This window comes from Sorex fumeus, unplaced genomic scaffold (assembly GCF_029834395.1).
Source record: "Sorex fumeus unplaced genomic scaffold, SorFum_2.1 ptg000206l, whole genome shotgun sequence".
Lineage (NCBI taxonomy): Eukaryota > Metazoa > Chordata > Mammalia > Eulipotyphla > Soricidae > Sorex > Sorex fumeus.
Window position 1 is genome coordinate 724465 of NW_026606263.1, and position 72089 is coordinate 796553.

The window sequence follows — 72089 nt, forward strand, 5'->3', positions numbered from 1 at the left end:
TAAAGAAAATGGACTCATGCACAGAACACTCTGCATTTTGAAACTTGTTCATCCTGATTTCTTTTTAAATCATTTGTATCTCAGAACTGAAAAAAATTAGCTGTCTTCTTCACAGACTGTGTGAAAGAAGACTTTGCATATTTGCTGCACTGTATCAGCATCTTGTTAAAAATGTCAAATGAAAGGACTATTGTACACCGAAATGCTTCAATGTATTTGAAAGCACAAGGTGATACTCTTTTTGACGGTCTTTCCATTTGAGCTGGTTTTTGCCTCTTTGACATCTGTCATCAGCATTTAGAGGGTAAGAAGTACATGTAGGAGAATAAATAATTTTTACAAATGCAATAGCTTTGCTATAATTACCGTTGATCCAGAACACTGTCAGATTCAATCTAATGACCAGAAGTAGTTGTTCTAAAAAGAAAATTCAACCACGGAAAAGAAATCTTAAATGAAAAAAGCATCTCATTGCAGGTATTCTAGCCTCATTTTACTGGGCCAGGTTTGTTTAAAAAAAAAAAAACCAGACGAGTCCATGTAGACTATCCCACTAACGGTCAGGAATACAGGGAACCATGAAAATGGGCGAGACAAGACGTGTGTGTCCAGATTGGTTTCAATGAGGCTCAACATCTCTTTCTTTAAGCTGCCTTAAGTAAAAAACCTAAATCTTAGTATAGCAGAAGAGTCAGTCTTTTCTCATAGACCAGATGACACCAGACCCACTTGACACCAGATGCTTGAGGTTGTAAATAACAGGCCAGAACATTTGGCTGTGTTTCTTTCCTGAGGGCTGAAACTAACTGGCTTGTGAACATAATCAAACAATGTATGTCATAATGCCCCCGCTTAGGGGGCGTGGCTAGGGGCCAGTTGGTGGGGGCGGGAGGGGGAAAGCGCTGTTGCTCTGGCCTTTAAAGGTCAGCGGGAAGGCGGGTGGGGCAGGCCTGGCTGGGACTGCGGGCTCACGCTCCCCACCTCCCAGGTCTCACGCTGAGGCGGGCTCCGTGTCCTGCGTGCCTGTGCGGACTGCGTCACGGGCGTTGACCGCCGACCGCTGGTGGTGGCTCCTTGGAGACTGCCCGGCTCCTGCACGCCACCTCCGAGGCCCTGGGCTGCGCCCGCCATGCCAAGCTGCTGCTAGGTGGCCTGTGCTTGGGGCCCAGCTGGATGCTGAGCGTGTGGGCGGGCGCTCAGAGCAGGTGAGGGGCGGGCATGGGGGTGGGGGTCCTTGCCAGCCTGTGGGGCCCAGCTGGACGCTGAGCGTGTGGGCAGGCGGTGTGGGCAGGCGCGCTGAGCAGGTGAGGATTTGAAAGGATCCTATGTATTTCCCAGTTTCCTTCTGGGAATCAGAGCAAAAAGCTGTTTGCTAGTTCTTAGAATTGGAATAATCTGCAGAACTCAACACCGCCAGTTAATAATAGTGCCTAGATAGTCTGTGTGCTTTTCTGGAGGCAGTGTTTCTGAGTTGCCTCCTCCGTAAGACCTGAGCAATGCTGGGTGTGCCCCTTCCCCCCCTCAAAAAAAAAACCCACAACAGCAGTAATAATAATCTGATGTCAATTGTAGTCAAGGATATTTTCATCAGGCTTTTATATACTCGAGTTTTATTCTAGTTAAGTTTCTGAAAGGCCCTGCTGTAGAAAGGCTTGGTAAAGCTTGCCTACTTGAGTCTACCACACGTTAAGGGTGTGCTTCTGTAGATCCCTTTTTAGGGTGATTCATTTGAGAAGCTTGACCCTCACCAGCAAACAGGTGTCTTAATTGGTAAAGGTCAGAAAAAGGCGTCTGGTAGGTTGCGTTATAACGGTAACATTATTCAGCAAATTTTTGTGGGTCTTTGGTCACCCTTAAGAATGTCTTCGGGTGGCCTGAAATTCAGTGTTTGTCTAAGGATGATGACTTTCCTCATCTGAAAAATGTCTGAGCTCTCAGAGGGTTTAACTTGACAAGGGAGATGTCCTCGGTTCCGATGACAGCCCAGAGAAGTTCTAGCCTGTGATTCGGTTAATTCAGCAGTGGAGGAGGACCGTGTTAGATGAGTTCACGGTATGGACCCATGTTCAAATGCTCTGAAAAACATCGCATTGCTGTCTCAATGACAGCTCCCTGTCAGAGACCTCCACAACAAGCACTTGAGTTGCCTGAAGTGCCTCACAGCGCTGGGATAGTCCTTTAGGAACAGGAGCAGAGAGCTTTCATCAGCAAGCTGTGTGAAAGTAAAACAGACTTCACAAATGGCAGTGATTGCTAAATGTCCCCACATGGCTGTGACCATGACTTCAGGGAGTTGTGGCAGGTGTTATACTGAGGCCTTACAATGATGTCCTTGCTATTTCCTGTATGGTGGGAGTTTCCCTTCCTCTAGGAGTGGAGACGTGCCTTTGATTTGTGGTGTCTCCTTCTGAGTTCAGTTTTGGAAAGAAAAAAAATGACTCTAAAAGAACATATTTTTGCACACACACACCCCAACACTATTTCTTTGACTCCCCAAGTTCTAAAAACAATTATTTGAAAGAACCTTTTCAAATGAGTAAAAGGTCTGCTCTTTTCCAGTTCAGAAGATAAAGTAACATTGTCTACGTTATAAAGCATGATGGGGAAACATGAATGTCAAAGGAAAAGTTGGTGACTCCTTTCTGGATGTTGTGGCTGAAGATCATTTAAAGATTGATGATTTGGGTGAGTCTGGAAGATTCCTGAACTTTTATAAGTGAGCTATTGCAGTGGGTTCAAATTTTTTTCCAAGAATTTTAACTGACAACATGCTAAGCAAAGTATTAAAATTCAAGATGTGCAAGTACATTTCCATTGATAAAGAATGATAGTAATACAAGCTTAATGAACTGTAATTAAATGTAGAAAGTTAGATCTACTTAATCTCACATTTAGAAAACAACACATCAACAATGTTTTTTACACCACAGCTCTTTGTAACAGCAAAGGACTTGAAACAAGTACGTGCCCATCAATGGAGAACTGATGTAGTTCAGTCGTACAGCATTATACTATTGTTCTAAGGAGTATTTAGTAGAAGTATCAGTGGTTATCCATAGGTAGGCTGGGAACACGAGGGAGATTTTCTTGTAAAACTTTTTAACATTTTTCTCCAAGTGTAAGTAGGCTACCTATTTTCAAGTGTATTTAAAGAAAAGAAAAAGAACTTGAAGGCTAAGTCTTCCTGGATGATCTCATCGGTAGATCATCCAAGGTAAGGAATAGACAGTGTTCACTGAAAATAGACCCATAGACTCTGATGACAGAACTGAGATTACCAAGGGTGCAGGGCATAGGAAGGAAGGTTCCTGTGACCCGAGAGAGGCTGTCCTTGTGGTGGTGGGGATGGTGACTTAAATTCCATGTTTTTAGTTGCTTTCAGCTTTTCCGATGACTTGAAAAAAATATTGGAAGGAGTCGTTTCCAAACATTCGATATTGGTTGTCTCTTTTTAAACCTCTTCATTTCACTCTTCTTTCCTTTGGCCCTGAATGCATGGAAGTGGCCTGTCTCTGTGACCGCTGAGCTGTGCTAATTCACTTCTGCTCTTGAGCCTAGTGATTAGGGTGATTGGTCCTATCATCAGTCACAATTGTCCCTGATCCCCTAAGTAGCTTCCTACTTCCCTGAGGATAAAAGACACATGATTTGGTTCCCTTTGCTCTTCCTCCCTTCTCCTTTTCTCCTTTCTCTCTTCCCCTGTCCCCCATTGCGGAGGGGGTGGGGTTTGTGTCACACCTGGCAGTATTCAAGGATTACTCCTGGATCTGTGCTCAGGGATCCTGCCCTGCAGTGTGTGGGGAATCCAGTACTGTGTGCAAAGCAAGTGCTTGCACCTCTGTACTACTCTCAGCCTCTCTCTTTCTCTCTTCATTCTTTATTCACGCGTTGGCCACCTGCTTTTTCTCAAGCACTGCATTGAATTCAACCCACATTTCCACCTTTGGGACTTTCCATCAATTTGACATTTCTTTCTGCCTGGGTCATTTTCTCTCTCTGACCTGAAAATCCTGCAAGTGTTGCTTTTCATCTTTCTAGTCTCAATTTACATGCTCCTTTTGACATGGCACTTTTCCCAACGCCCTCGTATAAAATAGGGTTTCTTACCCCTTTTTCTTGTTTAAAACATCCAGGTCCTCTCTCATCCCATTGATGACCAGCTGTTTCTTTGTTTCTGTTTCTCTCTGCCAGTAGACTTCATTGGAGAATAAAATAATCCTCATTTTACTTCACATTGTATATGGAGTGAAGTATGTATAAACCAAAAGGACAGGTGTAAATTTAGGATGCAGTGCGCATTTTTAACATCGATTAAAAATGTGGGCAAGTTGTGGGCGGGATTAAAGATAAATTAAAATAGATTAAAAATGCGGCAAGTTGTGGGCGGGACATTCAAAGTAAGAGAATGCCCTGGAACCCAGTGCATCGTTGCTGATCGGAAAAAATGCCCTGGTACCCGGATGCCAGAGCCATGCTTGTATGAGCTCATGGTCACTGGGATACTCTCTGGAAAAGGCTGGACGGGAGCACCTAGCCCATCTGGGACCTCCTGGTGATATCGGCTCTGTTTGGGGCCTGGAATATTCTCCGGGAGCTATGGGGCCCTCCAGCTGGTTTTCTTCTTTGTTGCTGTGTGTTGTAAGATGGCGTTGGGGGCTAGTCGTGGGCATGACTTCCGGAATCAGAGATTGCCTGGGAGCCGAGGCGGCCCCTTTGCAGTTCGGAAAAAAAGTCCTGGTACCCGCATGCCAGACCCATGCCTGTAGGAGCTCATGGTCACCGGGATTCCCTATGGAGAAGGCAGGACGGCAGCACCTACTCCATCTGGGACCTCCCAGTGATATCTGCTCCGTTTGGGGCTTGAAGCATTCTCTGGGAGCTGTGGGTCCCTATGCCGGGTTTTCTTCTTTTTTGCTGTGTGGTGTAAGATGGCTCTGGGGGGCGAGTTGTGGGCGTGACTTCTGGAAGCAGAGGTTGCCTGTGACCGGGGCAGCCCCATTGCAGTTCGGAAAAAATGTCCTGGTACCCGCATGCCAGAGCCATGCTTGTAGGAGCTCATGGCCACCGGGATTCCCTCTGGAGAATGCGGGACGGCAGCACCTACCCCATCTGGTACCTCAGGGTGATGTTGGCTCTGTTTGGGGCCTGGTTCTTTGTCTGGGAGCTGTAGGCCCACCGCCGTTTTCTTCTTTCTTACTGTGTGCTGTAAGATGGCGCTGGGGGGGGCGAGTTGTGGGCACAACTTCCAGAATCAGAGGTTGCCTGTGACTGGGGTGGCCCCATTGAAGTTCTGAAAAAATATCCTGGTACCAGGTTGCCAGAGCTATGCTTGTAGGAGCTCATGCTCACCGGGTTCCCTCTGGAGAAGTGGGACGGCAGCACCTACCGCATTGGGGACCTCCGAGTGATATTGGCTCTGTTTGTGCCTGGAGCATGCTCCGGGAGTTATGGGTCCCTCCAGCCAGTTTTCTTCTTTCTTGGTGTGTGCTGTAATATGGCCCTGGGGGCGAGTTGTGGGCAGGGCATCCAAAATCAGAGCTTGCCCTGGAGCCGGGGTGCATCATTGCAGTTCGGAAAAGTTGTCCTGGTACCTGCATGCCAGAGCCATATCTGTAGGAGCTCATGGTCACCGGGATTCCCTCTTGAGAAGGCGGGACTGTAGGACCTAGCTCATCTGGGACCTCCCAGTGATATCAGCTTTGTTTGGGCCCTGGAGCATTGTCTTGGAGCTCTGGGGACCTCCAGCCAGTTTTCTTCTTTGTTGCTGTGTGCTGTAAGATGACACTGGGGGGCGAGATGTGGGTGTGACTTCATAATCAGAGGTTGCCTGCAGCCAAGACGGCCCCATTGCAGTTCAGAAAAAATGTCCTGGTACCAGCATGCCCAGGCTATGCCTGTAGAAGCTCATGGTCACCGAGATTCCGTATGGAGAAGGCGTGACGGAAGCACCTAGCCCATCTGGGACCTCCGGGTGATATTGGCTCTGTTTTTGCCTGGAGCATTCTCCGGGAGCTGTGGGGCCCTCCACCGGTTTCCTTCTTTGTTGTTGTGTGCATAAGATGGTGCTGGAGGGCGAGTTGTGGCATGACTTTTGAATCACAGGTTGCCTTGGCGCCGGGGCGGCCATATTGCCGTTCTTAAAAAATGTCCTGGTACCTGCATGCCAGACCCATGCTTGTAGGAGCTCATGGTCACCGAGATTCCCTCTGGAAAAGGCGGGACGGCAGCACCTAGCGCATCTGGGACCGCCCAGGGATATCGGCTCTGTTTGGGTCGGGACCATTCACGGGATCTGTGGAACCCTCGAGCCGGTTTTCTTCTTTGTTGCTGTGTGGTGTAAGATGGCACTGGGGGACTAGGTGTCGGCGCGACTTCAGAATCAGGTTGCCTGTGAGCCAAGGCGGCCCTTTGCAGTTGGGAATAAAAGTCCTGGTACCCATATAACAGACCCATGCTTGTATGAGCTCATGGTCACTGGGATACCCTCTGGAGAAGGCAGGATGGGAGCACACAGCCCATCTGGGAACTACCAGTGACACTGGCTCTGTTTGTGGCCTAGAGCATTCTCCGGGAGCTGTAGGGACCTCCAGCCAGTTTTCTTCTTTGTTGCTGTGTGTTGTAAGATTGCGCTGTGAGCGAGTTGTGGGCATGACTTCTGGAATCAGAGGTTGTCTGGGAGCTGGACTGCCCCCTTTGAGATTCGGACAAAAAAGTCCTGGTACCCACATGGCTCTGGCATGAGGGTACCAGGACAGTTTTTCCGAACTCCATGGGTCCAGTCCGGCTAACAGGCAACCTCTGATTCTGAAGTCATGCCCACATGATTTTGCTTTTTGGAGCTCGTGGTCACCGGGATTTTCTCTGAGAAGGCGGGACAGCAGCACCTACCCCTGCTGGGAACTTCCAGTGATATCGGCTCCATTTTTGGCCAGAAGCATTCTACGGGAGCTGTGGGGCCCTCCAGCCAGTTTTCTTCTTTGTTTCTTTGTAGTGTAATATGGTGCTGGGGGGCGAGTTGTGGGTTTGACTCAGGACTCAGTGGTTGCCTGGTTGCCGGGGCAGAACCATTGAGTTTGGAAAAAATGTCCTGGTACCAGTTTTCCAGAACCATACTTGTAGGAGCTTATGGTCACTGGGATACCCTCTGGAGAAGGCAGGATGGCAGTACCTAGCCCAACTGGGACCTTCAGTTGATATCGCCTCTGGTTGGGCCCGGAGCATTTTCCTGGAGCTGTGTGTCCCTCCCACCGGTTTTCTACTTTGTTGCTTTTTGGTGTAAGCTGGCGCTGGGTGGAGAGTCCTGTGCGTGACTTATGGAATCAAAGGTTTCCTGGGAGCTGGGTCGGCCCCATTGTAGTTCGGATAAAATGTCCTGGTACCCACATGCCAGACACATGCTTGTATGAGCTCATGGTCACCGAAACTCCCTCTGGAGAAGGTGGGACAGCAGCACTACACCATCTGGGACCTCCAGGTGATATAGAATGTTTGAGCCCCAGAGAATTGTCTGGGAGCTCTGGGTCCCTCCAGCCGGTTTTCTTCTTTGTTGCTGTGTGGTGTAAGATGGTGCTGGGGGGCGCCTCGTGGTACTGACTTTCGGGATCAGAGGTTTTCTAGGAGTCGGAGCGAACCCATTGAGTTTGGAAAAAATATCCTGGTACTGAATGCCAGAGCCATGCTTCTATGAGCTCATGGTCACCGGAAATCCCTCTGGAAAAGGTGGGAAGGCAGCATCAACCACATCTGGGATCTCCCGGTGTTATCAAATCTGTTTGAGGCCCGGAGGATTCTCCGGGAGATGTGGGCTCCTCCAGCCGGTTTTCTTCTTTGTTGCTGTGTGGTGTAATATGGCGCTGGGTGCGAGTCGTTGGCGTGAGTTCCAGAATCAGAGGTTGCCTGGGAGCCGGGGTGGCCCCTTCGCAGTTTGGAAAAAAAGTCCTGGTACCCGCATGCCATATCCATGTTTATATGAGCTCATGGTCACTGGATACCCTCTGGAGAAGGTGGGGCGGGAGCATCTAGCCCATCTGGGACCTCCTGGTGATATTGGCTCTGTTTGGGGCCTGGAGCATTCTCCTCCAGCCAGTTTTCTAGTTTGTTGCTGTGTGTTGTAAGATGGCATGGGGGCGAGTTGTGGGCATGACTTCCGGAATCAGAGGTTGCCTGGGAACAAGGGTGGCCCTTTTGCAGTTCGGGAAAAAAGTCCTGGTACCCACATGCCAGAGCCATGCTTTTTGGAGCTCATAATCACTGGGATATTCTCTGGAGAAGGCGGGACGGCAGTACCTACTTCTTCGGGGACCTCCCAGTGATATCCGCTCCATTTTCGGCCAGAAGCATTCTCCTGCAGCTGTGGGGCCCTCCAGCCGGTTTTCTTCTTTGTTGCTGTGTGTTGTAAATTGGCGCTGTGTGTGAGTTGTGGGCATGACTTCTGGAATCAGAGGTTGCCTGGGAGCTGGGCTGCCCCCTTTGCAGTTCGGATAAAAAGCCATGGTACCCACATGGCTCTGGCATGATGGTACCAGGACATTTTTTTCCGAACTCAATGGGTCCGGTCCGGCTTCCAGGCAACCTCTGATTCTGAAATCATGCCCACATGATTTTGCTTTATGGAGCTTGCGCGCACCGGGATTTTCTCTGAGAAGGTGGACAGCAGCACCTAACCCTGCTGGGACCTTCCAGTGATATCGGCTCCATTTTCGGCCGGAAGCATTCTCCGGGAGCTGTGGGTCCCTCCAGCCAGTTTTCTTCTTTGTTGCTGTGTAGTGTAAGATGGCGCTGGGGGGCGAGTTGTGGGTTTGACTCAGGACTCAGAGGTTGCCTGGTTGCCGGGGCGGACCCATTAAGTTTGGAAAAAATGTCCTGGTACCAGTATGCCAGAGCCATACTTGAAGGAGCTTATGGTCACTGGGATACACTCTGGAGAAGGCAGGATGGCAGTACGTAGCCCATCTGGGACCTTCAGGTGACATCGCCTCTAGTTGGGCCCGGAGCATTTTCCGGGAGCTGTGTGGCCCTCCCACCGGTTTTCTTCTTTGTTGCTTTTTGGTGTAAGATGGCGCTGGGTGGCGGGTCGTGTGCGTGACTTATGGAATCAAAGGTTGCCTGGGAGCTGGGTCGGCTCCATTGTAGTTCGGATAAACTGTCCTCGTACCCACATGCCAGACACATGCTTGTATGAGCTCCTGGTCACCAAAACTCCCTCTATAGAAGGCGGGATGGCAGCACTTACTTCTTTGGAGACCTCCCAGTGATATCGGCTCCATTTTCGGCCTGAAGCATTCTCCTGCAGCTGTGGGGCCCTCCAGCCGGTTTTCTTCTTTGTTGCTGTGTGTTGTAAGTTTGCGCTGTGTGCGAGTTGTGGGCATGACTTCTGGAATCAGAGGTTGCCTGGGAGCTGGCTGCCCCCTCTGCAGTTCGGATAAAAAGTCCTGGTACCCACATGACTCTGACATGAGTGTACCAGGACATTTTTTCCGAACTCAGTGGGTCTGCCCCAGCTCCCAGGCAATCTCTGATTCTGAAAGCATGCCCACATAATTTTGCTTTTTGGAGCTGTGGTCACCGGGATTTTCTCTGAGAAGGAGGGACAGCATCACCTACCCCAGCTGAGACCTTCCAGTGATATCGGCTCCATTTTTGGCCGGAAGTATTCTAAGGGAACTGTGGGGCCATCCAGCTAGGTTTCTTCTTTGTTGCTGTGTAGTGTAAGATGGCGCTGGGGGGCAAGTTGTGGGTTTGACTCAGGACTCAGAGGAAGCCTGTTTGCCGGGGCGGACCCATTGAGTTTGGAAAAAATGTCCTGGTACCAGTTTTCCAGAACCATACTTGTAGGAGCTTATGGTCACTGGGATGCCCTCTGGAGAAGGCAGGACAGCAGGACCTAGCCCATCTGGGACCTCCAGGTGATATCGACTCTGCTTGGGCCCGGAGCATTTTCTGGGAGCTGTGTGGCCCTCCTGCCGGTTTTCTCGTTTGTTGCTTTTCTGTGTAAGCTGGCGCTGGGTGGCGAGTCGTGTGAATGACGTATGGAATCAAAAGTTGCCTGGGAGCTGGGTCGGCCCCATTGTAGTTCGGATAAAATGTCCTGGTACCCACATGCCAGACACATGCTAGTATGAGCTCATGGTCACCGAAACTTTCTCTGGAGAAGGCGGGACGGGAGCCCCTACACCATCTGGGGCCTCCAGGTGATGTTGAATATTTGAGGCCCGGAGCATTGTCTGGGAGCTGTGTGCTCCTCCAGCTGGTTTTCTTCTTTGTTGCTGTGTGCTGTAATATGGCGCTGGTTGTGAGTCGTTGGCGTGAGTTCCAAAATCAGAGGTTGCCTAGGAACCGGGGTGGCCCCTTCGCAGTTTGGAAAAAAAGTCCTGGTACCCGCATGCCATATCCAAGTTTGTACGAGCTCATGGTCACTGGATACGCTCTGGAAAAGGTGGGATGGGAACATCTATCCCATCTGGGCCCTCACGGTGATATCGGCTCTGTTTGGGGCCTGGAGCATTCTCCTGCAGCTGTGGGGCCCTCCAGCTGGTTTTCTAGTTTGTTGCTGTGTGTTGTAAGATGGCATGGGGGCGAGTTGTTGGCATGACTTCTGGAATCAGTGATTGCCTGGGAGCCAGGGCGGCCCTTTTGCAGTTCGGGGAAAATGTCCTGGTACCCACATGCCAGAGCCATGCTTTTTGGAGGTCATAATCACCGGGATTTTCACTGGAGAAGGCAGGACGGCAGCACCTACTTCTTCGGGGACCTCCCAGTGATATCAGCTCCATTTTCGGCCTGAAGCATTCTCCTGCAGCTGAGGGGCCCTCCAGCCGGTTTTCTTCTTTGTTGCTGTGTGTTGTATATTGGCGCTGTGTGCGAGTTGTGGGCATGACTTCTGGAATCAGAGGTTGCCTGGGAGCCGGGCTGCTCCCTTTGCAATTCGGATAAAAAGTCCTGGTACCCACATAGCTCTGGCATGATGGTACCAGGACATTTTTTCCGAACTCAATGGGTCCGGTCCGGCTCCCAGGCAACCTCTGATTCTGAAATCATGCCCATATGATTTTGCTTTTTGGAGCTTGTGCTCACTGGGATTTTCTCTGAGAAGGTGGACAGCAGCACCTACCCCTGCTGGGACCTTCCAGTGATATCGGCTCCATTTTCGGCCGGAAGCATTCTCCGGGAGCTGTGGGTCCCTCCAGCCAGTTTTCTTCTTTGTTGCTGTGTAGTGTAAGATGGCGCTGGGGGGCGAGTTGTGGGTTTGACTCAGGACTCAGTGGTTGCCTGCTTGCAGGGATGGACCCATTGAGTTTGGAAAAAATATTCTGGTACCAGTATGCCAGATCCATACTTGTAGGAGCTTATGGTCACTGGGATACACTCTGGAGAAGGCAGGATGGCAGTACCTAGCCTATCTGGGACCTCCAGGTGATATTGCCTCTAGTTGGGCCCGGAGCATTTTCCGGGAGCTGTGTGGCCCTCCCACCGGTTTTCTTCTTTGTTGCTTTTTGGTGTAAGATGGCGCTGAGTGGCGGGTCGTGTGCGTGACTTATGGAATCAAAGGTTGCCTGGGAGCTGGGTCCGCTCCATTGTCGTTCAGATAAAATGTCCTGGTACCCATATGTCAGACACATCCTTGTATGAGCTCATGGTCACTGAAACTCCCTCTGGAGAAGGCGGGACGGCAGCACGTACACCATCTGGGACCTCCAGATGATGTTGAATATTTGAGGCCCAGAGCATTGTCTGGGAGCTATGTGCTCCTCCAGCCGGTTTTTTTCTTTGTTGCTGTGTGGTGTAATATGGCGCCGGGTGCGAGTCGTTGGCGTGAGTTCCAAAATCAGAGGTTGCCTAGGAACCGGGGTGGCCCCTTCGCAGTTTGGAAAAAAAGTCCTGGTACCCGCATGCCATATCCATGTTTGTACGAGCTCATGGTCACTGGATACCCTCTGAAGAAGGTGGGATGGGAACATCTAGCCCATCTGGGACCTCCCGGTGATAGCGGCTCTGTTTGGGGCCTGGAACATTCTACTGCAGCTGTGAGGCTCTCCAGCCGGTTTTCTACTTTGTTACTGTGTGTTGTAAGGTGGTATGGGGGCGGGTTGTGGGCATGACTTCCGGAATCAGTGATTGCCTGGGAGCCAGGGCGGCCCTTTTGCAGTTCGGGAAAAAAGTCCTGGTACCCCCATGAAAGAGCCATGCTTTTTGGGGGTCATAATCACCGGGATTTTCTCTGGAGAAGGCGGGACGGCAGCACCTAGTTCTTCGGGGACCTCCCAGTGATATCAGCTCCATTTTCGGCCTGAAGCATTCTCCTGCAGCTGTGGGGCCCTCCAGCCGGTTTTCTTCTTTGTTGCTGTGTGTTGTAAATTGGCGCTGTGTGCGAGTTGTGGGCATGACTTCCGGAATGAGAGGTTGCCTGGAAGCCAGGGCGGCCCTTTTGCAGTTCGGGAAAAAAGTCCTGGTACCCCCATGAAAGAGCCATGCTTTTTGGAGCTCATAATCACTGGGATTTTCTCTGGAGAAGGTGGGACGGCAGCACCTAGTTCTTCGGGGACCTCCCAGTGATATCGGCTCCATTTTCGGCCTGAAGAATTTTCCTGCAGTTGTGGGGCCCTCCAGCCAGTTTTCTTCTTTGTTGCTGTGTGTTGTAAATTGGTGCTGTGTGGGAGTTGTGGGCATGACTTCTGGAATTAGAGGTTGCCTGGGAGCCGGGCTGCCCCCTTTGCAGTACGGATAAAAAGTCCTGGTACCCACATGGCTCTGGCATGATGGTACCAGGACATTTTTTCCGAACTCAATGGGTCCGGTCCGGCTCCCAGGCAACCTCTGATTCTGAAATCATGCCCATATGATTTTGCTTTTTGGAGCTTGTGCTCACTGGGATTTTCTCTGAGAAGGTGGACAGCAGCACCTACCCCTGCTGGGACCTTCCAGTGATATTGGCTCCATTTTCGGCCGGAAGCATTCTCCGGGAGCTGTGGGTCCCTCCAGCCAGTTTTCTTCTTTGTTGCTGTGTAGTGTAAGATGGCGCTGGGGGGCGAGTTGTGGGTTTGACTCAGGACTCAGAGGTTGTCTGGTTGCCGGGGCAGACCCATTGAGTTTGGAAAAAATGTCCTGGTACCAGTATGCCAGAGCCATACTTGTAGGAGCTTATGGTCACTGGCATACCCTCTGGAGAAGGCAGGATGGCAGTACGTAGCCCATCTGGGACCTTCAGGTGATATCGCCTCTAGTTGAGCCCGGAGCATTTTCTGGGAGCTGTGTGGCCCTCCCACAGGTTTTCTTCTTTGTTGCTTTTTGGTGTAAGATGGCGCTGAGTGGCAGGTCATGTGCGTGACTTATGGAATCAAAGGTTGCCTGGGAGCTGGGTCGGCTCCATTGTAGTTCAGATAAAATGTCCCGGTACCCATATGTCAGACACATCCTTGTATGAGCTCATGGTCACTGAAACTCCCTCTGGAGAAGGCGGGACGGCAGCACCTACACCATCTGGGACCTCCAGGTGATGTTGAATATTTGAGGCCCAGAGCATTCTCTGGGAGCTGTGTGCTCCTCCACCCGGTTTTCTTTTTTGTTGATGTGGGGTGTAATATGGCGCTGGGTGCGAGTCGTTGGCGTGAGTTCCAAAATCAGAGATTGCCTAGGAACCGGGGTAGCCCCTTCGCAGTTTGGAAAAAAAGTCCTGGTACCCGCATGCCATATCCATGTTTGTACGAGCTCATGGTCACTGGATACCCTCTGAAGAAGGTGGGACGGGAACATCTAGCCCATCTGGGACCTCCCGGTGATATTGGCTCTGTTTGGGGCCTGGAGCATTCTCCTCCAGCCAGTTTTCTAGTTTGTTGCTGTGTGTTGTAAGATGGCATGGGGGCGAGTTGTGGGCATGACTTCCGGAATCAGAGGTTGCCTGGGAACAAGGGCGGCCCTTTTGCAGTTCGGGAAAAAAGTCCTGGTACCCCCATGAAAGAGCCATGCTTTTTGGAGCTCTTAATCACTGGGATTTTCTCTGGAGAAGGTGGGACGGCAGCACCTAGTTCTTCGGGGACCTCCCAGTGATATCGGCTCCATTTTTGGCCTGAAGAATTTTCCTGCAGTTGTGGGGCCCTCCAGCCAGTTTTCTTCTTTGTTGCTGTGTGTTGTAAATTGGTGCTGTGTGCGAGTTGTGGGCATGACTTCTGGAATCAGAGGTTGCCTGGGAGCCGGGCTGCCCCCTTTGCAGTACGGATAAAAAGTCCTGGTATCCACATGGCTCTGGCATGATGGTACCAGGACATTTTTTCCGAACTCAATGGGTCCGGTCCGGCTCCCAGGCAACCTCTGATTCTGAAATCATGCCCATATGATTTTGCTTTTTGGAGCTTGTGCTCACTGGGATTTTCTCTGAGAAGGTGGACAGCAGCACCTACCCCTGCTGGGACCTTCCAGTGATATCGGCTCCATTTTCGGCCGGAAGCATTCTCCGGGAGCTGTGGGTCCCTCCAGCCAGTTTTCTTCTTTGTTGCTGTGTAGTGTAAGATGGCGCTGGGGGGCGAGTTGTGGGTTTGACTCAGGACTCAGAGGTTGTCTGGTTGCCGGGGCGGACCCATTGAGTTTGGAAAAAATGTCCTGGTACCAGTATGCCAGAGCCATACTTGTAGGAGCTTATGGTCACTGGCATACCCTCTGGAGAAGGCAGGATGGCAGTACGTAGCCCATCTGGGACCTTCAGGTGATATTGCCTCTAGTTGGGCCCGGAGCATTTTCCGGGAGCTGTGTGGCCCTCCCACAGGTTTTCTTCTTTGTTGCTTTTTGGTGTAAGTTGGCGCTGAGTGGCGCGTCGTGTGCGTGACTTATGGAATCAAAGGTTGCCTGGGAGCTGGGTCGGCTCCATTGTAGTTCAGATAAAATGTCCTGGTACCCATATGTCTGACACATCCTTGTGTGAGCTCATGGTCACTGAAACTCCCTCTGGAGAAGGCGGGATGGCAGCACCTACACCATCGGGGACCTCCAGGTGATGTTGAATATTTGAGGCCCAGAGCATTGTCTGGGAGCTGTGTGCTCCTCCACCCGGTTTTCTTTTTTGTTGATGTGTGGTGTAATATGGAGCTGGGTGCGAGTCGTTGGCGTGAGTTCCAAAATCAGAGGTTGCCTAAGAACCGGGGTAGCCCCTTCGCAGTTTGGAAAAAAAGTCCTGGTACTCGCATGCCATATCCATGTTTATACGAGCTCATGGTCACTGGATACCCTCTGCAGAATATGGGACGGGAACATCTAGCCCATCTGGGACCTCCCGGTGATAGCGGCTCTGTTTGGGGCCTGGAGCATTCTCCTGCAGCTGTGGGGCCCTCCTGCCGGTTTTCTACTTTGTTACTGTGTGTTGTAAGATGGTATGGGGGCGAGTTGTGGGCATGACTTCTGGAATCAGTGATTGCCTGGGAGCCAGGGCGGCCCTTTTGCAGTTCGGGGAAAAAGTCCTGGTACCCACATGCCAGAGCCATGCTTTTTGGAGGTCATAATCACCGGGATTTTCTCTGGAGAAGGCGGGACGGCAGCACCTACTTCTTCGGGGACCTCCCAGTGATATCAGCTCCATTTTCGGCCTGAAGCATTCTCCTGCAGCTGTGTGGCCCTCCAGCCGGTTTTCTTCTTTGTTGCTGTGTGTTGTAAATTGGCGCTGTGTGCGAGTTGTGGGCATGACTTCCGGAATCAGAGGTTGCCTGGGAGCCAGGGCGGCCCTTTTGCAGTTCGGGGAAAAAGATCTGGTACCCACATGCCAGAGCCATACTTTTTGGAGGTCATAATCACCGGGATTTTCTCTGGAGAAGGCGGGACGGCAGCACCTACTTCTTCGGGGACTTCCCAGTGATATCAGCTCCATTTTCGGCCTCAAGCATTCTCCTGCAGCTGTGGGGCCCTCCAACCGGTTTTCTTCTTTGTTGCTGTGTGTTGTAAGTTTGCGCTGTGTGCGAGTTGTGGGCATGACTTCTGGAATCAGATGTTCCCTGGGAGCCGGGCTGCCCCCTTTGCAGTTCGGATAAAAAGTCCTGGTACCCACATGGCTCTGGCATGAGGGTACCAGGACTTTTTTTCCAAACTCAATGGGTCTGCCCCAGCTCCCAGGCAACCTCTGATTCTGAAATCATGCCCACATAATTTTGCTTTTTGGAGCTTGTGCTCACCGGAATTTTCTCTGAGAAGGTGGACAGCAGCACCTAACCCTGCTGGGACCTTCCAGTGATATCGGCTCCATTTTCGGCCGGAAGCATTCTCCGGGAGCTGTGGGTCCCTCCAACCAGTTTTCTTCTTTGTTGCTGTGTAGTGTAAGATGGCGCTGCGGGGCGAGTTGTGGGTTTGACTCAGGATTCAGTGATTGCCTGGTTGCCGGGACGGACCCATTGAGTTTGGAAAAAATATTCTGGTACCAGTATTCCAGATCCATACTTGTAGGAGCTTATGGTCACTGGCATACCCTCTGGAGAAGGCAGGATGGCATTACCTAGCCCATCTGGGACCTCCAGGTGATATTGCCTCTAGGTGGGCCCGGAACATTTTCCGAGAGTTGTGTGGCTCTCCCACCGGTTTTCTTCTTTGTTGCTTTTTGGTGTAAGATGGCGCTGGGTGGCACGTCGTGTGCGTGACCTATGGAATCAAAGGTTGCCTGGGAGCTGGGTCGGCCCCATTGTAGTTAGGATAAAATGTCCTGGTACCCACATGTCAGACACATGCTTGTATGAGCTCATGGTCACCGAAACTCCCTCTGGAGAAGGCGGCACCTACACTATCTGGGACCTCCAGGTGATATTGAATAGGTGATATTGAATGTTTGAGGCCCGGAGCATTGTCTGGAAGGTGTGGGTCCCTCCAGCCAGTTGCTTCTTCATTGCTGTGTGGTGTAAGATGGCGCTGGGGGGCGCCTCGTGGTACTGACTTTCGAGATCAAAGGTTTTCTAGGAATCGGGGCGAACCCATTGAGTTTGGAAAAAATTTCCTGGTACCGAATGCCAGAGCCATGCTTGTATGAGTTCATGGTCACCGGAAATCCCTCTGGAGAAGGCGGGAAGGCAGCATCAACCCCATCTGGGAGCTCCTGGTATTATCAAATCTGTTTGAGGCCCGGAGGATTCTCCGGGAGATGTGGGCTCCTCCACCCGGTTTTCTTCTTTGTTGCTGTGTGGTATAACATGGTGCTCAGTGCGAGTTGTTGGCGTGAGTTCCAAAATCATAGGTTGCCTGGGAGCTGTGGTGGCCCCTTCGTATTTTGGAAAAAAAAGTCCTGGTACCCGCATGCCATATCCATGTTTGTACGAGCTTATGGTCACTGGATACCCTCTGGAGAAGGTGGAACGGGAGCATCTAGCCCATCTGGGACCTCCCGGTGACATCGGCTCTGTTTGGGGCTTGGAGCATTCTCCTGCAGCTGTGGGGCCCTCCAGCCGGTTTTCTAGTTTGTTGCTGTGTGTTGTAAGATGGTGCTGGGGGGCGACTTTTGGGTTTGACTCAGGGATCAGAGGTTGCCTCAGAGCCAGGTCGGCCCCATTGCAGTTCTGAAGAAAAATCTTGGGACCCGCATGCCAGACCCATGCTTGTACGAAGTCATGGTCACTGGATACTCTCTGGAGAAGGTGGGATGGGAGCATCTAGTCCATCTGGGACCTACCGGTGATATCGGCTCTGTTTGGGGCCTGGAGCATACTCAGGGAGCTGTGGAACTCTCCAGCCGGTTTTCTTCTTTGTTGCTGTGTGCTGTAAATAGCGCTGGCGGTCGCATCGTTGACATGAGTTCCAAAATCAGAGGTTGCTTGGGAGCCGGGGCGGCCCCTTTGGAGTGTGGAAAAAACCTCCTTGTATCAGCATGCCACAGCCATGCTTTTAGGAGTTCATGGTCACTGGGATTCCATTTGGAGAAGGCCGGATGGCAATAACTACCTCATCTGGGGCCTCCCGGTGATATCGGTTCTGTTTGGGCCTGGAGCATTCCCCGGGAGCTGTTGAGCCTTCCAGCCGGTTTTCTTCTTTGTTGATGTGAGTTCTATGATGGCGCTGGGGCAAGTTGTGGGCGTGACTTTTAGAAACAGAGGTTGCCTGGGAGCCGTGCCTGCCCCTTTGCAGTTCGGAACAAAAGTCCTGGTACCCTCATGCCAGAGCCATGCATTTTGGAACTCATGGTCACCGTGATGCCATCTGGATAAGGTGGAACGGCAGCACCTACCCCATCTGGGACCTCCTGGTGATATCGGCTCTGTTTTTGGCCTGGAGAATTCTCCGGCAGCTGTGGGTCCCTATACCGGGATTTCTTCTCTCTTGGTGTGTGGTGTAAGATGGTGCTGGAGGGCGAGTTGTGGGCATGATTTCAGAATGAGAGGTTGTCTGGGAGCCGGGGCTGACCCATTCAGTTCGGAAAAAATGTCCTGGTACCCGTATGCCAGAGCTATACTTTTAGGAGCTCATGGTCACTGGGATTCCATCTGGAGAAGGCAGGACGGCAGCACCTAGCCTATCTGGGACCTCCAGCTGATATCGGTTCTGTTTGGGCCTGGAGCATTCTCCGGGAGCTGTGGTGCCCTCCAGCTGGTTTTCTTGTTTGTTGCTGTGTGGTAATTCTGTTATCTTACAGAAAACATTTTTTCTCCTAGTTATTGAGAAATACAAGTTTTCAGACAATAGAGAAAGAATATTTCTAAGTTTTATGATGACTAAGCCATAACTTCTTGAGAGTGAAATGAGAAAAGTGCACTGCTGATGACTCCAGACAGTAGTTCTGAGCATGCTGATATGGTCAGCATTTTCTGGTAGCCGAGAAAAACTGTTTAAAGTGTTTTCTTAGAAAGGTTTTTCCTATAGTTTGTTGCAGCAATCAACTGCCTTACACGTAGATGTTGTTTGACAAGAGGAATTGTCCAATAGAAATGAAAAGTAACTTATTGGGAGTCATTAGGAAAAAAGTCCATTTGACTTCTGCAGACAGTTTAAACAGATTGTTTGTAGGTATAGAAAGGTCCATTTGACAGGTGACTGGAGATATGTGTTTGAGCAACTTGACACTGTCAACATATTCTGGTGCACAAGAGAAATAATTTAGAGTCAGTGAATTCCATGGAAACCAGTGCGGACTGGAAGTTAGTTCCAAGAAGCAACTATGTTACATTTCAGATATTATGTGACACTTGGAAATCTTCAAGTGACCAAGAAACATAATAGTCGAAGTAGGTGTCTACAAGTCCATATAAATTTGATGGATGAATTTAGAGATAAATTCTGAGCAACTAAATTTGTTGATTATAGAAATAAATTCTGAGCCACTCAATTTAGTAGATGATTATAGAGACAAACTCTTTTTATTATTATTTTTCTTTATTTTTTGATAGACTGTAAGCAACTAATTCTGATGGATTGTTCTAGAGATAAATTCTGAGCAACTTGGTAAAACTTGATGGCTGAGAAAATAATTTCGAGTAGGTTGCCAAGTTTATCATCTCACACCAACGAAACAAGTCTAATCACAAGTCTATAGACTGTAGAAATGCTGCTGACCCTAAAAGAATCCAAATGGGATATAAAAGCCAGTCTTCAAATGGGACTAATTTAGGAGAAATCCATAAAAGAAGTAAGAAAGCACAATGGCCAATAACGGTTCCAGGAGAAGACCTGATGGGCATGACGCTGGGGTGGTAGCGCACGTGGGAGCATGTTAAGTTCCTCTCACCTGCCGAAGGATGGACAGTGTTGGACTGATTTAGCCGGGTTTTATTTTTCTTTTTAGGTCACACCTGGCGATGCAGAGAGGTTATTACTGGCTCATGAATTCAGAAATTACTCCAGATGGCGCTCGGAAGATCATATGGGATGCTGGGAATCCAACCTGTTTCGGCTGCATGGAAGGCAAGCACCCTACCCGCTGTGCTATCGCTCCAGCCCATAGCCAGGTTTTTTTGAAGTGCGTGTTGTTGATGGTACACAAACCCACGGCAGTGGTGAGATGAGGCTTGACAACTCTTTCCATGTTTTGTGGGAGGCATTTCTTTTTCTTCCCAAAGTGTCCATCAGTTTTCTCCTTCAGACAGTCATAAAGAAGACACTTGGGTAGTATATTGGGAGTTTACTATAGTCTCTAGTTTAGGCTTGCTGTGAGTGTAAAGAGAGATAGTTAGAACTGGATGCATCCGTTCTTTTCAGTCTAAGTCACACAGGTCAGTGAACTCTCTGCTCTTTTTTAAGCAGGGTGAGGAGTCACAGTATGGTCAGTTGATTCTAAGGTCAATGTATCATCCTTGACCAGGATGGTCTGGTCCGTGAAGTTGTCAGGACACAGAGCGATCCACTTAGTTATATTGACTTGACGGGAGAAGTGTTCTCCCGGCGGGGAAAAATGGTTCCACATTGTATACCCTCACACCAAATGAACGAGGCTATCTGCTATCCAGGCAGATAAGACTGTATATATGTCCTGGAATATAAAATAAACCGAATGGGCTATAAAGCAGTTTTCAAATCCCACCAAACGAGCCAAGAGGTGTGAAGCCTGCTTCTCACCACTACCGTGATTTTGTGTACTAAGTAATGGTAGTAATAACAGTAAAGTAAAAACTTGTTGTTTTCTAAGGATAGGAGCTTCCAAAAATCTAGTTAATCAGTCCAGCACAGCCCCTCGTTTGGCAGGTGAGAGTCACTTCACGTCACTTGCTACCATCTCAGGAATGCGCCCATCAGGTCTTTTCCTGGCACAGTTATTGCCCAGTGTGGTTTCTTACTTCTTTGACTTTTCCTCCCAATAATTCATGTTTGAGCAGTTAGAACAGTATGCTACTGGAACAAGGCAGAGCTGCAGATCATTGGATCAGGGTTGAATATCCTTACACACATCCTCACATATAGAATCGTCTAATCTTTGATAAGCGAGCATGAGATATGAAGTGGAGCAAGGAAAGCCTCTTCAATGAATGATGCTGGCAATTTTTTTATGAATCGAGGGATATGCACAACAGAAAGAAATCACACTCCCAAATGTATTTGTACCTAGTGAGGGACCCACTAAATATGTAAAACCTACTAATAGGTTTTAAGGAGGACATTGCTAGCAACACAATAGTAGTTGGAGACTTCATTACCACCTTATCACCCCTCGATAGATCAACAAGAATAAAACTCACCAAGGAAACACTGTCTTTGAAGGAAGAAACAGAAGAGAGAGGGCTCATAGACTATGTAGGCTCTTACATTCCCAAAAGAGAGAATACACATTTTTTCCCAGTGAACACGGAACAGTTTTCACAAGAGCCCTTGTGCTGGGTCACAGAACATACCTCAACAGAATCAGGAAGATAGAAATTGTGTCAACTATCTTTTTCAGACCATAGTGCACTGAAGACAGAAGTTAATCATGCACAGAAGTGGAAAAGCAGATCAAACACCTGGAAATTGAACAGCTCAGTCTTGAACAACGAGTGGACATGAAGTGGTTAAGAAGGACATGAAGGAAGAAATCAAAAGATACCTGGAAACAAAGGAGGTTGAAGACACGAGTTACCAGAACCTGTGGGATGCAGCTAAAGCCGTTTTAAGGGGGAAACTTAAAGCTCTGCAAGTATTTCTCAGGAAGGAAGAAAGGGCTTATATAAATAGCTTGACTTCACAACTCAAGATCTTAGAAAAGGACCAACAGAAAGAGGCCAAGCCAGGCAGAAGGAAAGAAATAACAAAACTTGGAGCACAAATCAATGACATGGAAACCCAAGAAACAATCCGTAAGATCAATGAAACCAAGAGCTGGTTCTCTGAGAAAATAAACAAGATTGATAAACCACTAGCAAGACTCACAAAGAAAAAGAGAGCAAGAACCCTAATAAAACGAATCAGAAATGAAAAGGGAGATAACACAACAAAAACAAAAGATCATCAGAGATGACTTTGAAAGTCTGTATGGCACGAAGCAAGAGAACCTAGAAGAAATGGATAAATTCCTGGATTCCAATATTCTCCCAGGATTAAACAAGGGAGACTTGGAATACCTCAAGAAACCTATTAGTATCAAGGGAATTGAAACAGTGATCAAAAATCTTCTTTAAAAAAAAAAACGGGGCTGGAGAGCTAGCACAACGGGTAGGGCATTTGCCTTGAATGCAGCCAGCCTGGGTTCGATTCCCAGAATCCCATATGGTCCCCTGAGCACCGCCAGGAATAACGCCTGAGTGCAGAGCCAGGAGTAACCCCTGTGCATCGCCAGGTGTGACTCAAAAAGCAAAAATAAATAGATAAATAAAAATAAAACAGAACAAAGCAAAACAAAAAAGTCTTCCTAAAAACAAAAGCCCAGGTCCAGATGGATTCACTAGTGAATTCTTCCAAACTTTTACAGAGGACCTGTTACCAGTTCTTCTCAAGCTTTTCCTGGAAATGGAAGAAACAGGAAATCTCCCAAACAGTTTCTATGAGGCACATGTCTCTCTAATAGCTAAAGCAAACAAAGATACCAGTAAAAAAGAAAACTAAAGGCCAATTTTCCTGATGAACATGGGTGCGAAGATCCTCAACAAAATATTAGCACATAGAATCCAACATCTCATCAATAAGATCATACACAACGACCAAGTGGGATTTATTCCGGGGATGCAAGAATGGTTTAATATTCGAAAATTAATCAACAGAATCCACCATGTCAACAAAAGAAAACATAAAAACCATATGGTCATATCAGTAGATGTGGAGAAAGCATTTGGCAAGATCCAACCCCCATTAAGGATGAAAACTCTCACCAAAATGGGTTTTGAAGGAACTTTCCTCAATAGAGTCAAAGCCATCTACCACAAACCTATGGCAAGCATAATCCTCAATGGGGAAAACTAAGAGCCTTTCCTCTAAGATCAGGGACAAGACAAGGATGGCCACTCTCACCAATCCTGTTCAATTTAGTGCTGGAAGTATTTGCAATTGTGGTTAGGCAAGAAAAAGACATTAAGGGCATCCATATAGGAAAGGAAGAAATCAAGCTCTCACAGATGATTTGATACTATATTAAGAGATCCCCAAAGCCTCCACCAAGAAACTCCTAGAGACAATAGACTTGTCCAATAAAGTTGCAGCTTATAAAATCAATACCCCAAAATCCATGGCTCTCCTATATGCAAATAATGAAACAGAGGAAAATGACATGAAAAAATCAATCCCATTCACAATTATGCCCCAGAAAGTCAAGTGCCTCGGAATCAAATTAACTTGGGAGGTAAAGGACCTGTACAAAGAAAACTATAAAATACTGCTTCATAAGATAAAATGGGCTGGAGCGATAGCACAGTGGGTAGGGCATATGCCTCGCAAGGGACCAACATGGCCGACACGAGTTCAATTCCTCCGCTCCTCTCGGAGAGCGTGGCAGTATCTAGCCCACATGGCAAAGCCTGGCAAGCTACCCGTGACGTATTCGATATGCCAAACACAGTAACAACAAGTCTCTTGATGGAGACATTACTGGGCCTGCTCGAGCAAATCGATGAACAACGGGAGGACAATGACAGTGACATGAAATAAAAGAGGACATGAGGAAATGGAAAGATATCACCTTTTCACGGATCAGGAGGATGAGGATTAACATGGTCAGAATTGCAATTGTCCCCAAAGCATTGTACAAATTCAATGTGATCCCAATAAAGATACCCATGAATTCTTCAAAGAAATGGAGCAAACACTCCTGATGTTCATATGGAACAATAAGTCTCCACGAATAACTAAAGCATTTCTTCAGACAAAGATAATGGGAGGAATCACACTCCCCAATCTTAAACTCTACTACAAAGTGGTTATAATTAAAATGGCATGGTACTGGAACAAAGGCAGAACCGCAGACCAATGGAACAAGGTTTAATATCCTGACCCCCCCAAATATATAATCATCTAATTTTTTAAAAAAAATTTTATGAGTGAGACATCACGAGGTACAGTTGTAGACTTACAAATTTTTGTGCTTGGGTTTCAATTATACAATGATCAAATACCCATCCCTCCACCAGTTCCCATTTCCCACCACCACGGATCCCAGGACCCCTCCCACCCCCCACCCCCCAATCCCACCCTACCTCTGTGGCAGGGCATTCCCTTTTGTTCTCTCTCTTATTGCGTGTTGTGGTTTGCAAAAAAGGCGATGGGTGACAATCATGTTTGGTCTATGGTCTACTTTCAGCATGCTTCTCTCATCCTGGGAGGATCCTCTCAACACCCTTTTATAATCATCTAATCTTTGATAAGGGAGCAAGAAATGGGAGTTGGAGCAAGGAAAGCCTCTTTAACAAATGGTGCTGGCAAAACTGGATGGCCCCATGCAAAAAAATTGGCTCAGACCTCTACCTATCACCATGCACAAAAGTCAGATCCAAATGGATTAAAGACCTCAACATCAGACCAGAATCCATAAGGTACATTGAAGACAAGGTCGGCAAAACCCTCCAAGACATTAAAGCTAAAGGTATCTTCAAAGATGACACACTGCTAGGCAAGCAGGTGGAAACAGAGATAAACAGATGGAACTATCTTAAACTAAGAAACTTCTGCACCCCAAAGAAAAAGTGACCAAAATACAAATACAGTCTACATAATGGAAAAGTATATTCCCGCAATACCCATCCAATAAGGGGTTGATATCAAGAATCTACAAGTCACTGGTTGAATTTCACAAGAAAAAATCCTCTAACCCCATCAAAAAATGAGGTGATGAAATGAAAAGAAATATACTCAAAGTAGAAATCTGAATGGCTAAAAGGCACATGAGAAAATGCTCTACATCACTATTCATCAGAGAGATGCAGATCAAAACCACAATGAAATATCACCTCACACGACAGAGACAGGCCCACATCCAAAAAAACAAAAGCAACAGGTGCTGGCGCGGATGTGGCAAGAAAGGGACCCTCCTTCACTGCTGGTGGGAATGTAGATTGGTTCAGTCCTTTTGGAAAACAGTATGGATGATTCTCCAAAAATTAGAAATTGAGTTCCCATTTGACCCAGCAAAATCACTCCTGGGAATATATCCCAGAGAGGCAAAAAAGTATAGTCGAAGTGACATCTGCACTTGTTTGTTCATTGCAGCATTCTTTACAATACCAGAACCTGGGAAAAACCTGAGTGCCCGAGAGGAGATACTGGTTAAAGAAACTTTGGTACATCTACACAATGGAGTCCTATGTAGCTGTTAGAAAAGATGAAGTCATGAAATTTACATAGAAGTGGTACTACATGGAAAGTATCATGCTAAGCGAAATGAGTCAGAAAGAGAGGGATAGACATAGAAAGATTGCATTCATCTGGGGGATATAAAGTAACAAAATATGAGATTAATACCCAAGAATAGCTGAGATCAGCACCAGGAGAATTACTCCATAGCTTAGAGGCCAGCCGGGCATTCTAGGGGAAAGGGCAGCTCAGATAGAGAAGGGAGCACCAAATAAAGGGTGTTTGGAGGATCCTCCCAGGAGGGGAGATGCATGTCGAAAGTAGACTATGCACTGAACATGTTTGCCTCTCAATGCCTCTTTTGCAGACCACAACAAGCAAAAGGAGAGAGAGAGAACACAAGGGATTGCCCTGCCACAGAGGCAGGGGGGAATGGGGGGGATGGGGGTGGGAGGGATATTATCCATGGTGGTGGAAAATGGGCACTGGTGGAGGAATGGGTATTTGATCATTTTATAATTCAAACCCAAGCACAAAAAATTGTAAATCTACAATATATATATATATATATAATGCCCAACCAAAAAAAATAAAATAAAATAAAAAAAGAAATGGACTCGCATGGCAGACCTGTGTTGGATTTTGAAAATCGCCTCAACTGGCGGAGGGGTTTGTTCTTAGGCAGTCCCACCAGGCCTGTAACATCTCTCTCTAAGCATTGCTTTTCTGCATTTCCGGGTGACTTTTGGTTCAAACAGTCTCTCTGTGGTGGTGAAAGGGCTGAGTCACAGCTATGGCAGCAGAACTTTTTTTGATACAGTTCCTTCCAAGAGGGCCACTTTATCCTCAGGCTGTTTAGAGTGGGCTCGGAGAAGCTCCGCTGCTGCCTCATAGGGCTTGGAGCCCCTGGTGTGGTGGGCTCTGAAGGCTGGGCCCCCCGAATGCCTTCGGGGAGGTTGTGGTGTGTTTCAGGGACTGGTTCCGAGCACAGGCTCAGTCTGCTTGACAAAGATCTGACTAGGGTTTCCCCTGAGGAATCCCTGGCGTGATCACCATGATGTGCGTTGGCAAAGGGCACGGCATGAGCCGCTGCGGAGGCCACCCGCGATTCCTGGGGAACGCTCTCCTTGAGACAGAGTTCTGTGGAGAGTGTGGGCTCCGAGGACTGCCCCTGACATCTGGCACCGTTTGGACTTTTCATTTTGAATTTTCCCGATGGGAGCTTAGAGTGGCTCTCCAGGGGAGGGTTTGAGAGTAAGACAGGATCACCATCAGGGGTGTCCTCTTCTCCATGATACCATGGCATAAGATATGGGTGTTCATTTTCCACACTATCATAGGACTTTTGCAAACAAGCTGTGGGAAAAAAATATCCAAGTTATTGTTAGTATTTTCTTACCACAAACACAGTGCATGTGCCTTAAAAACAGACATCTTCCATGGAATTTTCTTGTCATTTGCCTCCTACTCTCAAGGAGGATAGGTTCTGTCACAATCTTCCCAAATGTTAGTGTAGGAAAAGAACTTCTCAAGCACATGCTACATACATCCTTGTCATGAGGACATACCAAAATAACAAGAAATGGTAAAGATAAGTAAGGACTTGATGTCTGGTATACACCAACGTCTTGAACTGGGTTCAGATTTTTAACATGGATCGCTGGTGGGGACTTACAACTCTAGGCTCAGAAAACTGTTTTCTAACAACTACTATTTCTCTTTTGTATGTCTTTTGTATACACACACACACACACACACACACACACACACACCCCCATACACACCCATTCGGTTTTTGGGCCATACCGAGCAGTGTTCAGTGATCACTCCTGGCAGGCTCAGGGACCCAAAGGGGTTCCAAGAATTGAACCCAGGTCGTCCACGTGCAAGGCAAGTGCCTTACCTGTTGTACTACTGCTTCAGTCCCCATTAGTTAGATTTCTCTGTATTTTCTTGGTGCAGCTATGGCAGCTTGAAGACCATAGAACTAGTCATTGATAGAACAGGACTTCATATTCCAAACCTCCTTCCCCACAACAGCAATGATTTTTGTCTATTTTATGAATACCATCCCACCGTGTCCTTTTTTTGTAGAAGCCAAGCAGTGCTGGCCTGCCGTCTGAGAAACCAGACATTTCAAAATCAGGGTTATCAGCGTGCGAGCCCAAAGAGCAATCCCAGGTATCCTTTGAGCCTGAAAAGTCGTCTCTATTGGAGAGGTACTTGAAGGACTAGAAAAGGTGATCAGGGTGAGAGAAAACTTGCTGCTCAGCCCCTTTTAGCTGTGCTGGGGTGAGGAAGGCATTGCCAGGAATCCAACTCAGGGCCTCCAACATGCAAGCACCACTCAGTCATGGACACCAGCCATGATACTATTTTTTTAGTTTCAAGGACTCTATGCCAGGAATCACACAGCCAAAGACAAGCCTTACTTTGCCACTGGGACATTGACTACAACTTCAACCATAGCAACGTAAACACATTTGGTCCTAGTGTAACTTTATTTGAATAGAGGCTAAAATGACTCTAGTATCTCATGTTGCTGATGAGTTACTTGGATTCTGGGACCTCACCAAGTGAATCTGTGGACGTCCCCATGCCCTGACCTTTGCTGACAAGAAAGACCTGCCTTCTAAGAAATACCCCCTGTTCCAGTCAAGTGTCCATGTTCTCCCACCCCCCAACCCCCTAGAGATCTTGTTTCTTTACAATACCTGGAATATTCTTTTTCCTATCATATGGTTTCGAAACTTCTCCAAAGAGGCAAATGATTACCTCTCCAAAAATTTGGAAACAATTCTCTATCATGAATTGAATGAGTTTGGACATCTGTTCAAAAAGGACAAAAAAGGAAGCACCTGTTTTTATACAGCCTTTCTTCGAGTCACCTGTAATACGTGAATCCTAAGAGAAATGTCTGCTTTCAAAGTCACAAAACACAAGGCATTTTTGGGGATGGAGGGTGTAGGACTTGGGCCACACCAGGCGGTATCTGGGCAACCATAGGAAGTGCTAGGTGTGGGGTTTGCCACATGCAAGTCAAGTGTCTTAACTCTCCATCTGAGTATGTTATTTGGCGTATACATTAAAGAATCACTATTTGTGACCTGGATTTCATGCTAACACTTTTCTGCCAATGGCTCTGACTTTAAAATGAGGACTGTTTTCAGTATCCTCTGTGTAGAGTATTTGAAGCGACAAAATCATACATCATGAAAATTGGTAAAGCATTCTTTGATAAGTATTGATGACGTGTGTGAGTGTGGGCAGAGGCTGTGCTCATGGGGCCTCTTAAGGAGGAGGGAGTTTGTCTTCTGTCTCACAGCCTCTGCCAGTGAAGTTCATTCCCTTGAATTCCCTGATGTGGGAGGAGGTAAAGTTTCACCTGGGGCAGCAGCCCCTATGGAGATGGATACTGGAATCTTTGGTTTGTTGCCCCAGTGTCTGAGACAGTGGAACAGGAAGAATGGTGGAAGCAAGAACACTGTACATGAGTGTGGCTCCCAGTCACTAGAATATGAGTTTGAGATTACCATTACTTCAGATTTTTAGATTTGGCAATGGTGGACACTGCAAATCATTTTTCTAAGAGCATATACAGATATATATATATATTTTCTGTACATAATGGGCTGAGAATTGAACCGTGACCTGTCCCACTTCAAAGTTCTTCTTCCCTTCATATAAGTCAGTTGCTTTCTCATCACTTGAAGACATAAGGACTTGCCTTCTTCAAGGGAAATGAGAAGTGACCCAATTGGGAGTACTTCTCTGTTGAATATGTTGATGCTGGCGTGTACTATCAGTGTTTCACACTTGAATGTGGCTTAACACAAATTACGGTACTGCCATCCATGTGTGAATAGATGAACAGGCTAGGATAACATGTTCAATGTAGTCTGTAAGGTATGTTATGTTACTTAAAGAAGACACCAGAACTACCCCAAATGCTATAGGAAATAAAACTCAGTTCCCTGGGGCATCAAAAGAAAAAAGAAATGCCATTACCTTTTCGTAAATCTCTGTTTCCACCTTCGGGGTATCTCTTGGTGGCCCCAAGATGCTAGGGGCTATGCATATAGCTAAGTTGAGAGCGTTCATCTTATTTAAAGAGGAATTTTGCTCAATGCAGTGTAGCACTCCAAAAAGATACCTCAGGACAGTGATGTTGTCTCTTGGAAGATGCTGTAAGAGTCTAAAGAAAGAATAAGGCACTTTAGAGAAGACATTTCATAGAAAGCTTGTATAGAGTAGGCACTTTTTCTGTCCATAGGGAACCAAAGAAAGTAAGAGCACAGTCAGATATGCAGAGTTTTAGTGAGTGTGATGGTGTGCAGAGTGAGCACTGCCTGTAGAGAGGTCAAATGAATAGGGCATTGGGTCTAGAAAGATGTAAAAGTGGTACTGAATGGTTTGTAAAACAGCGCTGCCTAAAATATTTGCCTGAAACCCAGAGACATTTCCGAACACTCTCAAGCTAACTATCCCACACACTTTCTGAGGAAATTAAACAACTAATGTGTTTTTTTTTTTGGCGGGAGTGGGGTAGTGCACCTGATGTTACTCAGCGATTCCTCGTAGCTCTTCATTCAGGAATCACTCTGGCAGGCTTGTGGGATCAAATGGGGTGGCGGGGATTGAACCCGGGTTGGCCACGTGCAAGTGTCCTACTGGCTTTACTAATACTCCAGCTCCCAACATGCTCCTTGAAATATCAAGTTGCTCCAGCAATGCAGAAATGCCAGTGTATCTTTTGGTGTCCCAAGCACTTGGCCTCAGCTGTGTGCTTGGGACACATCCTTGCTCCATCCAGAGCTTAGCATTCTCCTTCACTCTCACACTATGTTTCCCACTGTCTGGACTGCAGCTCATAAGGGATTTCAAACAATTAGTCACTAAAAATGATTTTAACTGTTACCCAGAGAAACAGAGACATTATTGATAATCTTGAAAGTTTGTTATTTTTAGCCAGAATCTGCAGCCAGTGGGAAAATCAGGTGGGTGGTGCTGCGCCAAATGAAGCAGAGGCACTTAGGCTCAGTGCAGTGGTCTAATGGGTAGAGTCTGTAGGGAAAGGGTATAAAGGACACGGACGAGGAATCTAAAGATTGCTGAGGAAGTTCAGTAAGAAGGCAGCTATTGTCTAGGGTACTCTCTTTTGGTTCTCTGACTTTCAGGTCATCAGTCTTTGAACTATTTGAGGTTGTAGGATAAGATCTTTAAGACAAGCAACAAAGCATATAATCTGATGTTCATTCTGTCTGAACATCCCACAAAATCATAATGAAAGTAATAACCTCTTTGTTCCATGGCCTTGATTTCTGACCCTCTTAGGAGCTAGACCTCTTTTGTTAATAGAAGAACATAGTTTATCAACAGCAGTCTAGATAATTCACAAGTTCAAGGTTACTCCAGAAGGGCTTTAGGGCGGTTTTCTTCAAACAATTTTATGGACATGGAGAGTATCACATCAAATGAGTCAGAAAGAGAGTGACAGACATAGAATGACTGCACTCAGTTGTAGAATATAAAGTAAAATAATCGGAGACCAACACCTAAGGAGAGTAGAGATAGGAGCCAAGGGGATCTCTGCGGGGAAGGCTTTTGAAGCTGTTCTCATGTGCTGAGGGAAGGCAGCTGGATAGAGAAGGGACCACTAAATCAATGATGGTTGGAGGGCTTGCTTGGGATGGTAGATGCGTGCTGAAAGTAGACCATCGCCCAAACATGATGGTCACCTGGTACTTGTATTGCAAAGAACAATACCCAGAAAGAGAGAGAAAGAGAGAATATGCCTGCCTCAGAGTTGGGGAGAGGGGAGCAAAAGGGTAGGTGTGGTCGGAGGGATCCTGGAAACATTGGTGATGGAGAATGGGCACAGGTGGAGGGATGTGTATTCAAGAATTGTATAACCAATAAGTAATCATGCAAGTTTGTAAGTCTGTAATTGTATCTCACTTTGATTCATTCAAATGAAACAAACTTTTTTAAATGTTATTCCAGAAAGGACTACTAAACTAGCGTTTGCAAAAATAAGTGATTGCATTTTCACAGGTGAAGGAAGTGTTGCTTTTTATTAGGGTAGACATATCTTTCTTTCTTTTTTTTTCTTTTGATTTTTGGGTCAGACCAACAATGCTTAGGGGTTACTCCTGGCTCTGCATTCAGGAATTACTCCTAGCAGTGCTTGGGTGACCATATGGGATGTGAAGAGTTGAACCCAGGTCAGCCATGTGCAAGCCAAATGCCCTACCCACTGTGCTATCGCTCCAGTCCCTAGACATATCTTTCTTATTCTCTCATAATACAGAAAATGTTTAGGGTCAGGGGTGCAGAGTTCTGCTAGGAACTTCCCTTTGCAGCAGAACCATGTGTTCTCTGTGATTAAGATGGAGAGACTTTGCAACTCCTCTCTCCCTTGACTCTTAATAGTGAGCAGCCTTCTGCAGTGCCTCTCCAAGAAGATCCCACCCCTAGTTATGTCTTTTCTGGCATTGATGAGACAGTACTATAATTCCTAGTTTATCTGCTCAGACTTTAGAGTTCCTTGAGAGAAGAATCCAGATGTTGAGTTAGACATTTAAGGAGTTGTTTGGTGAAATACTTAACAAAATTAAGACCGCCAATGATAAGATTTGGTCTAGAGCATTAGCTCTGGATGTTATTGGTTTCAGTTCTTATCAGATTCTTAGAAAGGTAAAGAATTCCATGTGGTAGAATTACGTCTGAAATACCAATGACGGCAGCTAATCTACTCTCCTGGTTTGTTCTGTTTTTTTTGGGTCACATCCAATGGTGTTTGAGGATGCCAAATGGAATGGCAGGGATGGAACCTGGATCAGCTGTGTGCAAGGCAAGCTCCCTCCTGTTCCACTATCTTTCTTGCGCCTACTATTTCAAATGTGTTTTTTTTTATTTTTGCTTTTTCTTTGGGGGGGTGTCACACCCGGCAATGCACAGGGGTCATTCCTGACTCTCCACTCAGGAATTACTCCTGGCGGTGCTCAGGGGACCATATGGGATGATGGGAATCGAACTCAGGTCAGCTGCGTGCAAGGCAAACGCCCTACCTGCTGTGCTATTGCTCCAGCCCCCTCAAATGTGCTTTTAATAGTCATCATTACTTTCCTAGGCAAGTTATACATTTCAGAAAGATTTTGAGACATGACAAAACTAGCGCACTTACAACTGGATAGTACGGATACGCTCTTCAGGATTCGCTTCATCCATTATCGAAAGCCAAATTTCAAACATGTTTGATGACAATAGACTACCTGGAATACTCCTCAAAAAATCCTTATATAGAAGAAATTGAAATATTTAAGTCATTATTCAGGCTCCTAAGTATGGGGCAAAGAAGAAAAGCTTTGGGTGGGAAGATTCGTTAAATTTCTTTCTCCCTTCTCCGGGAAACAGAGTTCTTGGTCAACTCTGCACTAACATTCACTTTTACGAACACATGCTTTAGTTTAACTTTGTCTCTCTTGTACCCCAAAACTAGAGGAGTCACTGAAGACTGAAGTCTATTGAAACTTCCACCTCCTTTTGTGTGCATGTAGCAATGTATACAACGGGCTAGTCTGGCCGTAAGTAAGCAGACAGCACCTTCCCTTGCCCTGTGGCTTACCCCCACCCCCATCCCGCCCACACACACAACTTTAGACCAGTAGCTCAGAGAAATAGATGCACTAACATGGTCTTTCTGAGGTTAGGCATGTGGTAACCAGCCCGCTACTTATTGTACTCCTATTTCCTCAGATGGGACAGGCACTAGCTGTGGTGCGAAGGCTAGTCTAGTGAAGAATACTAACTCCCTGCTACTTCCTATTCTTGGGGGAGACACTCCAGTTTCTCCCAGTGTTCTCCACATAAGTGCTCTCATAGATTTGGGGGAGAAATCATTCCAGGCTCTAAATAGATGCGGTTGATGGAAGCAGAGTATGACACCAGCAAAAGGTTATCCCAATCAACAGTCTTCATCAAGTTGAGCTTGCAAAGCTTGATCTCCAATCCTGGTCTCCAACACTGCCTGAGAAGTAGGCTGCCTTTTTGTAAGTTGATACAAGAGAAAGATAGATGCGACTCTAGACGTGGCAGTTTCAACTCTTGCTGAGAAACCAAATTATTGATTTTACTTACCTGAGCACAGGCAACTCAAAATTTATTATTTAGATGCCATGTTTGCAGGGCTAATGTTTGAGCTGGGGTGCCTGTTAGTTTAATGAGCAGATCCCAGAGCAATGATGGACTATTTTGAAAGTAAATAATGGTTTATTTATTTCTTTACTCCTCTCATATAGAGTAGGGGTCATTATGGGTCTGCTGCAATTTGTCATATAGTCAAATAGATATGAAGGAGATATGGGAAGTTTAGCTAATTGTAGCTGAGATCTTATGGTCATTAGAAAGCCTCTTTGGGTTCGGAGGACTGGTCAGTTGTTCGAACTTGCCACAAGTGTGTGTGGGGCTGAGGGTAGGTAAGAGAGAGAAGTGACTGCTATGACAATAATAACCGGTAATGTAATGATCACTCTGGACAAGATCTGAGGATTAAAAGTAGGTAAGAAATATTCTTGATAACTTTTCAGTATGAATATTGCAAACCACAATGCCCAAAAGGATAGAGGGTGAGAGAGAGAGAGAGAGAGAGTGAGTTCAGAAAAGCACCTGCCAAAGAGGCAGCAAGGGGAGGGGGTAAGGGGTGTTGGGCAGGAACCTGGGGACTCTGGTGCTGGAAATGTACACTGCTGGAGGGATGGGTGTTGGAATATTGTATGACTGGAATTCAATTATGAACGGCTCTGTAATGCTCCAAAAATGAAAAAAACTTAAAAACTTTAAAAAATAAACTGGAAGCTAGAATGTATTTATGACTGTTACAAAAACCCCTTGATGTCATGTTACCTATTAATAAATTGATTTCACAAGTAGGAACATGACTGACTCGGTCCTTTTTCTGATCAATTCTAACTTCTGGTTAGAATCAAGTTAGAATCTGGTTAGAAACCAAGATGTTTCTGGTAACTGCATGCAAACAGATAGCTGGGACTCACTTGAACAGACTTTCTACTATACTGATAGTTTTTTATTTTATTTTTGCACAAATCACTTGCAGTTAAACTCTTCTTAAGTTTTGTTGTGTATAACCTTAGGATTTTGTACAAAATTTAAGAATTCACATTCTAAACCTGGTGAAGAACAGTAAAATTAATTTTCAAGACATGTGGTTTAAATTCCTTAAAGATGAGAGAAAATCTGACATCTCAAAACAGAAAAAAAACCTTACAGTATCAGAGCTGGGTAAGCACAGCATGTATACCTTGGATTATATTTAGGATTGACAAGTCATCATATACTCTGGCCAAACCAGATGAGAGAACCTAATACCAATCTTCAGTTCTTTTGAGAGGTGCTTCATTGCAAACCTCTACTTCAGAGTTGTCAAGGAGCAGAGCCGGCTCACTTCCTATTCCTAAATTGCACTCGCTAGGGGTGGGCAGAGTGTGCCATTTCACCATACTTCCTGAGTTGGATGTTTGTTCCAGGACCTTTCTCTCTCCTGGCTCTGGTGCATTCCAACCCTGCTGGGAGGTGGGAAGGTAAAACAGGTCTACAGAAGCTCCTGCTGAGTTCAAACCTAAAAGTTCAAAACTGCTAAAAGATGGCTCTGACTCTGCATTTTTTATCTCTAGCTCAACTGTGGATCAAACTCTGGTACCCTAAGTCTAAGTGCGAGGAACGCCAACAAGGCCGACGTTGGGAGTTCTTTGAGAAAGGCAGTCCAGATTCTGTGGTTCTTCCTTCTCAACCTTTGCCTCTATTAGAAGGGATGTTAGCAGGCTAGAGAGGATGCTGTGTATGCAGGAGCCTCAGTTTCAATCACTGGCACCACAGGATTGTCCTGCATGGGATGGCATTAGTGGGGCGCAGCAAGAACAGTAAAGGCTCAAAAGAGTGGAGTTTTCAGTGGCTCCCCAACCCCAGCCCACCCCACTCACCCAAGCAATATCTCTTCCTTAGGCAAATGCTTCTTGTGGCAAACTTTAGTTTTCAAGTTTAGTGAGCTTCCTTTAGAAAATCTTGCCAGTGTTAAGAAGGTAGGAAGACTGTATGAAAGTTATTGTATTAGGATGTTTGTTTTGAGAATCATGCTATGAATACTTCTGTTATAGGCTTTTGGGCTGTGTGCAAGGCAAATGCTTTCCCTGCTGTGTTCGCTCTTAGACTTCCTGGTGGCTTTAAAAAAAACTCAATGCTGACCTGATAAAGTATGATTTCTTTCTTTCTTTTTTCTTTTTGGTTTTGGGCCACATGCAGCCTTGCCCAGGGCTTACACTTGACAGGACTTGGGGGACCAGCTAAACGTGCTTGGGATTGAATCCTGCTACGCTGTGTGTACGACAAGTGCCCTAACAGTTGTATTATCTCTCTAGCTCCTGATGTTTATCTAAGAACCATTCAGGCTTACAGTTTATTCTGAGCATGTTACGCGAGGGAATCCCATTGTATTTCTCCTGAGCAACACAAGACAGAGTGGATTAAGGGAGAACCTTTCGTACCTGGAAAACGGAGGCCACTACAAAAAGTGGCTCGCAATAAATCTGTACATCAGTGCCGGCATTTAATTTTTCTTTTAATTCTCTGCATGCCTTCACACTTGCGGATTGACGAAATATGCCTTCTGTCAAGGGCCCCCTCTCATAAAGGAGCCATAGTATGTTCTGTAGGGAGGAAAAGCAGAATGGTGCTTCATATCGGGGCATCACTAGGGAATTGCCAGGAAGACGAAAGCCTGTTGGAGTACACGGAGCTTAGGTTTATCAGGTTGCACCCATCACAGTGCTCCTGAGTCACTCCCATTACTTTGTCTGTCTGTAACCTCTTCTATGCTCTCTTCCCCAACCAATTTGTAAGGTCTCATCCTGCTTAGACACTGAAGCTGTACTGTAAGTTAATATTTCCTTTCTCCTCTCCTTATGTCTTTTGAGCAGTTTACTTTAATGCAATGTCCTTTTGTATAGATTCAGGAAGACAATTAATTAATATGCTCTGAACTTAGGAATTGATTGGCTTTGAATATTATTCACTCCTGGGCATCTGCCTTCTCAACTTAAGCCTCAGTTGCCCTCACTTCCTAGCACCCCAAGGGCAGGGTCCCGACGTGGGACTGGATGGAACCAGGGCAAGTCGGTAAGTTATGTGCTACCCTGGCATCACGATGGGCCAGGCCAAGGTGCCACGATTCTTAACTATAAGTTAAGAGGTTGATCATAGGCAAATGATGTCATGATCCAAAAGTAATGACGAGACTAGGGCCCTGCTGCTAGGAATAGGAAAGATATCTGGCCTGAGCACTGCAGTCTGAGATCGAGATGGCCCTAGGAGAGCAATTCTATAAGCTCAAAGTATTTCTTACTGTGTCCATACAAAATGATTAATATTATGTATGCTTATATGTTGGTTGGACAAGGAGAGGAGAAACACGTCCTAGAAGCAATTTTCCTGTGTGTCCTGACTAGCTTGGATGAGACTGCTTTCTCCCCTTCAAACTGCCTTCAGTGAATGATTTCAGTATATTGAGGTAGTTTCTCTTATCTCACAGGAACCTAGCTGGCCTTAGGTATACAGATCCCAGGTGCTAAGCCAGGCCTGGTCTTTGGGATGTAGATGCCTGGCTCCAGGCTGGTTGATTTTGGAGATGTAGATTCCAAACTCTAGCAGACTGGTCTTTGTTGTGCTAATCTAAGTGCTTATAGCTTATAAAAAGGTGAGGCCAGGATTACTGGCCAGCAGATGTAAAGAAACAATGTATGTTTTGCCTCAGTGTTCTTTCTGTAACTCCTTTTGATGACATCATTATATTGCACCCTTTAGAGGTACTATGATCTATATAAGGGAGATTTCAGGGCTCTCTGCGGGGGGGGGGGGACACGTGCACCAGAGAACCTGGGAAGATGGGGCTGAGGAAAGAAGCGGAGAGAACAAGTGTGCACATGCTTGAGGATTCCTGAGGCCTCCGTGACATACATCTCTTCCATGTAATAAATCGCTGCTAAGACCAACCAGCCTGGCCCTCGTTTCCTTCCTTCGCCTGACCATCGCCTTCGACCTCCCTGGAGTGGGGAAGCGGCCTGACCGCCGGCCTTTTTCTTTTTTGTGTGTTTACACAACTAGGGAACTGCCAGGAGGACGAAAGCCCATGTGTTTTCTGGTAGTTCATCATTCTATATATTCATGCTATTATAGTCAACATCCCACCAAGACATTTTACTACAGACGCTTGTTTTAAATGTCATCTGTTTGTTCGGCGAACCAATAGTCAAATTTCTCTGCTAACCTTTCTCCTCCTCAGTATTTTCCTGTTCCTTTCTAACACAGACTTCCCCATTCTCCTCCCTGATTCCAAATATAAAAATATTTCTGCCAAATTTCTCCACTTGCTTTTCTTTTTTCCGTTTCATATGTCATTCCACTTGTGTCGTGCCTGCTCGAGCAAATCGATGAACAATGGGAGGACAGTGCCACAGTGCCACAGACAGTGTGTGTTTACTTCCTGCTGCAAAAAACTCAACACTCTCCTCTGGTGGAAGCTTTCTCTACTACATTCCCTCGGAATACCGTTTGAATTTCTCTTTCCTGCTCTGTCCTCTGCTTGAAGGAAGAGACAAGCACCCATGGGACTCTGGAACCTAGTTATAGCAATACCTGATACTAGAACCCCAGCATTGTAATCTAAAGTAGGAAGAGAACTACTCCCTAAATTTGTGCTAAAAAGTGGCTCGACTAGTATTTCCTACGTTGCAATGGCACATACCATATTCATGTAAGGAGGAAACTCATGAACTGGAGCCTATCTTCTGAGCCACTCCATTGATGAATGGTAACCAAATGTGCCAAGAATCGAAATACTTATAAAACCCATGAAAGAGTCTTCTCCAAACTATTCTCTGCTTCTAATGTGAAACTGGCTTTCAGAATACTTTTTGAGTTCAAGGAACAGGGTGTGGAGATGTTGTGGATTCTCTATCTAAAAGGCAAATTCTAATTGATCTGAGCAGGCTTATGTGATGTTTACTAACACTAGTAGACCAGATGATCAAAACCTTTCTAGAATTCTGATAGAGTTCAATTGGGTTTTGTATCCTTTAAGTTACTGATGATGATACTGGCAGGCATGTGGTTATCTATCGTCCTTCTATTTGGGAAGAGTTTTCCATCAAAGCTCTCCTTTGACAGACTTCCCCTTCTTGTTTTTTTTTTTTTTTAAATATCGGAGTAGGACTATTTACTCAGCCATTGATTAAGCTGATTGAATTGGGCATGAAGTCCACATTACTTTTTTTGCATTCAGAATGTTTATTTTATTTTATTATTTTATTTTTTTCTCCCTTTTTATTGATTCACCATGAGATAGTTACAAAACTTTCATGTTTGAACTTTGGTAATACAATCATCAAACACCCATCCTTTCACCAGTGCACATTTTTTCACCACCAAAATATCCTATATTCCCCTACCCCCTTCCCCAGCCAATGTGGCAGACAATTTCCTCCACTCTCTCTCTCTCTCTCTAATTTGGTTACATTCAATATTTTGACACCAGTCCCACCACCACTGAAACCTGCCGAAAAGGCAATGCTAGACAATTTGTTTTGTATTGCTTGTTATGAATAGAAAATAATGTCCAGGAAAATCTGTCTTGTTCGCTCCTGGGAGCTTTAGTTTATGGCCACTGTGTCTTGGCCATTGATGAGATTCCATGGCGCCTGGGGCAGTTAGTGTTACAGGACAAAACAGAACTCACAAGAATCGGTGTTGGTAAGTTGCCATTTTCGCAGATGTTTGGCAAAGAGATACCAAACAGTTTTCCTGTCGTAGAATCTGATCCATCATCCAACTGTGTGTTAGGCCTTCTCCAAAATGACCAGTTTAGAACAGATCTTTGTCGCAGAACATTTCTGTGGCCTGAGTTTAGGGAAGAAGATCAGTACGAGTTAGTTGAATTGACTTCACTTCATTGACACTTTCAATTCCAGGTGATGTTCAAAGAGAAAAAATGTTCTATACAAGTCTTTGTTTGCTAGCCTTTTCATCACTGAAACTAAAGTTTGGGTATTTCCCTATTTTGGAGAAATCAACCAAGTGTAGAGTTTTGGCACTGCATTTCTCAAAGTAAAGGACAGGCTTCCTTAGGTAACAGAAACAGTTGAATCCATCAAAAAAGAGATGCCAAGGTCAGCGCAAACATGCAGGGGAAGAACTTCATCACAAATGTCACGACCTAACGAAGTAGGTCAGTTCCTGTTGATCCCTGAGGCTCACACAGAGGAGTCAATGTGAACCTCAAACTGGGAATTCAATTTAGGTTAGAATCTCAAGAGCTACATTAGATCATTCCATTCCAGGTAGCTCTCAGCTCAATTCCAGATTTGTCTGGGAAAAAAAAAAAACACCTCAGGGTTCTGATCCAAAAAGAGTCACTTTAAAATAAAAGTGACTTCAGCCCAGTTAAAAGATATGTTCTGATGGTTCAGCCCATTCAGAATTTTAGAATTCTTAGAACAACATCTCAAACTCACATCACTGATAAATAAGGAGGAGCACACCACATTGGATGGGATGGAAAGTACAAGGCAACCTATGCTTATGAACAAGATATCATGACTTAAGGCTTAACCTGTAAGAGCATGTTAGTAACCATTTCTACAAGGGCCTAAGGGCTCCATGATGAGCTACAATAATCTTCACATACTTTCTTCTACAGGAACATCTTTTGACCGTTTGTAGCAAATTATTGATAACAAGCCATAGAAAATCAATAACTCAGGCTCTGATCTAGGGGCAGGCTTGAGGGGTGGTTGGGACAATTGGAAAGAATGGTGGTGGGAAGGTACAATAGTGGTGGGATCGGTGTTAGAATATGTAATGTAACAAATTATCCCAAACCACTTTATTGAAAAGTAAATTAAAGACATAAATAAAGTCCAATACAACTCTCCCTACTTAAGTCACAGATAAAAATGTTGAGTATTCAGTCTTTTGTTTTTGCCAGTTCAACTGTTGGTCAGTCTGTCTAGTTCATTTTATATATTCAAATAACTTCTCCTATCTGTCTTGCTGCCAGATACTAAATAAAGCTGTCTTGCTTTTAAAACTGTGACTGATGTGACTGAAAGTTTTCACAAAGTCTTGACTACTTCCTTGAAGTGGGGAAAAGAGTATTGTTTGTGGTAATTTATGTATTCAACCACCTGTGAGACAAGGTTTCTCAGAATAAATCTCAGTTGGAAAAAAAGCAAATGAAATATGGATGGTCTCAGCAGAGTTCCTGAGACATTTCCTAATATGCATATCTGTCTATTTGTATGTATCATTTGGCATGTGATGTTCAAGTTTCCTGAAAAGCACTGTTACCTCAAATTTTTTAGAGGCTGGAGAGATCGTACAGCAGGTAGGGCTTTTGTCTTGCACACACATGGCCAACCCACATTCAGTACCTGAGGGCAGAGTCAGGAGTGGCCAAAAGAAATCAGGAAAATAGGGTGAGGGTGTGTGCAGTAGATATATAAGAGAGTTACTTCTGGGTCCCTCAGTCGGTTCACATTGACAAAAGACAACCATGGAAATTCAGCATGGACTTTTCACTATCCCAATGATTCTTTTGTTTTTATTGCAAATACAGACACCTGGTTTGTATTCATAACAGGAAAATTAAACCAGATCAATCTCCTTTTCAGACTAAAGACTTCAAAGCTCACACTTGGGACCCCCTCCATTTAATGTCACTTTATCATCTAGAGTTCTTTTTCTTGATGGCATAGGTAGGAGATGGCTATGTTTCTAGGGAATGCATGTTAGATGAATGGACCCAAAAGAGAGTTCTATGGAAATCATCTGACCCAGGATGCAGGTAGGGGATGACCCTTCCAAACTACCTCTTTTGAATATGGGACTATTTTGAGAAACACACAGTACAATGTCCCATGGTAGAAAGGCATTGCACACCTGCATCGCTCAATGGAGCCTCCAACGCCGTAATGTGCCTACAGTTTAAGAGCAATGAATAATGTAGAAAGACAAGAATTTCCGTAATGACCACCTCCTAAAATGGTCTTTGCTTTAGGATAATTCAAAAACCACCTCATCCGACTGCAAGTGTGGATCTCGGTACTGTTTTCAGGAACGAAACCTTTGGCATCAAAACGCAGCAGGACTGTGCAGAGGAGCAGCTACTCACCATTTTTGGTCAATGCAGGAGTCCTGGGGGTGGGTTTCAGAATAAACTGGCATCTTGACCTTGGATGAAGGTGTGCTCTTGTTAAGAGTGGTGGCTGGATGAAAGCTATGTCCTCAGTCGTCGGTACCACGATGCCAAGGTTGCTTCTGACATGGCTCATTTGGATATTGTATGGTATCTCGTGACCTACACAGAGAAAAACCACAATGGAGACTTAAGGCTGAGTGGTCCTGGCGCTGGTGCTGCACACTGCAACGGGATAGGATCTATTCCTAGCCCTCTGTCTACCCATCCCTAGGTCTACTCACAGAGGGACTCCGCCAAAGCCGTTTTAAGTGGGCAAGGGAAAGAAGGGCAAAGAAAGAGACAATGTTGCTTGGAATGCACGTTTCCTGTGTTGGCATAGAAATACAGTATTTCCAGGCAGTCCTGTTTCTCCTTTGATGTTAAGCTATACCAACTCTTCAGAAAATTCTTGGGATCTCTCGATCTCCAATCTATGATTTAGTAGACCTTACCTACTTACAATGTGGGGGTCAAACTAGCAAACCTTAATAGGTAGCCTAATCTTATAAGGAAAAAGAATTCAAGAACTGTATAGGAAAGACAAATGTGTAGGCGAAATTAAATAATACATACTGCTGACAGATTTTTTTTTAAAGTTTGGTAAACTAGTTCTGCTTTTGAGAATTGAAGAGAAAAATCCACACTATTCTTCCCAACTCTACTATTAGGTACTTGTGACTGCCACTCTGGAAATGCTTAATATTTAGTAGTTAAACTTTCTGGCCAATTCTGGCTCTCAGAAGTTAGGAAAACATATCCATCTTATCAAATTTTCAGAAACTCACCTACTAGAAGATATGGTGCTGCCAGTTTTCCAGTTTGAATCCACAATTGATAATCCCTTTCAGTGCCCTTGGAGACAAAATAGAAACCCCTCCTATTGCTAAATGAATAAAGCTATTTATATGCTTCCTACACACACACACACACACACACACACACACACACAGAGGACAGTGTATTAATGCCAGTTAGGTTCCTGAGGGGGACTGAAGGGGGTTAAAGATTTTGCCTTTGTAAAGCGAACAGCACTGATTTCTACAACCTTTATGCAGTGCTTTTGTTAGGACCCAGGGTCTATTTTCATTTTCCCCTTAGTGATGACTAGGGGTGCATGACCTGCAATATCATCAGGACCTCTCTACTCCCAGTAGCAGACGAAAAAACCCACGACATCACATACATTTTTCAATAAAGAAATGCCTTGGTTTTCTAAAGAGGTCATTTGTAGTGCCCTCACTTGTCTGTCCCTGTCTAGTTGTGTCTGAGAATATTGGATTTCATCTCCAACAAGCCCCTGCAAACACAAGCTCTTATCCATGGAGCCTCAGACATGCTATGTTTGTGTAGAGACCTGAATATGTTAGATGCTGCTGAGTAGCCTCAGCTGCTTCTTAGCAGATGGAGAATGACCATGAAGCTCTGAGAAAAAAGATATCTGGCACAATGTCTACACTCGTTTCATTTGGGACAAATCCCCTCTTGAGCGCAGAAAGGGCAAACCTTCTATATAGAGAAAAGGCTCAGTCCTGATAATAACTGAAACTATTCACTAACAGAATTATAATACAACAATATTCAAACTCAGAAATGAAAGGTATAAATTTAAGCCAACTTGGCTGTATCCTCTGATAGGATCAAGCAAACAGTATCTTCAGTGACATTTGAACAGACAGGTAGTACTGAATATCCTTACCTTTCCCTTTGATGAAAAGATAGAAGATATTGGTTATGGAGAATTCCATCCTTTCCACCTCCCAATATATAATTTTTGCTTCTATCTATCCCCCCCCCAAATTATTACTGCAAATAAGAAGAACAGCTAATCAACCCCTTTGTTATCTTGTAGTGTTTGAAAACAAGAATGCCTAAGAACAGTAGAACCAAATAGCCTAAATTTCAAATGAATTTTAAAGCAATATTCATCAATCTTCTGAATTACATGTAGTAGGATGTTTCTAACGTCAAAGATTGATAACTGTGAAAATGAAAGCAAAATTAAGAACATGAGAATAGTTGAATCTCCCTTGTTTCCTCTTAAATCATTCACGTGCTTCCAACCTGTAATTATGATCTGTCTAATAATCAAAGCAGAGGGGCCAGAGAGATAGCACAGTGGTTTAGATGCTTGCCCAGATGCTCAGGTCATATTGCTACATTTTGTACACATGAAACATATTCATATTCAATGTAATAAATGAAATGTCCCATTCCAAATTTTGTTTGTCCCCTCCTTCTTCATTTGTTCTACAAGAAAACTTCAGGTGAGGGTCTATTAAACATGTAACAACACTGTCTAGGCACTTAGAAAGATACTCACTCAAGAACTAGTGGTGGAGCAGTGCTGTCTTTTATTTGCATCCTTCTGAAAGTCACTGCCTCTAACATAAGGATCAACTCTGTGGTGGCATTTCTATACTTGTAGGTTGGAGATGACTATTTTCCCAGCTCTTTCCTGTCACCCATCCTCAAACATTCCAATCTTTTCCAGTAATCAACAAAACAACCCCAAGAAACAAGAAACAAAAAACGCCACAGGGGAATATGTGGTGTGTATACTAATGCTCCTTAAATTCACCACAGGAAGCTTTTCTTTTGCATTTAGTAATTCATGATAGGCATCAGCCATTTCACCCGCTGCAGCGAGTGACTCCAGTAGCTATCTGGTCCTTACAGCTCTACTACACAGCAAATCCAGAAACATCCCCTTGATTGAGTAGGTGAGTGAGAACAACCAGAGGAGGAGACTGGGAAAGAATTCGGCAAGTATTGAACAAGTAGCAAGGGAGACAGGAGGTTGAAACTAGACTGAAAACCTAACCTGTATCAATGCACCTAACCGTGCATGTTTATAGCATATACAATATCAATATATTATCACTCAAATAATAGATAGCTTAATCTCTTTTTGATTTGCACATAATCCCAATGAGAGAATATTAAACAATCTTAAGGTAATATTAAAAGCTTCATGTCCCTTTTTCTTTATCTTGAGGGATATTACTTGCATCTCTAGTAAGTCTTCTTGAAGAGATGATCTTAACAAGAATCTACGGTGTCAAAGTTTGTTCTTAATTCAAAGTACCTAGCAGAGAAACTTACTATTAATCCTAATTCTGAGAGGGAGGTCTTGATGACGTCGATGACATTCTCAGAGTTCTTAACATTCAAAATTTTGAACTACAGAAAAAAAAAAACAGGAAAAGAACTATAAAGACGTTGTCACAGATGAACAAATCATTGCCAAGTGATTATTCAAAGGCATATGTTGACTTCAGTTGCTGGTAAAACAGGTAAACAGAAAACAAATTTTTCTACAAATTATTTTTTGCCCATTGACTATGATACACTATAATACAGTATCAATATGGCTAACCCAATAAGGCTCTAAGAAGCAGAAAACTATTATTTTCAGAGGGAGTGTCTGGAACACACTCTCCCGGCACCACAGGGACATTGGTACTCTGCATCATTACTGTATTTGTATTTACATAGTGCAGTGTGTAATTTAAGAACAAAACAAACAAAAAAAAAAAACCCTGTATTCTCAGTACTATTCCCACCGGGTGTTGGTTCTACACCTGGTAGAAATTCAGCTTAGGTAAGATAAGAATAACAACTGGCTACAAAGACCTTCAGGTTAGAACTTTTAGGTCTCACTGGTTTTTGTTTTTAGGCACTTTCTACATATCTGGCACTGTTGGCTACTGAAAATTTCATATTTGAATTTCTTACGGAGGGGGGCATCTCAAAATCTCAGGTCTAGCAATTGAGAAGAAACTTTTAGAGACTTAAGAATCATTCCAAACGATGTCACCGAGCACAGACAAATAGTCTATGCTAAACTGTATTGAGAAATTAGGAGATTAGGATATTTATAGAGATGACTCAATTATAAAACATTGACTTTTACAATGTTTTTATCATAAAAATCTATCATTTTTCTCATAAAAATTTTATCATAAAAATCTATCCTATGCCGTAGCTTTCTTGTCTATGAGAAACAATTTTTTTTTAATCGCAGCCAAAGCTGGCAGGCTTGTGTGGCCATAAAGTGCTAGGAATCAAATGCAGGGCTTTCTAAATGCTCAGTGTTTAAAGATAATTGTAAGATAAATGAGCAATTAGGGCCTTGTCCCTGCTGGTAGAAAGGAAGCAAACAGGCAGCATCAATGGAAACAAAGTATAAGAGCCAAAAGAATAAAAGAGCCTTTAGGCTAAGTGAAATCTACTCATGATTCTTCACTTTCCCATCACTGATTAAGAGAAGAGAGCACCAAATAAAGGATGTTGTGAGGACCCTCCCAGGGTGGGAGAAGCATGCTAAAAGTAGTCTATAAACCAAACATGATTGCCACTCAATGCCTCTCTTGCAAAACACAGTACCCAAAAGAAGAGAGAGAGAACAAGGGGGAATGACCTGCCACAGAGGCAGGGTGGAACGGGGTTTAAGGGGTGGGGGGATTCTGGGACCCGTGGTGGTGGATGATGGGCACTGGTGGAGGGATGGGTACTTGATCATTGTATAACTGAAACCCAAGCACAAAATTTGTAAGTCTATAACTGTACCTCATGGTGTTTCACTAATAAAAAAAGGGAAAAAAAAAGAAAAAAATATTTCTCTAGAAGCCAATTACGTGCTATGATATATTGTCTTTGGAGATGACTGAATTCAAATGCTTTTAGCCTTAAGACAGACTCTTATTTTCTCAGTACCCAACAGAGGACTAAACTTACCTAACTAACCAGTGCTTGTTTTCCCAGAATGGCAAAGTCGAGTTCTAAGTTGGACTCAACTTGAGCTTTCATTTCATGAGATGCTTCCACCTTTTTAAAGTCTGAAAACCATGTCAAGGAAACCCTCCTATATTCTCTCAATTCTATCCCCTAATTCTAGTTATCACTGACAAAGTGCCTGGTTTCTTTCTTTTTATTTTTGCAGTGCGGGCCTCTGGAACCCAGAGGCTTACACATTCTGACTCCCGGTCCATATCCCTGCCCCCCTGGAATCTCATGATTTCTAAAGTAATGTCTTTCTTAACACTGAGCACATAGATTCAAATGAGTAACTAGAAGCTGTGGATTTTTCCCAGCATGGCTTTCCTGTAGATAAAACAAAGGAAATTTTAGCAGTGGACAGAGCTCTTTGGTCAGTAAGTTAAACTAAGGAGAAAATCTCTATTCTTTTCCATCCAGTAGAAGCCAGTTGTCAGACTGAAAACCTACAGGCCAGGAGGAATAAAGCTCCTTTTGCATGCATTCCTGCTTTATGGGAATGACGACTTCTGGAAGCACGAATCCTTGAATGAAAACTCTCACCAAGAATCAACTCAGATGTGTGTTAGTTCTTGCATTCAATTCACCAGGTACCAATGGTACAGTCAACCAGACCACATTTCTTGTCTTCCAAAATAAGAGTGGGACATTCATCCTCCCCCCACCCCCAAAGCAACCATTTTCCACACACTGCAAAAGGTAGATAGGCTTGGTGGGTGGGCACGGACACATGGTGGAGGCTACAGTGTTAGAATGTTTTCTGTATGAAACTCTGACATTAGCAATGTCTTAAATTGCGGTGCCTGAGAGGAAAAAAATGGAAGTATTCAAAAAGTGCAAGAACTCTGACTGGTCTCCAATGACTGAATGTAACAGCAGTCACAGAAATGGAATGAAAATCTACAGAAAAATGTGCTTTCTTGGTGTGAGTTTTTGCTTGCTACAGGACAGACCTCTGTTGTCTCTTGCCATAAACATTTGAGTATTTCTCATAAGCAGTGCTGCCAAGTATTTAAGCCTGAAAGTGGCATAACTACTCCTTTGGGCTAAAACTTAACTGTTTTAATCTATTTTCACACCAAACTATTCTATATGACTTGGAGATGTGTTATTACAGCCTTTATATCAAGAAAATATTCCTAATCTTTCATTACGCGTCCTGTTCATAACCCCTGGGCACTTGTACTATATTTCAGTTCTTAAATCACCCATAATATCTGAGGATGAAAGTCTAAAATTATATTTGGTCATTGTGACGTAGCAGCACGCTAATCCCTTAAAAATGTCGTCTGTCCCACTCCATCTATTTTTAAATAATGAATAAACCAAGATTTTAAAAACGAATAAACAAACTAACAAACAAAAACACCCCAAACCGGAAAACCAACCAGTTCAAAAAATCTCGAACTTAAGCTTGGACAAGTTGGAAAAAAATTGTGCAAATGGCCATATTCCAACTGCTGCAACTGCTTTCCCAAGGATCCAGGGAAATGTGAGTGCCAGAGGGGGGAAAAGGATATCTGACAAGCAATATTCTTTCCTCATGGCAATATGAAATTCTGTGCTTACCAGGACTTTTGCTTCCTTCATTTGCTCTACAGTGTACATTTCCTATAGACAGTGACACCCTTCTCCTCAGGAAGCTCATTTTCCCACAATACTAGTTCTGGATGCCCAGCCTGCCATAGTGCATACACTGCCTGTCTCTCTTTAGATCGTTATGGCCCTTGGAATTGCGTTTCCTGGCTTAGAAAACACTTACTTTTGCGCAGTTATCAATATTCTTGGTGATTAACTTCAATGAAAGAACCTTCGGAAAATCTTTTTCCTTTTCAATGTCGATATATCTAATCAAATTCAACACGGAGTCAGTTTTCTTCTAATAATTTATTATCAGTTTATCTATTTGACTACTGTTTTCAGTATATGTATTTACTATTAAAAACTCACGGTAAGGTTCAGCAAAGTCAGATGACATTACGGGCTGAGAGAATTTTTGATAATTCTTAGGGCATCGGACATGGGAACAAAACAAGAGCAGGAGATCCGTTCATTCAAGTGAAATCTGAGAAGCATAATCATGTGAAGGCAGCTCCAGGTGATGGTTTCTCCTTCCTGTCTGCCTATCTTTTTCAGAAGCCCAGAATCTGGCTTATAAAGACAGGTGAGCCATACAATACTTGACAAGACAGAACCAAAACAATGGCCTTTTCCTTCTTGACTGGAGTCTAAATCTCAATTCTCCCAAGATAACTGGAAAGGGAGAGAGGGGAGGAGGAGCAAGGAGCTATGGGCCGAAGACATAAAAAGAATCCTTTGAGTCTGTCTGCTCCAAGGTACAGAGCATTCTTTCTTTTTGAGGTACTCAGCAGGAAACTTTCCATATTTGGAAAAGAAACTTTAACACAAGCTTTTGCAGAAAAGTTTCGCTCCAAGAGGAGGTTGGAAGTATGGAAATGGATGGCAGAGAGTACTATTTATGTCTAAAATGATCTAAGCAAACTTCAGTGTTCTCATCCCTAGAAAGTAAGACATTGGAGCTGGAGAGAGCACAGCGGGTAGGGCGTTTGCCTTGCATGCGTCCGACCCGGGTTCGATTCTCCGCATCCCATATAGTCCCCCAAGCACCGCCAGGAGTCATTCCGGAGTGCAAAGCCAGGAGAAATCCTGAGCATCGCAGGGTGTGACCCAAAAAGCAAAAAATAAACAAATAAAAAATAAATAAAAATAAGAAAGTAAGACATCCATGGAACATGAGAACATTATTTACACTAAGTAGTAGTCTACAGACTCCACCGCTCATTTGGAGGACAAATGAAACATTTTTAGGAAGGAAAGGGGAAACATTTTGGATGGATCTCTGTAGAAAATAATTCAATGATTTAACTATCACTTAAAGATTAAAATGTCTACTGTAAAATACCTTTGCAACATGATAAGCCAAATTTCCTTCTCATCTGCAGATCTGTAATCAATGAAAATGGGATAGAACAGTTAATCCCCTATTGAATTTGAAAATAAAAAGAATTCAAATGAAACGATAAACTCCTTCTACAAACCTATACTGAAGATTATCAATGGAGATGTGCTATTAACAGTTTGAAGCTCCTTATGGACTGTGTCCTATTGCCATCTTGGTCTCAGTCTGGAGAAGTTTCCTCTCAGGAAAAATTTTTCAGTCCTGTTTTTCCACCCCTCTTGGGAAGATTCAAGACAGGCCCACTTTGTGTGTGTGGGGGGGCGGGGGCGATCACAACCGGCACTGCACAGGAGTTACTCCTGGCTCTGCACTCAGGAGTCACTCCCGGAGGTGCTTGGGGAACCATATGGGATGCTGGGAATCGAACCCGTTTGGTTGCGTGGCAAGGCAAACGCCCTACCCGCTGTGCTATTGCTCCAGCCCCCAGGCCCACTTTTTTGACTTAGCTGCTCTTTGACAAGTGGCATTGTCCCAATGGGAAATAGCTCTAATAGTGGAGTAAGAATTTGATTTGTCATTTAAAAATTTTGCAAACTTTATGATCATGGTGAGAATGGCATAATAACGTGAAGCCTCATGCCGCTAGCTGTCAAACTGGCCACTTAGTTCAGTGTTTGGTAGCATCAAGTGCCAAATAAAATGTATGCTTCAGAGCTGGAGCGATAGCACAGCAGGTAGGGCATGCCTTGCATGCAGCCAACATGGCCGACCCAGGTTCGATTCCCAGCATCCCATATGGTCCCCGGGCACCGCCAGTAGTCATTCCTGAGTGCATGAGCCAGGAGTAACCCCTGAGTATCGCTGGGGTAACCCCTGAGTATCGCCGGGTGTGACCCAAAAAGCAAAAAAAAAAAAAAAAAAAGAAAAGGTACGCTTCACTGAAACTTCGAAAGATGAAAGCAGGTTGGAAAGACAGTTCAGAGGTTCATGATTGCCTTAGCAAGGCCCTCGGTTCAGTTTCCTGGCACCACATGTCATCTGTGACCACGGCCTGGTGGGTCAGCCCTGGTGTCTCCCAGAACTGCTGGGGCTGAGCACCCAGTCACTTGGCCGTCTGGCTGAGTATCACTGCGAGCAGCCCCTGGCTCACCTCCCCAAATAAAACCTGTGTGAAACTTGGCCCACTGAGGGGCAAGTAAATTGGATCTGAAATCTATTGTTAGAAAAACAAACTGATTTTTCATATAAAAAATCTGTGATTTAATTACACTCAAAGGAGACAATCTTCATCTGAATCATCTGGTTAAGTTCAATGAAAACTAAAATCACTATTGTTTTTTTTTTCCTGAAGTCACTGTTACTTCCTTTGATTTTTCTTGGTGCAAAGTGGAGGGAATGGGACACCCAGCAGTGTCAGTGGATCATGCAGTGCTGGGGTCTGAACGTAGTCATATGTTGAAGTGTCTAAGGAACAAAGATCCCCCCAAGAAAAGGTTCTCTCAGATATTAGGAGAGGCTGCTTCCTAGGTACCAAAGATGTATATGTGCATATTTTTATCAGCATATACCTGCACCCATGTGTGGCCAGTGTCCAGAGTAACTGGGAAGAAACAACTGGGCGCAGAAGGAGATATTGTCAGCCACAGACTAGATAGACTAGTTGTCAGAAAATTTTGATATACTTTGAAGACATTACCAACTTATTCATCTTCCCCTCGTCCTCCTCCGCTCCCTCCTCCTCCACCACCTACTCCCTCTCCTCCTCCTGCTGTACTTCCTCCTCCTCCTTCTCCTCATGCTCCTCCTTCTCTTCTGAGAGTAGTTAGGGGGCCATATGCAATACTTTGATCTACTGGGGTATATCCAAGGTAAGCACCTTAATTCCTGTACTAGTTCTACAGCCCCAATCCCCAACTTCTCTGTCATTCTACCCCAAGGGAAACAAGTGCCCCGGTAAAAAAGAGAATTAGAAATTTACCAGTTTGGCAAACTGAAGGCTCAAAGTCAATTTTAATCTGATCTACAAGAACAGGTTTTTCTTGTGTTACTGAGTGTGTGGAATAAAGGTCTTATTAGGTATTGAAATATTTCTGATGAGTTTTGTAGATATATCATTTCATGTATTTCCTATATCTCTCAAACAGTGCTCCCGTTTTTACTATCCTTCTCTATGAAGCAAGTGCAGTGCCTTTTTCCTTGTAGGCACAGGTCTCAGGTTTGTGAATCAAGAGGACAAGTGGTGAGAGCCATCAGAACTACCTTGAAAGCCTTTTCTAAAGAGGAGATATCTTTTATCTCTATCCCAAGTCTAAGTCCATATTGATCGTTTACTCCTTGCCAAATTAGATTCAATGGAGAGGAAATTCCTCATCCATATGTCAGTTTTTTTCCAACTTTGTTAGTCATCATTAGTCTTTTCTGATTTGTTTCTTTATATTTGGACAATAGAGTGCCACTAGTTGGAGAGGCTGCTTCTTCAGCTGTCAGCCAGATTCCCCCATCCCATTTCTGATGTTCTTCACCTTTTCGTGTGCACTCAAGTTTTCCCTCTGGGATTTCACTTCCGGAAGAAAAGTTTCATCAGTATTTTTTTTTTTGTCAAATAGGTTTAATGATAAAAAGTTCTTGCAGCTTTAGAAAAATATTCTACTATCCGGTTTTGAAGGTTATTTTTCCTGGCTGTGGTATTACAGGGTGAAAGATTTTTCTTTCAGTACTCTAGAGAGGGCATTCCACAGTATTCTGATGGCCACAGATTCTGATGACAAGTTCATTGTGATGGGAATGAGTGTTCCTTTCCATGGAGTACGTTTTTTTTGGTCATATTTGATCTAAAGCAGTGTGTCAAATGTTTACTCTCCTTTTAGGAGTTCACAGAGCTAACTGAAACAACCTGGTTAAGTTCTACCAAAATTGGGAGGGTTTTAACCATTATTTCTTCAAATGTTTATTGCCTCCTATCCTTCCTCTCATCTTTCAGGAGTTTGAACCAGAAGTCTATTATGTCTTTTGGCAGTTTCCAACAAGTATCTGTTACTTAAATTTCTTTCTATTATTAGGCACTTTGTTTTGATGTTATCTTTAAATTCAGTGGGTATTTCCTCTTTTATTTTCATTCTACACTCAGCCTACACAGATGACTTTTTCCTTTTTAAAATGATAGAGTACATATTATTTATTTATTTATTCATTTATATTATCAGATGAAAGAGGTTTTAAATACACAGAACTCAAAACATATTGTAAAGGACCCAAGGATTAGGAGTCCAACCACCAAAAACTAAGACATTGTAGTTTCAACTCTGAAAATCTCATTTGGATCTTTGAAATAAATGTTTTCTACTTTTGCTGAGATTTCTAATCTTTAAATTCATTTCATTTGGCTTTCACCAACGGAGCTACTAGCAATAACAACTGCTATCAACCTTTCTCACCTTGGCAGGCAGCAGTCTAGTTCTTTGACTTTTGTTTCCAAGGACTGTGAGTGTACCTTGTGAGGACAATGTCTAGTATATAGATAATTTTTTGGAGCTACCCTTTCCCTACTCTCCCTTGAAAGATTCCCCCCTCACATCCCAGTGGTGGCAGTGAACCTCTCTGCATTATGGTTCTTCCGTCCAGATGAGACTGGGTTTTTGTCAAGAATAGCCCCTGAGCTCCTTCAGTATGGCCCAAGATGCCGTACCTGAAGAAAAATGTAGTATGCATATAACAAACACTAAAACAAATGCTGGAATGAGTTGGGGTGTGCAACTGATCAAGAACACAGGCTTGAATTTGCATTGACTTATGAACCACAACCCTCATTCAGCACATTCAACATGAAAGCAGCAAGACTTTCTATACATCAATTCTCCAAGCCCATCCCAGCATTGGAATGAGTCCTGTAAATGTAACCTTGATTCCCTGAAAGAACCTTGCTTTTGATATTCACATCTTCCTAGTTCCCAAAGAAGAACATGATAGACAGTTTGGGTAACCCATTATTTTGTAGCATTACTTTTGTTCCTGTTACGAAAGCTGACTTCTAGTCCATTGAGCAGTACAGTTTGTCCAGTCTAATTATTTTTTAAGATGCTTCAGTGAAGTTCTATCTCAGTTCATTGAAAAGATCAACTTGAAAGTTCCACATCCAAAACTCAAGGGAAGGACATGCTGGTGGGAAAGTGCCAGGTTTGTGACCACTTGTGTCCTCTTATAAAGTCACTGGTGAAGACAAATGACTCCAAGAGTTCCCCGTATTCTCCCCTGAATTCACATTGTAAGAACTCTTTAGGAGAATCAAAGGAATACAAGTATTCTATGAGAGTGTGTCAAAAGAGTTGTTCCAGGTTACATGCACTATCAGAATGAAGTGCTTTATAGAATGAGGCTTTTCAAAGGGACCAGTATGGCAAGAATAGCTGGAAATGAGCAGGCTGGACAAGAACTGAGTGCTCAAAGTAGGTAACAGGATATACCTGATACCTGATAACAGGATACACCTGTCAGTATGTGTGTTGTAATCCACAATGTCCAAAGGAGAGAGGGAGGGAGAGACAGGGAGAGAGGGAGGAAGGGAAAGAGAAGGAAAGAGAAAGGGGGACAGGGAAAGAGAGAGGGATGGAGAGAGGCCTGCCTCTATGGGGTGGGGTGGGTGGGAGGTGTTGGGAGGGAAACTGGGGACACTGGTGCTGGGACCAGTGTACACTATGGAGGGATGGGTCTGTATGGAGACCCACTGTGGAGGGTTGCTGTATGACTACAACTCAATCATGAACAACTTTGTAAGGGTCTATCTCATAGTGATTCAATTAAAATATCTTTGAAAAAATAAATTTGCTTCTAGTCTATCCTCAAAATGGTCTGAAAAATGGACATTCCTAGGAGCTAAGAACGGAAACACAGGGGAAACTACAGTTCTTACCTAAATGTTGCCACGAAGTTTACTATGGGCCATCCTAACACAAATGTTTTATCAGAATGACAGTTTCTCTCCTCAACTTCTTCGGTACATGTTGATATCCACAGATCAGACAGTCTTACTTTGTATTTAATTTGATAAGTGTTATTGTACCTGAAAAGATAAAACCAAATAGGACTTCCTGTTATGTGATTTCTTCAATGTGATGAGAGTTTCTGTACTTGTGATAAGAGCGTAGTTTCCAGATGTTAGGGGCAAACCAAAACCTTATCCTTATTTTCATTAGCATGAAGTAAAAGGTAAAGGTAAAGGCCCTCCCGTTGATCGTCGATTTGCTCGAGCGGGCCCAGTAACGTCTCCATTGGAGACTTTGTTGTTACTGTGTCTGGCATATCGAATACTCTCGGTAGCTTGCCAGGCTCTCCGAGAGGGGCGGAGGAATCGAACTTGGGTCGGCCATGTTGGCTGCTTGTAAGGCGAACGCCCTACCTGCTGTGCTACCGCTCCAGCATGAAGTAAGCACAGTAAATTTTAACATAGGCCAAATGTAATCCTTGAAATAGTTGATGCATCAGCCCACATGCTTGCACATTATGGTAGAGAAATGATGTAACATGGCAATTTGATTTTTCTAGATATTGAACAATATATTTGGATCAAAAACAGTTTTGAAAGTATGATTTGAAAGGAAATCAGTTTATTTTTAACATTCTTACATTTCAAGATGATTAAGTAGGTGAAAAACATATTTAAAGTCCCTTTTTTGGGGGGTACGGTGCCGCCAGCAGGTCAACCTGTAAATGTCTGGCAAGTGCATGATGGTGCCTGATGGTGCCTTCCTTTAGGCTTCCAGATACCCCAAAACTGCTGTTGTGCCTTTGGCCAGACCCCAACAACCTGGGGCCAAGTTTACCAAGAAATTCAACGGCCAAAAGTTAGGTATGTGGGAGACATACCCACAAACCACCTCATTTATTGGCCTTATTTTAGAGGCCCATAAATCTCAAACGAGATCCAAAGAGGCAATTAGGGCCTGTAGCGCAGAGGTAGGCAGGAACCTGTGCCACACTCAAGGCCCCTCTCCAAGAGCTCAGGCCGAGCCTCACGCATGAGTGAAGTCCTACAGAACCCAGGTAATGGGGAACTTTGTGACCTTGGTCTCTGGGCTCAGAGGGAACAGGAGCAGAGATCCTCTGCCCGGTTGCCCCAGTCTCAGGCCACCAAGGAGTCACAACCATAAGCCACCTCCTGCCGGTGCCAGATAATCTCATCACCGGCCACCGTCCAGATCACATGGCTGCTTCTCCCTAAAGGGAGCATGACATGCGCCCCCGATAACCATGCCACAGGACTCTGCACCAGGCTGTTTTCCATTCAGGGTCCCCCAGAGGGGGCGCGGGTGGAAGCCCTCCCTGCCCCACGAGACCCAGCTCTGGCAGCCAAAAACTTCCACAACCTATCCGACGCCATGCTCAAGGCTGCTCCCCACATGCTCAGGCGAACCTCACATATGACTAAATATATCCCTGGACTGTGCCACCATGAAAGCGGCCACAAAGCAAATTATAAAACACTCCCTACCCATTTTCCATAATTACCACACCACAGTCGATGGGATTCAGATAGTTGGCAGCAAATAATAGAGTGAAAAAAATATATCCACAGATCAGACAATCTGCATATATACATATTTTCAGAGATGTATACCAAAGCTCACACCACCCAAACTTTTACAATATATTAATGTTAATAATATCCTAAGAATATCTTAATGGCTCCTGCCAAAATAAAACAATCTTCACACTGTTTCCTATATGAGCACTTTTTTGTAAGCATGTTCAGCAGTTCTTCATAACAGACAATACAAAATATATTACTTCAGTTATGTTTTGTGACAGGGATTGGGGTTTGGGACGGAAACATCCCGAATTTGGTGGAGGGAAGGTGGAATGGTGGTGGGATTGGTGCTTGAAAATTGAATGTAATCAAACATTGTGAACTAACTTGTACAATTAAAAAAATTTTTTTAATAAAGAAGTAATGTGGAATTCATGCCCAATTCAGTGACCTTAACCAATGGCTGGATAAATAGCAGTGCTCCTACATTATAAAAATTAAATAAATAAAATTGAAAAATCATGTTTCTTTTTGGAGATTTGGTTCACATGGTGTTCTCTTCTATTTTGGCTATAATGAAAAACAAAAACTCACAGAGCATAAAAGCAGAGCCCAAGATGAAAGTGAAAGAGAAAAGAAGTCAGAAAGAATTAGATTGAAGTAGAGTCACCACAAGGAATCGTCTCCGGGGGCTGAGAAAATGATCTACTTTAGGTCAGCAATGGAAGAGATTTCTAACAATATCTACGTCATCTTCCCCAACTCCAACTCCTTAGGACCACGGTCGTCAAACCTCCTTGTCAGGTCACCAAATTCACTATGTCAGGAACACTCCTAAAGTAATTGAAACTTAAACAGGCAGGAGGAGAGAATGCCCAGAGAAATGTGACTTCCTATCGCTCAGAACCAGTGTAATGGTAATGCTGTTTTATAATATGAACAACAGTTTAGTGGTAATGCTGTTTTATAATATGAACTACATTGTGCATTCTACTTACTTGATTTTGGCGATAATAAGTATATCCTCATAGAGAAATAAATGGCGGTCCTGTTTCTGGATGCCTCTCTTCAATTCAACAGGACTACTCAGCAGTAATTCTCTCTGAGTGGTCAAGGTGGGTGAACAACCATAAGGTTCATCATGGAAAGTAGCACCCTGCCTGTAATTATCAAGCACCACAATCTTTAGTCAATCAATTAAATGGGTTTCAACAAAATCACAGTTTCTAGTGGCTATATTCAAGGGTCTTTATGTTTTCCAGTACAATGGTTCAGTGCACTAAATATTTCTAGTCAACTGCCACACAGAAGTTTTGAATAGTTCATTAGAAAAAAAATTCAAACAGAGCAAAGTTGAAATTTTATAAGACATGTATAGTCCAATTTAAATTCAACCACTCCAATGTTTTATCTTAGGTGTACAATGAGTTTCAACATATGCATTCACCTTTGAAGTCAGAACCCGGTCAGTACACAGAATGGCATATAGTCACTGCCAACATGTTCTCAGGTGTTACCTAAACTCTCTTGGGCTGGTGCGATAGCGCAGCGGCTAGGGCGTTTGCCTTGCACACAACCAACTGGGTTCGATCCTTCTGTCCATCTCAGAGAGCTCAGAAAGCGACCGAGAGTATCCTGCCCACACAGCAGAGCCTGGCAAGCTACCTGTGGGGTATTTGATATGCCAAACACAGTAACAACAAGTCTCACAATGGAGACGTTACTGGTGCCCACTCGAGCAAATCCATGAACAACGGGAGAAAAGTGCTTCAGTTCTACCTAAATCATTGAAGACGGATTGCTCCTGAGTTCTTTTTCTGGGTTCTCTTTTCAATGCAGGTGGAGATGTATTGGCTCAAAAGTCTTCTACTGCCAAACACAAATCTTTAGAGATTTTTTAAAATTGCCCAAACAAGCAGATCTTACCTGGTCTGCATATTCTATGTAACTACAACCAGCTTTGAGAACCACTGCCAATGGTTGTATCTATGGAGTATATGGTCTAGAGATCAAATTTGAAGCGAATTTTTTTTAAATGACCAGTATCAAAGGGAAAAAAATGTTACCACATCGTCAATTACACATTTCATATGTATACACTCAGGCTATGTTAAAGGATAAGGTGGTTAGATGATATACCTACTAAGAGTTAATATATCGAACTTTTAGAGAAGGTAGATGATCTTACCATTTCAAGCAACAGAATGAGGAACAGCAAGAAGAACCTTCTGAAATGGTTTAAAAAAACACAAAGTTCAATTATTTCTTGATATGAAAATTAATGCTTAAATATATGAAAAGTTTAGTGTTCTTCGAACTATAAGAAGTATATAAACTCTAGATAGGGCAATCTAAGAAAGAAAATTCCCTTTTGATATATGTCCCACGTGCAGGACATACCGTGATTTATTAGAAGGGATTCCTGTGTCTTATTTGCTGTCTAGCATCCCGGTTTGCTTTTTCCTCTTTCCCACAATGGGTGGAGATATTCAAATGTCTCAGTCTATTCGATTTCTTCTAGAGTAGTGGTTTTCAACCATTAATCCACAAGCTGGTGCTGGTCTATGAAAATGTTACTGCTGCTTAACACCTGGCTTTCATTTTATATTAGATGTAAAAACTAGTACAGGGAATAGTCACGGTCACGGTCCTCCCGTTGTTCATCAATTTGCTCGAGCGGGCCCAGTAACGTCTCCATCATGAGACTTGTTGTTATTGGGTTTGGCATATAGAATACCTCACGGGGAGCTTGCCTGGCTCTCTGAGAGGGGCAGAGGAATGGAACCTGGCTCTATGGAGCCCGCTGCATGCAAGGCCAACGCCTTCCCGCTGTGCTTCAGTACTGGACAGGTCTGTCCCCGCTCCTCCCCCTCCTGGAATACTGCCTGCAGGCGGCCTCCCTGCCGCCCCCTCCCCCACCGATGGGGGTGGGGAAGAAATATAAAAGCGGCCAGGAGGGGGCAAAAAGGTGCAGGAAGGGGGAGGGGGAAGGGCTGCAGGAAGAACTAGAAAAAAAAAGGCTCAGGAAGGAAAGGGGGAAGGGGAGCGCCAGTTGTTGGCAGTCGCTCGAAAGACAGGGTCACCGGCCGGCCGGCCTGGAGATCCGAGTGCCAGAGGGACTGACAGACCCGACCGGACCCAGGCGAGGCGAGGCGAGGTCTGCGCAGGGATGGACCTCGAGCGGGAGGAGAGCACATGCGAAAGTGATGCCGATATAGAATGGGATCCAGGGAGGAAGAGGGAGAGGGGGAGGGAGAGAGGGAGAGAGGAAAGAGGGGGAGGAGAGAGAGAGAGAGACGGGATTTCGGTGTTCAGTGGTGGTAGTGGTGGTGGAGGAAAATGGGCACTGGTGCACTGGTTGTAGGACTGAGATTTCAACCCGAAAGCTTTGTAACTGTTTCTCACGGTGATTCAAGAAGTAAATTGATATTTTAAAATAAAAAGATCCGGGTGGCTCAACTGGTCGACCTCGGGACGCAGCGGGGCCGGAGTCCCGGGTGGGGGCGCGGATGGGACGGATGGTGAGAGTTGCTGGAGTGGGGGGCGTGGGGGGGGACGGGAAGGGTGGTGGAGGATGGGAGGGGACTTTGCGAAGGGTGGTGGTGTGAAGAGGGGAGGGAGATAGCATAGCAGTAGGGTGTTTGCCTTGCACGCAGCCAACTACAGGGAATAGTACTATAAAAAAAGAGTTTTTATTTTTGCCTTAGTGGTCATGAAGGAATTCTATTTTCACCTGCCTGGAGGCGTCAAACACTCGAAAATCACTATGAATCATTTTGATTTGACATCTATATTTACATTTATGGATTATTTCAGTGACATAAAACATGACCTTTTGGGGAAAGCAGGGATGGCTGGCCGGAAATTGCTAACTTTAGGAAGAGAGTGAACTAAGTTTCACTCCTTGGAATTTGTTTACACAATATAGTTTTGGCACTAAAACCTGTCATGCCTTGGCTTTCCATAGGTGACTGGAGGGAAGCTGGGACTTATTTCCCTATGTCATTCAGGAACCATGCCCCATTTAGTGCCTTACCACCCGACTTTCCTGCATTTGATTTACCCATCCTCATCACAAAGGCAACTGAGAGACAGGCAAGAAAATTCACAACAGATCTCTCCTCTGAAACCATAGGAGAAGGGAGTGACATATTCAAAGCATTGAATGACTCTCCAGTCTAGAGCCTTCTATCTTGCAAAACTGTCAGACTTGAGGGAGGGATAAATACATTTTCAGACAATCAAGAGCTGGCAATATAAGCAGCATCTAACTACAAAAATACAGGTTACAGAAGATGCCGCCACGCAGGAGAACCAGGGAGAAAGGCGTGGCTTTTTAGAATCATAAAACCTCTCAAATGGCAATACTGAAGAAATATAAAAACAGAACAGACCAATTCCAAGCAAGGAAATTAAAACGGTCATTCCAAATCTCCCCAGGAGGAGACTCGTCTAGATAGGTTCATGGGTAAGTTCTAGCATACCTTTCAAAAAGATTGAATACTTAATATTCCTCAAACTTCTCAAATGTGAAATAAAGAGGACTAGGCAAATCTCTAGGAAAGCAAAATTACATGGATACTGAAAGCAGATAGAAATATGACCTGAAAAATTTTCAGATGAATATCACAATTGATCATCAATTTAAAAATCCATAACAAATCTTAGCAAACTGAATTCAACAACATACCAGTTGTAAGTACCAATACACCACAATTAACTGGGTCTCATGTAAGGAATGAAAAGAGTGTTCAATGGAAGCAAAGTAATGTCATATGCAATAAAATAAATTTTTTAACAATTTCCATTGATTATATGATATTGTGTATAACATTGATTGTATTGTTTGATACAGAGACATCTGTATGATTATACTACTGGATAAAAAAGCTTTTGATGAATCCAACACCCACTCATGATAAAAATCCTCAACACAGCAGGCATAGAAGCAAACTTCCTTAAGATAGTAACAACCATTGACAATAAACTACAGCCAGTATTTCACACAATGGTGAAAACCTAAAAGGCTTCCCTCTGACATCATACACAATGCAAGGATGCCACTTTCTCCACTGTTATTCAACATAGTATTGAAAGCCCCAGTAGTATTTAAGCTAGCAAAAAAAAATCAAAGAGATCCACCTGGAAGTCTAATTATCACTCTTTTCAGATGACATGGAAATATGCATAGAGGATCAATTTTTAACAGCTTTGTGAGTCATGGTGCCAAAGTAGAAGAATGCCATGCCTTTGCACAGATTTTATATTAAGTCAGCACAGCATTCACCATGTATCAAATGTATGCTCACTTCAAATAAGGGTAAATAACATTGACATGGACTTCCTTTTACAAAAGGGATACATAGCTTGAAGAAAATCACCTGAGTCCTTTGGAGATACAAACTACTAAGTTAAAATGTCATTTCACAGTTAGAAATAAATGGAACGAATAGCCAGTCAGTTCCTATACATTACAAAAGATTAAAAATGAAATGTGTACTGAAATAGGATGGAGCCCCAGTAGATTACATGACCATTTCAGAATATATTTAACTGATTTAGCTTATTCACTTCACATTTTTACAAATTTACTGACAGACTTAACCATAGTTAAAGGAAACAATTTATGATATTCATTGATAATCCAACTTTACCATCCACTGTGATGTTAGAGTCATGTTGTTCTTCTTGCCTGAAATTTATAAAAGTGCCTTAGGATCATGCATAACTATCAGATCTTAACATGCATTATAAGAAAAGATTTGTGTGAAACCAATCTGTAGAGCAGCATTAAAATGACTTTTCCTCCTATCTTTTGATTGCTCTTTCCAGAATGGGTCTTTTTTAGGTTTGGGGGCCACAGGTACACTCGACCTTTGGGCTATCCTATCTAATTTCTTTACAAATAAACTTCTTTTTTGTTCAGCGCTTGATAGGTGATGCTAAAGGACAACTCCCACCTCCCAGGGACTACTCTTAGAGGCTGCTCTTCCTGGTGCTTGGGGACAATGGGGTGCTGTGCTGGAGTTTGATCCCGAGCCTCCTGTATGCAAAAATGTGCTCAGTCCACTGAGCTCTCTCCAGCCCCTCTCTAAAGAAATTTTATCAAAAAGTGGGACCTATGTGTTTGTATCCAATGTGATAGAACATTCACTTCTGAATCAATTTCAAAGTAACTGATCACAAATATCACCTGGAAGGCCTTACAACTCATCTAAAGAAGAGGCCTTATCTTTTGCAAACCACAACACCCTATAGGAGAGAGAGAACAAAAGTGAATGAATGCCCTGGTGGGGGGTGGGAGGGATACTGGGATCCGTGGTGGTGGGAAATGGGCACTGGTGGAAGGATGGATCATTTTATAATTGAAACCCAAGCACAAAAATTTGTAAGTCTACAACTGTACCTCATGGTGTCTCACTAATAAAAATTAAAAAGAAAAAAAAAAGAAGAGGCCTTATTAGACAACTTCATGAGTCCTATTTTCTAATAGCAGGTGAAGAGTTCAGGTGCTGAAATGTTCAGGAAACATACATGAAATAACATGGCTAGTAACCAGTGTTGATTCAAAGCTTCCACTTACTGGACACCAGGATTTTCCTCTACATCAGGATGTTCCTCCACATTAGGTTGTTCCTGAACACCAGGCTGTTCCTCCACATTAGGTTGTTCCTGAACACCAGGATGTTCCTCCACATTAGGTTGTTCCTGAACACCAGGCTGTTCCTCCACATTAGGTTGTTCCTGAACACCAGGCTGTTCCTCCACATTAGGTTGTTCCTGAACACCAGGATGTTCCTCCACATTAGGTTGTTCCTGAACACCAGGATGTTCCTCCACATTAGGTTGTTCCTGAACACCAGGCTGTTCCTCCACATTAGGTTGTTCCTGAACACCAGGCTGTTCCTCCACATTAGGTTGTTCCTGAACACCAGGATGTTCCTCCACATTAGGTTGTTCCTGAACACCAGGATGTTCCTCCACATTAGGTTGTTCCTGAACACCAGGATGTTCCTCCACATTAGGTTGTTCCTGAACACCAGGATGTTCCTCCACATTAGGTTGTTCCTGAACACCAGGCTGTTCCTCGGGTGTCCCACCAATATTGAGAGATGCTGCAGTATCAGGTGTCTCTGGCATTTTTCCGTCCTGTTGAGAGGGAAAAAACCCATCAAAATAAAGGTTTTCAAACTGTTTTGACTTTGGAGGTCATACCTGGCGGTGCTAAGGAGTTACACCTGGCTCTGCACTCAGGAACTAGTCCTGGAGGTGCTCCAGGAAACCTATGAAATGCTGGGTATCGAACCCAGTGTGGGCATGTGCAAGGCTAATGTGCTAGTTGCTGTACCATCATCAGGTCCCCAGCTCCACAACTTTTGTGTTACCTTTGAAGGAGCTTATGATCCCATTATGTAGATGAAACAGTGACATCTGAAACAGTGTCACTATAAAGAGGTAATAGTTGTTTAGGGTCAGAGAGCAAGGAATTGTATGTGGAGTACACTAGGACGGGCCCAATAGCATAGCGGTAGGCCCGGGTTCGATTCCTTCGTCCCTCTCGGATAGCCCAGCAAATTACTCAGAGTATCCTGCCCGAACAGCAGAGCCTGTCAAGCTCGCTGTGGCGTATTCAATATGCCAAAAATAGTAACAGCAGTCTCACGATGGAGATGTTACTGGTGCCCGCTCGAGCAAAGCGGTGAACAACTGGAGGACAGTGCTCCAGTGCTACATTCCATGAACCAAACATCATCATAACAGTTGTCAGCTGATATAAAACTTGTTTGGACCCCTGTTGGAGCAGGGGCAGGAACAATTCCCTCTGAGTCATAGATTCCTCAGGGCAGGCTCTATACTACTTCACAGGCTTGAGAGGCTGCAATCCCGGCTTCCAGGAAGGACAGAATTTGAAGAAATCAAGTCAAGGAGGAAGAGAGTTAAAAGATGGAGACTGTATTCTTAAGGGATTTAAGGGACCTTTAAGTGTACATATGTTTATATTGGGAAATCCCACCTTCTCTGACATTATTCTTCCTTCCTTTTTATTTTGGCTTTAATGGAATCACTGTTCATAGTGCTGTACAGAATATTAACATTAGTGATAAATGTATTTCCTTCCGATGAAGTTATCCAAAGAATTAGTCTGTAAATTGAGGGCTTTTTCTATTATCAAAATTTTAATTGAGGCACCATGATTTACAAAGCTTTCTATATTAGGGTGTCGGGCATCCAATATCCCAACACCAATTCTACCACCAGTGTCATCTTCCCTTCTCCAGGTTCCCACAACCCCTTCCTCAGGCATGCATCCATTACAGACACGTTTAAGTTTGATCCCAATTTGGTTTCCAAGCCAATCAAACTATTGGCTCTGTGGTTTACATACAGGCAAACACCTCACCTCAACGCTGCTGATGTTCCCATGGCCTCTAAGTTACCCACGGACTGCCTTTTCTTACTCCTGGCTCTGTACTCTGGGGGCCATGTGACGCAAATTATCGAACCCCGCTCAGCTGCATGCAAGGCAAATGACTTCCATGTACTATCTCTCCTATTGAATATTTCTAAAGTCAAGTTTTTAAAATAAAATTACAGTGGGGAGAAAAGGTAACCGAACTTAAAAAAAAAGATACGATCCCATAGTAGGCAAAACCATCCATTGCATTAGGGTTTAGGTAAATTCTTGATAACACATCATTTAACTACTCCTCAGGAAAAGAAACAGAAATTTGAGGTGAGCTAAAAACTAATGAAATACAAAGCATAATCTATTTACTCCTTTGCTGCCACATGGGAACAAGGAGGAGGAAACTGGAAGAAGCGGTAAGAGAGAATCATGATTCCATTTACAAACTGCTGCTGTTCTACTAAGCAGTCATTTCTACCAGAAAAGAATACTTTAATAGCTGTTTTACCAGATGTCTCCTGAACAACAGAATTCCGTTTCAGAGACAAAACATCTATTCTGCCAAAGAGTAAATGAACAGAGCTCCCCATGAAAGATGAAACTCAAACTGTTTTCTTTTATACTTCAGCAACAACTCCATATGATGGTAATAAAGCCAGCTAATCGACAAAGTCTATTCCAACCAGTTGAACTCTATCTTTCAAAAGAGACTCACTCCCTGTGTCCAGTGCTTACTTGATTTATGATGCCTGTGTGATAGCGCTTTCTATTATGTAGCTTTTAGGCCTTCTTCTTAGAGAGCAGACATCAGTCCTTTAGAGACTTTTTCTCCCTTCCTTAGAAACAGTTCATTTAATAAACCATTTGTTAGTAGCCCTATCATTGCCTTGTACCCCCAGTGCCTGGCACAGACTTATCTATTCGATGTAGGGAGGTTTCCTGTGGATTTTAAATGTCACTTATGAATGCCTACCGAAATGTGGCAAATGCCCGCAAAATCTAATACCATTTGAGTCAAGACTGCATTGATAGATGCAACAAGTGGGTGCCTGGCTTTATATAAAATATGACTTGGCAAGAAAAGTATTAAGACATGCAACAACATGGGTGCATGATTATTTCTACAAAACTTCCAGAAGACATAAACCGACAGAAACTCAAGAGCAGGGTAGCATGTGCCTAGAGTTGGGGTTGGGCAGGCAAGGGAACCGAGATGATGGTCGAGAGTACGGTGTTGCCTTCTGGGATAATGACAATGTTCTGAAATTGCTATCATGGAGGCATGTTTATGTGTAGAGACTAAAGCCAACAGCCTGTATATTTGATACCCACGAATATTATGTCCTAGGAACTTTATCTCAGTCGAGCTCTTCAGACGAAATAAAGAACTAAATTACTAAACCACCAGGCTGTCTCACCAAACTGGTTCATGGCTGGAAGTGATCATTTTCTTTCTCCTTCTAACAATCAACTGATAATGGAAATGGTTTCTTTGCATTTTTTTCTAACATATTTCTGTACCAAATGGTTCAGCAGCTCTCAGTCTGAAACCCTCAAAAATGGGAGGCACATGCCTACCTGTCTAATTCAGCATTTCCAAGAGCAGATCCTCAAGATTTGGGTATCCACTTCCTGCATCTGAGAGTTGAAGGTGGTAACCAGGACACTTGGATCGGAATAGGAAGTTGTAAACAGGTGACCAAAGCAGAAAAGTTTCTTTCTTTTATTTCCTAGCATTCTGAAAACATGCTTGCCATAAATCCCTGGAAGGAGTCTCTCATTGGAATTTTTTAACTTCATGTTAATCACGAGACACTAATTGGAAAACCTGTCAGTGGCTCTGATGGTGGTGATTCTGGTTCTCATAGAGGTGAAAGGGAAAGAAACCTGTATCAAAAGTGGAGTATGGAAGTTGCAAGTCATATGATCTACAAATTGTTCAGTGTTTTATTCCAGTCCCATTTGAGTCACAAGGTGCTAAAGTCACTTTGAAAAAAAAATCTTTTGAAAGTTACTTTCAGATGCTTAAAATGATCATAGAATTGAAACGAAGACTTGGAGAAAAGTCTTGAAAGAAGTTTCAAGGATAAGGAAACTGTTGAATTTACAAATTCACTTCTTCAAACTGACTCCACCCACTGTGACTAAGAAACTCTTTCTTGTCTCCCTACACTCCTGAAGCGTATCTATGTGGGCACATACTCAAGCCACTGAATCTTAAAGACACTGTCTTCGCAAGGGAATGAGAAAATTCTTTGCAACTTTGTGTCATGCTTTATGGTTCTATCATCACAAGGAGAGTTTTGGTTGCTATATGAGCAGATATTTCTGCTATAGTCAGTTGTTCTATCGTAAGGAGGATCTACTCACTCAGAATCATGTCATTCAGAAGTGGTTTGGGCCATTGATTCAAGCAAATATCTTCAGATGACTAAAGAATATGTTATTTTCTGAGGTTCAGAAATATATTTACATTTGACAAGCTTCCCTTTTCCCATGAGACAACAACTTAGAATCACAACAATAAACACAGGAATCTATATAATATTAGAGAAGTGTGGGCACCAGGCCAGATGACTCATGTCCCGAATTCGGAACTCTGGTTCTCCAGCTTGACTCCTCCAAATCCTTTCATTTCAGTAAAATGAAAAGTGTTCAACCTATAAGAAGGAATCCAATAAAGTGCCATCATGACACAAGTCCTTGGATACAGAAAGCACCTTGCTAGTGTAACAGCAGAGTAATGCTTTAGAAAGAAGAACATAACCTCTGGGTATGAATCAAGGAGGCAAGAATGTGCCTTAAGATTCTTTGTGCCTCTGCCTCCACCTACCAAACATGCTTCCGGAGAGTGTTGGACTCTGGAGAGTGTTGGAGCCATCCAGTTGATTGAACTTGTACTTTGGTGAGTTTGTCTGGTCACGATTCTCTTTGGACATTGACTTGAAGTAGGCAAGGTGAGGCCCCACAGATTCGTCCTTCATAATCCTCACACCATTTTTGAACTTTACTATGTTTTCCACATTGCTGCCCACATAGTTGGTATTTGCACACTATATACTCTCTGGCTCCCCAGTTGTATCCAGCTGCCTGCTGGACAAAGTGCTGACTCACCTAATGGTCCAGTAGCTCAGACTCAAGAGTCCTACCTCATTTCTCAAGTATGTGTGTGTGTGGGGGGGAGGGGGTTAAGGGGTGGCGGTGGGCAGATGATGATCAACCCTCAAATCGTGATGGTAAAAGAATTTTCCCCAAATAGTGTATGAAATGAGAATGCAAAAGAGCTTAGGTTTATCCAACTTCTCCTAGGGGCTAGAAAGAAGCTGATACTCCTGGTGTACAAGGAGGAACAGAATAGAAAAACACTCTCTGAGGTGCAAATAGGGCCCAAAGAAACAGGGAAAGCCAAAGAGTAAGCTTCTGGGTTTCTGAAACGTAAGCAGATGTGAGCATACACATATTCCATATTTAGAATCCACTTTTCTAAGTGACCAGACATTCACCAACAGGGTTTACTTTTCAGTCATGCCACATGCCAGTGTCTATTGAAATTAGGTCAGGGCTGCTAAGTGCAGCACTGATATACCAGCCCTGATGGGGCTGTTTCTGCTGCCCATTGGAAGTTTCTCGTCTAAACTTCTGAATACGGAAAATGAGACCGCAACAAAATGATCCAATGATCTGAGTTATATTGCCTTCAGGCCCCTTCACTGGCCGCTGACAAAGGCAGTTTCCTCACCCCCTTTCCTGTCTCCCACACTGAGGCTGAGTCTTGAGGTAAGAAACCAAGGCTGGACATCAGCCCTATCCTAGGTAGCCTCAGGTGCCATGACCAAGCTGAGCTGTCATCCTGCAGGCTTCTAGTTTGTGTGGGACATGCAGCTCCCCTGCGATCAACTCCACTGAGACACTCAAACTAACAACCAGACAAAACTTACCCTCCACGTAATTTTTCAGGCAGTCTCAGTGTGGAGTATAATAGCAAACTAACAGAGAAAGGCTGTTAGACATTTGTTCGTCAGGGTCTAGAGGCAGGGAAATCCCAGGACAAGGTGCTGGAGGATGCAGTTCTTGGTGAGGGCTCTTCTTGGTTCCCAGGAAGGTGTCATCCTGGGTACCTTCAAGAGCTGACAGAGTGCGAAGCCAGCCTTTTGCTGAAACATCAATACCATCACAAGAATGCCACTGTCACATCTCATCTCACTAAAATCTCTCCCCAAACCATTCCATCTGCAAATACCACTACAATGGGAATCAGAGCTTCACTCTACAACCAGGTTTATGCCAAATGTTCTCCTCAGAGAACTATGCACAGTAAGAAAATGTGCACTCAAGTCACTGCATACTCATCAAGTGTATGTACACAGAAGTGTGTATATAGGTATAACATATGGAATGCATTGTTTTAGACAAATACATACATATATGTCTACAGACTTAAACACATGTCTGTCTATATATATATGGATATGCGGATATGACACACATAAAAGTGTATATATAAAAAGATATGTAATTATATTTTACAGATGATAGATATTTTATAACAAATAAATTATACACATAGAATTTATTGTTTTATTATGAAATGTAATATTTGCATATATATAATATATAGACACATAAAGTACACATTTCTATTATTTATTTATATATTAATTATTTATAAACATACATATTTTATATATATTTAAATGACATAATATTCTAAATGTTCATATTTACTTATACATTGAACTATAAATAATATATTATATTTTACATAAGAATATTTATACCATATAATAATTACATATTCTATATTTCAAATAAATCTATAAATACACACTTATTTGTGTATATGTAAACATATATGACATTTCTGTTTCTTTTTCTGACAGTAGTCTATTAAAGTTTAAGAGGCAGTAAGGTGAAACTGAGAGTTTTCAATTGCTGATACTTTCTAGGAAGATAAAGTTTTTATCTTCTGTATTTTGTTAAGTTGCAGCTGGGTCTGTGTGGCACAGGATGTCTGAACTTGGGAAAGAGCAACCACCACATCCTGAATGACAGCTAGAAAGGAAATGACTCAAGTGGAAGGTTTTCTTTCCTGCAAGTATCCCCTTCTGTGCCTTCTCCTGAATCTCACCTTTGGTCTTGCAGACTTTTCTTCAAGTCACAACACAGGAGACACAGCAGATGTTAATCAGTGATAAAACTGTATCTCAGCAGGCTTCACTTCAGAACCAAAAGCACAACTGTGCTATACAGGTAGCTGTGACTTGAGTCTTTACAATCTGAGACATATAATTGTCTCCCCCGCAACCCACAAAAACTCGGAGAAAGGAAGTTTCTAAATTGGCATTTCTAAAAGACAACTGTGCTGAATATGAATGAGAGCCATCACATTTAATCAAAAAATTATTGTTCTTATATGAATTTTAGAGCCACCAACTGATAGTTCAATTGCTATGTTTCTTTTATTTATTTATTTATTTTGCTTTTTGGGTCACACCCGGTGATACTCAGGAATTACTCCTGGCTCATGAACTCAGAAATTACTCCTGGCAGTGTTCAGGGGACTATATGGGATGCTGGGAATCGAACCAACATGTCGGCCATGTTGGCTGCGTGTAGGGCAAACATCCTGCCTGCTGTGCTATCGCTCCAGCCCCCCTCAATTGCTATGTTTCAATGAAATGTTGCGTTCACATTTTAAGTAAAAAAATAACTATGAAACGTTAATTTCCCCCTTACACTGAAGTCATGTAATCAAATGTTGACTGAATTGAGAGTGTTTCCAGTGGGTTCCACTGAGTTTCAGAGGATGGTTTTCTATGAGGAACTCACCTGTGGTGTAGGACCACCCACACAGAATTTGGGAAACTAGTCCTATGAGTCTGGAAACTAGCGCAAGCCTTCCAGCAACAAGCACTGCATTAAGCATAAGAAAGCAGGTCTGACTGAAAACGTCCTCAAATGCATGTGCCTTAGAAAAAATGTTGAAACTGACTGATACCCAGGGATAGGTTGGAAGGCCATGGAACAATGATTGTGTTTGCCCACAGGCTTCATGGTTCTTAGGCCTGAGCAACTTTAACCGAATTACACCTCTCCCTCAGCAGAGGTGAGATCTTGGCATTCCTATGGGTCTGGTTTGTGGGAGAATCCAGATAGGCACTGTTTACCGAATAAACATCAATTCAGTGTGGCATGTGGGGGATCAAGTCTCTGCATCCAAGGAAGGAAACTAGCTCTCTGGAGTCAAACCTCTCCAATGTGCTTTTCTCAGATGGTTACATCCAAAATTCAGAATCGTCTCTCTTGATATCTTATGTTTCGTAGCAAAATCAGCTCTAGTTAGGTTAGGAAAAGAAATGAAGTTGAGAAATCTGGGTTCAGACTCGGGCTCTGCTGTTCACCCCACACTGGCTCATTTCCTTCCGGTGTAAGAGCACGTTCTTGCCTATACCACATGGAACAGGTTTGTATTGTCCACATTCACTTCAAGAACTTTTCGGATTTCCTTTACCAAGATCATGGTGAATAAACTCATCTTTATTTGACCCATTTTGTAACCTTGTAACATTTGGTATTTCTTAAGAATGACTGCTTTAATTAGTAGTCTTATGGACTGATGTTCATAGGCTGGATATTCATAGTCTTATGGACTGATGTTCATAGTCTTATGGACTGATGTTCATGGGCTGGAGCGATAGCACAGCGGTAGGGCGTTTGCCTTGCACGCAGCCAACATGGCCGACCCGAGTTTGATTCCTCCGCCCCTCTCGGAGAGCCCGGCAAGCTCCCCAGAGTATCTTGTTTGTACGGCAGAGCCTGGCAAGCTCCTCATGACGTATTCGATATGTCAGACACAGTAACAACAAAGTCTCCAATGGAGACGTTACTGGGCCCGCTCGAGCAAATCGATGATCAACGGGAGGGCCTTTTTACCTTGACTTACTGATGTTCAGAATACCTCAAATTCACATGCTTTCATTTCATGCTCACAGAGCTTTCATTTCCCATTGGATGGCAGTATGAAGATATGGACCCTTTGAGAAAGCGTTAGCATTAGCTTGGCATAAGGCACTCTGAAGAGTTGGATCCTCTGAGGAGACCAGTGGCCTCATCAAAAGAGCCCAATGATATCTCTCTTACCACCACCTCCATCTTCCTCTCCACTCTGCTTTCACCCATACTCTCTTCTATGGAAGAGAACAGCAAGAGGATGGCTCGAACTAGAAATTAGCTGGAATTCCAACCATACTTTTTCACCATCACTAGAACTAAGAGAAAAAATTGTTGCTAAAGTCACTCAACTTTTGGTGTTTTCGTCATGGTAAGGGAAGCTAAATTAAACAGTATTCAACGGATAATCAGGTAAATGTTCTTATACTCAACAAATGGAAATTCCTTTGTACTGTTTTATATCTACTTACACTTAGCAAGATCTACTTTATACAAAGTTTTCTTATAATTTATTCCTTCCTATCACTTTTGATATGTATCATCTACGGATTATGACCCCATTTTACAGGGAGGGAACCAATCAGAAGTTCAGAAGTCAGTGAACGGAGGAGTTTCTAGGAATGTGAACTACATTGGAGGCATGGGCAATGCCACTGGACAAGTAGACAGGATGGTTTTCATACAATTAGTGTTTGACTGAATGATTCTTGAAGTTCTATAGAATTACCTTGTCATAGAAGAAAAGATGTGATTGTGGTCAATGTAGCTTTTCAGTGCACTTTGTTCTGCACTGTATTTTAGTTTAGTATTTGACAACAGAAGACACTGTGACCAAAGGTTCTTTTCAGGATTACAGAGTAACAGAGCTAACATTGAAATCCAAATAAACTAATCGATTAGAGTGGTCTGGCCAGTACACCTCTGGTGGAAATCATTCATTAAGAAATACATTTTGGGGGCTAGAGAGGTTAGGTACTTGCCTCACATGTGGCCCTCTTCGATCCCTGGCACCACAGAGGGTGCCCAGAACACTGCCAGGAGTTATCCCTGAGCACAGAGTCCGGAGTATGCCCTGGGAGCTACA